Raw genomic sequence first — 52,907 nt, 5'->3', positions numbered from 1 at the left:
CCTTTGCTTTTCTCCTCTCAATCTACAGAGCAAACAGGACGATGTGACGTGCTAGCAAATGTGCTTTATTGTACATTTTCCACAATCATTAAGGATTTTGTTGAACTTAAGGATTTTGTTGAACATTAAGGATTTATTTTGAACTTGACTGATTGAAGTTCCACATTCAATCAGTTTTGGCAGTCTCGGTTCAACCCCAATAAGTCCCTACCTACCATGCAACCCCAGGGTAACCCCCCGCAGCAGCAGCTGTGGCTGGTGAGCATCGCCCTGCCAGCTCTCTCTCCCAGCCCTGGGGTTTAGCAGCAGCACAGGAGCAGGGGGATGCAATGGATCCCTACCTCGGGCCAGACTGCCTCACCAGCTCCACCAGTTTACATCCTCAGAGAAATCTGTCCCAGCACAAGGATCCAGTCGCTCGCCTTCCCTAAACCAACAATCATATCTGTCTTTCAAGCCATCTATTTCAATGACTGATGTTTTAAATTAAATATTTTAGATTCCTACAGAAAATTAAAAAAAATCAGATAAAATGGTGATTTAAATCACAGTCAATTTGCAATGCTTTCATTGAAAGTACCCAAGCAATCTGATTTAAAAAGATGTTAAGAATCAAAGCCTATTTTTCAGAAATGTCAATAATATTCCAATGCAACTTGTCCTCTGACCTGTGACTCAGCGGGTCACTCATGAGTGAGTCAATCTCACAAACCTAAGACTGGCCACATTCACCACCAGTGAAACACCACCGATATCCCAAGTTACGTCAGAAATTAATTTGGTTCCAACCCCTCATCTGTGTACTCAGTGCAAAGAACCAAACAGCAATTACTGTCCCAGGTTTTCAAAACACTGAACACGTTTGGAAATAAACTGTTGCCTTCCTGTTTCCAAAGCACAGAGTAAGGCACCGAGTCCTACCAACGCATTTCCTGAATCATTCCTTCACACACAAACCTGAAGAAATAGTCTTCATCCTCCATGAGAGAATTACTCATGAGACGGTAACGAGACCCCATCCTTCACATCCTGCTAGAAGCACTCGGCCACACTGCCTTCCCCCCGGCCAGATTCTGATACACTCACTCACATTGGGTTGCACGTAAATAATCCAGTTGCCTCCACCCTGTTCCCAGGGCTACTCTCCAAAACGAGGTAGGGTATCAGAAGCTGGAGCTGCAAAGCTCTAGCTTTCACTGGGGGGAAGAGATGCTCAACGCTTACAGGGTTGCCCAAGAGAGATGCAACCCAAAGATGCTTGACACTTACAAGGTCATCCAGTTAACAACCACCTACAACAGATGGACTCTGGGAGACTCTGATTAGTACCTGTGGAAGGTGGGGAAAGATCTTCAGAGAAAAGAACAAATGGATGTTGTGACACTGACCAGTATTTCTAAAAATAAAATTAAACCAGAGGGTCCCATACAGTGTGAGCAGCCACGGGGCTTTCCTCCTGTGCATACTCTGACGATTCCAGTGCCCAAGTCCTAAGTGAGTGAGTCCTTCCCCGGGGGTGGCTTTGTTCATATTTTATTTAGTGCACTTAAAGTGACATTTTCTACAGTTGTCAAGAGTGAGGTGGCATTTTCTGCATGGATGTTGGCCCATGCAGGGAAGGTCCCCAGCTGGAAGATGCTCTTGGCCCATGTGTTCATTGCCAAGCTAAGAAGCAGAACTCCCATAAGATTCATGAGCAACCCAGTTCTTGCCTACAAAAGAAATACAAAGACAACTGTTGAGTTTAGACTGGACAACTACAGCATGTGAAGCATGAAGCTATTTGAATATAAACATTATAAAAATGGAAGGCTTAATTGCCGTTAATATTAGCAACATCTTAAGCGGGCTTTCTTAAGCCACAAAGGCCATTCTGCAGATGCTTACCAAGCTTTGATCCATCAAAAACATGAACATCTGTTTAGCCTCAGGAATGTGAGCAGGAATTGTGATTGAGCCTAATTTTACTCATAAACTTTATTTCTTTGTGCTCGGGAACTTTTCCTGCACCCAGAAACTTATGGAAGTTGAGCTGCTGACACTGGCAGGAACTGGATCAGGGTCTGGGAAATGCTGAGCACATTCAAGATCAACTTTGTCACCATTTGGAGCCACAGCAGCTCCAAATTTCGCAAGCCTCTTTCCGTATACCTGTTCCTTCAAACACTGCTGAGAACAGTATTAGATTTCTGTCTTTTCACTTTAGTACATGTTGAACTGGCAACACTCCTGAAAACTCTTTTTTTAAACACCCCACTCAGACTGATTGTTTTCAGCAATATCTAAAAGAACTTACCATATCCTTGACCATCAAGTGTCCAGAAGAAAATGCAATTGAGTTAGGAGGTGTTGAGACTGGCAGCATGAATGCATAGGAGCATCCTATAGTTCCTGGTATCATTAAATAGAGGGGATTTACTTTCAGACGAATGGCCTTGAAAAACAGAAAGGAACAGTAATTGTACCTTGGGGATTCGGAGGCATAGGCAGATATATCAAAGAATGCAAATAGCCAGTGCACCATGGAGAGCTGTATCCTACACTCCATGATAAACAATCACATATCTCGCCAACAACATCTGAAGGATTATTATCCTTCTGTGTCCACATTACACTACAGACACTTGCTTTGTTGCTCCCAAGGATTTCAAAGTGCCTGAAGCCCAGGAGCAAGAGATCCATACGGTGCCTGTCCCAGCACAGACACAACACAAACCTGCCCGTCCAAGGGACAGAGCAAAGAGGAGAGCAGAGAAGCTGCCATGGGACTACCTTACCAGCTCTGCCAAGACAGGCAGAAAGATGATAATAGTGGCTGTGTTGCTGGCAAACTCAGTGAATAAGGCGATGACAATCGTGATGAGGATGACAGCCACAGGCGGTGGTACACCCTCCAAGGGGTGCAGACGACCTCCTATCCAGACAGACAGACCAGACTCCTACAGAAGGGAAGAGCAAACAAGCTGGAGAGCGGAGCTCCTGTGACCCTGCAGATGAACTGATCTTCTCCTAGAACTGCAAATTACATATGATCTTCACCAACCCACACAAGAACCTATATGCAGTGTCCTCAGGGCACTTAACAGCAAGCAGTTTGAAGGGAGCTGCAAGGTCTCTTAACCTCCTTAGTTATCTGCTGCACATTTTTGTCACATGGAGTTGAAAAACATGTCCTTCAAGTGTTGTGACCCCACAGACGTAAATTTCCCAGAGCCAAATAAGAACCCCTAGTGACACCCTGATAAAATACAACTCTGTCAGGCAGGATGACTGCAACGGGGCATCTGCAGCTGGCCTCACCTCACAGCCCTTTGCCATGGCAAACCCTCCTCCAAGCAGCAAGATGATGTTCCAGGGCACTGTCTCTTGGGCCTTCCTCCAAGTCAGCAAGGGCTGCGTCTCAATGTTTGGTGCTAGATGAAGACAAAACTCCCATGTCAAACACCCACCCAAAGAGGAGCACGTCAGTCATCATCTGACAGAATGATATCATGAGCCTGACATCAGTGCTGAAACTCACTAACCATGAGTTGCTGACAAAATATATGTATGGAATCTCTTAAGCTAGATAATCAAAAGATCATTTAACTTAATAACAGATCTTAAAAAAAGGGAAAATAAAAGAAATTCTAGCACTTAAAGTTTTCTTTGAGACTTTCTCGAGGGAACATTTAATATCAGGTTAATTTTCTCTCTGCAACAGACATAAACATTGTCTTCAACAGAGAGGAGTCCGTGGAAGAAGGAAATTTTCTATCATTTGAATTATGAAGATGTTATTAATTTTCCACTTGCCGTTCAACAGCCAGCAAGTTTTATAGCAAAGAGCTCATCTCCCCTAAAGGCCATCTCTTAATACATGATGAAGTGAGCTCTGTCATATGGAAGGATGCACTAATGGAACCGTAATTTTCTGTTGAACAAGGGCACGCATATTTTATCCAGAGGAGGCCTGATTAAGTATCTTCCTGCATATGGACAGCACAACAAAAGTGCATGACTCAGAGCAGCTGGTATTTTGTTCCCATAGACCCCAAGCAGTGCTGCACTATCCGTGAAGGGCATTCATCATCTGCGTCTCCACATTAAGACCATCTCTTATTCCAAGTGGCTTATGAATTAAAATTTGCATCTCATTGCTACTCAAGAGGACAGACCCAAGGTCTCAAAAGACTCCTGGTACCAAAACCTGCTGGAGATTTTGGGCTTTAGGACTTTAAATTCTAAATCATTCTGGGAACTGAGAAAGGGCTCCTAGTTTTGAGTACAGACAACTCTTCCAGCTCTGCCCTCTCAGAGGTTCATGCTCCCAGCTGAGGGATGGGAGCTGTTTGGGAGTCAGCAACCAAACCTCTGTTTCACAATCAGGTCTGCTACGGTAAATCAACACCAATTTCAGTTCGCTTCAACCCACCACGGCATCATCTCTGACAGCTACATGAGCAACTGAGTCATTCCTGTAATTGGCAGCAGGGCAGTGACGGCTAAACCTCTTCTGGCACTTCAGAAAAAAAAGCCTCTGTATGATCAAATTGCACCTTCAAACCACGCTGCTCCAGATGGCCAGCACAGCTGCTGTGGGCTGAGGCAGGTCCAAGGGGAGATAGTCTTGGCTCCTGCTCCCTGCCTGCCCTGCCAGAGCACAGGCAAGGGCAGAGTCCCTGCCTGGAGGGGTCTCCTACTCACCTTTCATGTCAAACCACCACCTGAAGGAAGGTTTTTGTGAAGGAAAGAAGAACAGTATAATCACAATGGTGATTCCCGTAACCGCATCCGAGATAAACCTGTCCAAAAGCAGCAGAAACACTTGTAAGAAGCACAAGCTTGTAGAATTACAAAGTTTATGAGAACAGGGTTTTAACCAAAGAAGATTACAAGTTTCCATGAGGTTTGAACAACGCTCATTGTTTACAGCTTTTTTTGTTTTAATTCCCGGTTGAGCTACGATGGGCCGTGAACCCCCTGGAAAAGCTGCCCTACAAATGTAAAAACCAAGATCTAATCCCCACCACACTGATGCTCTGGCTGCTCTGATTGCGTAGTCGCGGTCAGTCCCTGGGGGGTTGTGAGGACAAGTCTCCTCAGCTCATTGCAGAGAGGAAGAGAGGCAGACCCCAAACTGTCTTATTTATATGAGCTCTTTGCAAAATGCTCAGACTCTGAGATGAAAGGCAGGCTCCCTCCAGTAAAGAGCTTAAGCATTGTAAGGAGCTATTAACTGATGAGGAAAAAGACCATAACTACTTTGTTGTATTAAGGAATCATTTACTAAGCTAGGGCCTTATTTTAAAATAGGTATGAAGGTCTCCTATGTGAAGAAATAACAACACCCTCTCTGAGCTTTAGCATTCCCCAACTGATATATCCATTCAGCTTCCCAAGGTATGGATGTCACAGGGGAGACAAACTTGCCAAACAGACAGGATAGCACTCGGGGTCAGCTCCTGCCATCTCTCCTCAGTCTCCAGACCTCCAGCGAAATCACTGGATTGCATAAAGAATTCAGTATTTCACTGTAAATCTACCTATAAGCAGCATTCCCAACACTAACACCCTAGGGATGGCTTCAGATAGACATGCCAGCTTCCCAGCAGGCTTTATGTACCTGCTTCGGGAGACAGAAAGAATAAAGCTGCGTCTGCTACTTGAAGCTCAGTTTAATTTATTCCAGAAAATCTGAGTAATATTTAGGCAATGCAATCAGAAACTCAGGAATCTCAATGACTTGGAAATGCTTTTGAAAAATGTGACAGAGGAATGAAAATAAAATCTTACCCCGGTGCAAACAAGCTTGCCCAACCTGGAATGAATTTGGGATCCCTGGAGAAAAGCATGATCGCAAACATGCAGAAGAAGAAGAAAATTGCCTGTTCCGCAAACCTAAAATAAAAAGAAATGCAGTTAAAATGCTGATGTGCTGAAGAGGTGGATCCAAGCTAGGACAAGTATTGAGCTCAGGCTGCAGCAGCTTGGGTGAGAGGTTAGGCCGTTTTTCTAAAAATAACTACAGTGAAACACTGCAGTAGATTGTAAATCTATTTGCCTATATTGATATTTGCCAGCCATTATCTCTTATTGGAGGACATTAAGGAGAGACAAGATGGGCATCAGGAATGCCCAGATGTCACAACAGGCGTTCGCAAGGTTGACCCTCTGGCTGTGGCAGAGAGGAAGGACCAAGCAGCTTCTCACGGTCACTCCTCTCACCGCTGCGCTCTGGGATGTCCCCAAGGCACGGTCAGTCAAGGATGGTTTCACTCCAGTTCAAGCAATGTAAACAGATGGCTGAGATTCAGATCATATGTGAGACAGCAAGAACAAACTTCAAGGTCAACACCTAAACAGTATCCCTTGGATACATGACAAACAGCAGGGTAAATGGCAATACCATTCGCTAAGTATCAGGCTTGACTCTAGTGGAGACAAGATTTAACCAAGACAATGCCTCAAAACACTGTTTAAAATCTCTCCAAGCACAAGGAAGAGCATTTAAACCCTTGGGAAGAGGCCACTTGCATTAATTTTAAGTTATGGCGTTGCTAATCAAATTGGTAGAGCACAGCTTAATGGACTTTCTCACTTCTAGACCTCAAAGTGGGACTTTGATTCTTTCAGAGACATTTTGCAGGCTGCTCGATAATGTACTGAATGGAACAAATAAACCAATTTCTTTCATTTACAGCACAGGCACAGACAATTGTCTTTGAAGAACCACTCCACTTTCCACAACAGCAATAATTACAATGTCGATAGCATGACACAAACATCGCTGAATCTTCACAGCATCGCCGTGAGTATGAAAATATTATTTTACAGATAGAGAAACACAGACCATTTAAGGTTAAGACCCACAGTTTCAAAAATCTTCACTAGCCCTGGCTGCTCAGAATATCAGTTGCTGGTTGGACATACCTAAGGTTTGATTCTTGGAGACACTCACATTTTCCTGCTTCCCCCTTTTCTGGCATTTCTCATAAGTCTAAAACTCATGTTTCTTTCTGCTGGTCCCTTTCTCCAAAATATGATCCCCATCATTGAAATGTGCACCCAGTTTTTTCCAGAAGACACTACCTTTGAGAAACTACAATAAGAAGCTAAGAGTCCTGTTCTTTCTTCACCTAATACAGTTGAGTTATTCAATAAAAATAATATTTTGCATGACACGGATCTGACTTCTTTCCATGTACTTTCTTTGAGCAGCTATTAAGCTTTCTTAAAGTGTATCCACAATCCATATGATTCATATCTATCATATGATCCATCAGCCTTCTCAGCAAATGCTTCCTGCTTCACCCAAGAGGTATGTACAAACCTTCAAAACTCAGCCTGTGTTGGTTAGTACATAATGCACACAGGATTGGTTTTGTCCCCGGAGTAGAAAAATTACAAACAGTAATTAAACAACCCAGCATGAATTCACTCTATAATAAGAACTTTGTTCTTGAGAAGATTTAAGTACAAGCTGCTATTTGCAATTATTCCTGTTAGTGAAGGTGGAGAGGCTGGAGTGTGCAAAAAAGCAAACTTGAGCAGGTTACAAACACTCTGAGTGGAAACGTCTTTTTCATTTTCTTCTAAAAAAACTCCATTTCCCCCAGTTCTCCACCGTTAAGACAGGACATTTCCAACCCACTTGATTTCTTTTTCATTCCAGTCCCGACTTGATGACTCACTTTGTTGGACCCAGTTTCTGATAGTCCTCCTTTATCACTTCTCTGGCTCGGGCTTCTGCATCCACTCTTATATTTGACTTTTTTGTTCTCCAGCCCCTGCCAAGAAACACAGTTATATCTTTAAGTGCCTCTAACATACCTGACACGTAGCAAATGCATTTCCTACTGCAGCACATGCACACACCATGCACTCCTGCAGTGCCTGCTCTGCAAGTTTCAAAGAGCTGCACATCTCTGGTGGCTCCACTTGCATTATCTTCAGATCATGAAGACTGATGATGAAGGTCTCTGGTGCAGACACAGGCAATAAGGCCCTATTTTATATATCCTTTCTCTCTGCATTCATAAAAGGAAATCCTGCAGAGGTTAGGAAGTTTCCTCTCATTTATATTCTGAACTGTTTCCTCCGGCATGGGCTGTGATTGCCAAAAGAAAGACCCAACATTCCAGGATTTCCTCATCTCTAGCAGATACCTACTTGGGCAGAATAACTAGGAAGAGGGTGACACAGAAAATTAATCTGTCCCTTCACTTCTCAAGTCACTTGCAATTTCCTGGGTGCCACTGAGGATCAACAAAAATGTGAGGAATTTCTAACTGGCCGGGAATGTTAATGTGCTCCTGGCTAAGCCTCTTAGCCCAGCCAGGCTGACTGCACACACTGTTTGATCCTTTCTAGTTTGTGCATACAAATGATATATTGATATCTCACACTTCATCTCCCATCATATCCCATGCCGCTGAACCTGGGTTCTAACCCTGACTGTGACCTTGATTAAACCTGCAAACCCCAACTTTCTGCATCAGATGCATCCGTCTGGCCCTGCAGCGCCTGTGTTTCCTTCACCCAACCACTGTTTCAAAGGGATATCACGACTGGATCTTCTATGTGGATGAATGGTTGATTATTCAGGAGTTCCTGAACCTCAAACAGATCTACCTGCCCCTTCAATTTCTTATTTTTTTTGGGGGGGGTGTTATTAACAACAGCTTAATCTCAGGTCAGCCAGCCCATACTTAAGCCTTTTAATGTCTTTTGGATCGAAGCAAAGCTGACCTGCCGTTGCAGCGATGTCCATCTGCCTGTACTGTGCTGCAGACACCAAGGACTTGTCCCCATAGAAAGTCCAGCCGCTGTCCCCGAGTCGTTACAGTCAAAGCAGCCACACAAGCTCCTGCAGACACTCAGCTGCAGCTTTGCAATGTCTCTTCCGAGACACCTCGCCACTGGGGAATACTGGTATCTGTGCTGGACCAGCTATCCCAATAAAGCCAGGCTTTGTGCTCACAGAGATGAGCCAAACAAAACAAAAAGGATCACGTTCTCTGAGAACAAGAGCAATTTTGCATTTTGTCAGCAGCTTTGGCCAACATAGCTACCTCTTCCCTCACCTGACCATCCCAGGCCATGCCAGCAGGATGGCAGGGCCATGCCCCAACCCTCACCATAGGACACGGAAATTCAGGCTCTGCATCGTACAAGCCCTGGGCACATGATGCAGAGCAGCTGTGAGCTGGCAGAGCATCCCACAGCAGCACACAAAGCCTCCCATGAAGCCCCATGAGCAACTTAAGGACCAGCATTCGGCATTTTCTGGATTGAAACTTTCCCATTGATTTTTTTCCTGCCTCTGAGACAATGTAAATATTTGGACACCTGTTCTTTTTTTTTTTTTTCCCTCTTCTATTTGCATTTTTAACTCAAAATAACAATTAAAGACTTTTCTAAATACTAGAAATTCTGTATGGTCCCCGGAGGAAGCAGGACTGTGAGTTTGTTACTATCACATACGAGAGTTTGCAGGGGGAACAAGGGCTCCAAATGAGCGAGCATGGCAATACTGCAACCATTTTAAGTAGTGTACACTAGGGGTTGCATGTATCCATCAAAGATTTACCGGAAAAACATGTTATTCTCAGTTACAGATTAACACGTTGTTGTAAAATTAAGCCCTGTTGTGAAGTAATCTGTTCCAAACCCAAGTTTCTGCCCCAAGAACAAATCCTGGGGTTTTGTATGTTCTATGAGATTTTTGCTACTAATTCCAAGGGAACCAAGATTTTATGCTGGTCCTCAAAGTTTGATCCTGCTTTCCCTTCCGTCAATGAAAATCTGCCACCGACCTCCACAGGCCCAGGGCAGGCAGTAAAACAACCTTTAAAAATTGTATGTTTAACTGAATGAATATATAATACATACTCTGTATATGTATGTATTTAAGTTAGATAAAGTACATGTAACTGTGAGATAGCTTTAAAACCTTTCTGTTGCATATCAGCTTCTTAAAAATAGATAACTTGAATAGTGTCAGCGTCCTGAAGTTACTTATGAAACTCCCCACCATCCAGGAGATGATCCTGGGCAATATCAGTAGATTTAGTATGAGAATCATGATGAACGTGTATTTCACAATGCTGGTATAACCAGGCAATGTATATGTCCAGTGAATATACACATACCTCAGGTTAATTCCTCCATACAGGATGGAGATCCATAGCCATCCCAGGAGAAGAAAAATCAGCATTAAAGGAAATGCAAACATAAACCAAGAACCAAAGTTCACCACATCACATTCTGGAAAATAACTAAGCAAACGGGAAAAATCAAGTTAATGCAAGAAGGGAAAACAACCCTTCAATTTAAGGGTAAACAGACATCTGAAATCAGTAGCAAAATAGCCCACAAACTTGCCAGTGTGCATCCAAGAACTATTCCTCTGTGAGCATCAGCAGCTAGCTGGACTCTAGGAGATCTGGGGAGCATTGTGTTGGGACAAATCCCCCCAGTCCACCCTGCCACCCACAGCTCACCCAGCCCAACTCTGCAAGTCTCCAGGGGAAGATCCGACAGATCACTCTCCAGATGGCTGATGCTTTCATACAGTGATATTCCTGAACACCCAGGATTAAACCCTGCTGCAATAGCTACGGGGGAGCCTGAACATGACCCTCATAAGGATGCTGCCCATGCCTAGGAGAGCCTGAACAAACTACTTGTAGAGGCCAGTAAAGTTAAGAAATACCTGTAGGTGCTTAGGATGGCACAAATCTCTGTTCCTATGTAAACAGGAGGCATCTTTTATGACTAAGAAAACAGGCAAGAAGTAGTGGGTTCCTTATTTTTCTTTCTACCGTGCAGCAGTAGATATAATTGCTCACAAAACACTACACGGCCTGTTTCTTCAAAACAGTTACCAGATTAATTGTAAGAATGTAGTCAAGTACCATTAAATTCAAAGGGATTAAGAGCATCAGTAAGGTGAAGCACATATGTACCAGTTTGGCTGACAGCCTGGCTGGGTACAGTGGAAACCTGCTTATTACAGCTAAGGCTGACGCAACCACTCTCTGCTTTCATCTCCTCACAAAGTTTCTCTAAATGTTCTGGAAGGACATAAATTTTCTAAACTAGTTCTCGGCCCATAAAAGAATTTCCTACAGGGATGGAGAACACGTGTCTGTTTTCCAGGATTTACAGGGCTCTCCAGGGTGGCCTCCCATACCTCTTCAGCTGTCCCAGAAGGATGAGATTTGGTGCAGTTCCTGTCAGCGTTGCTGTACCTCCAATGCTGGCTGCATATGGGATTGAGATGAGGAAACCTTTCCATATATTCGTTTTGTATTCCTCCTCCTTCTTTAAGTCTGAGACAGCATCGCTGGTAACCTCCTTCTCCTCTGTCAGATCTTTGCTTTAAAATAGTCCAAAAGAGAATCCGGTGAAAGCCCTGGTTTAAATACAGCGCAACCACTTCAGAGCCTTGACAGAAGGAAAATTCCCAGTTTTTAGAAATCCAAGCTAACATTGTCCTCAAGGACACCTAGGCAGGTCAGTGCAGCAGAGGGGTCTGCTCGGTGAGCTGCCACTCGGGACTGGCAGCCTTGCAGAGGGCACAGCACCCTCAGCACCCATCCGTAGGAGCTGAGGGTGCACATGCCTTGCCCAGCCCCTCAGCACCTTGTAACACTTAGCATAAAGTCCACAGGACTGCTAAAAGAAAAAAATAAAAATTGATAGCACCAAGAAGAAAGAAACATCTGTTCCTGAAAAGATGCTTCCTTTCCATTGTTGCTATCAAAGCAGGACCATCAGCAGTGTGTAAATCCTGCTGGGTTTTACATCACCGGCTTCAAACATTTGATGTTCCTTTGAAAACCAAGTCCCAACAATTCCCCAGCAGAAGACACCTCTGGCTACCATTTCAGAGTGGCCGGAAAATCTCTGCAATGATTTGGACATGCAGAGGGATGCTGGGCACACAGAGGAGGGCTACTAGTGATTGGGATGTTTGGTATAATCAAAACATTTCAATGATTGAATTTCAAATTCCTAAAACTTGGTCTAGCTTGGGGGATAATTCTCTCTTTCAACTCTCTAATACAAACTTTATAGTTAACTTACTCCTCAGTACTTGCCAGAAACTGCATCTCAGTTGGTACAGTGTAAAGTTTATTCTGCTGTAAAGATGCTGAAAAAGAAAGATGAGGACTTTAAAACAGTTCAAAGCATCTAGAAAATTCTCCTTGAACCAAACAGAGGAACAGAAGGAACAACTGCTATTTACAGAGAAGGGGCTGTGCAAACAAAGGGGACAGGGTCAGGAGCACTCTGTGGGGATGAACGAGCCTGTCTCCTCCTGCCACCACTCTGGTCCCACTGCAGCATCCAGCTTCTCCTCCAACACCCAGAGGTGCTCAGTCCTTTTACTACTTCTGCTACTGGTCAGGGTCTGGGATCTTCTAACACAACCAGGAGTTCCAGGGTGTCCCTTAGCATATCATGGGGTTGGGGTGGGTTTTTTGGGTAGCCATAGCTCATTCATAGGAAGAAACACTGTTGGGCCTGATGTATCTGTAAGGCACGTTCCCCAGGGTGCAGCAGGATCACTCCCTGCTGTGGAGTTCCATTCCCAAGGGATGCGAATTTTACCCCCTGCAGGCAGTTAATGCAAAGTCACCATAAACCTGTAATTCCCTCTTTAAAGACAAGAGTGAGACACATTTGGGGATTAGGCTTCGTCCTCTGAAATCCACTCTGACCGCAAGGACCATTCCCAAGCCCATCACCCCCTCCATAAATGACAGCCCCTGTAGACTGAGTGACCAGTCCCCGACAGAAGTTTAGGGCACCCCGGGAGGACTCTATTGCACATCCAGTTCCCAGGGACCCTCCTGCATATTTCACACGGGCTCTACTCCACTGTGCTTATCACCAACCACAGGGAACACAAGCAGGGCTCAGAAGCACTTGAGGAAAGGGTATATTTTGACCAATATTCTCTTTGGCAGTAAACTGGGAGGTGCACATCACTCTCCACGCATATACATATGGGACATTCAGAAATCAAAAGGCAGAAATGCAATACAACACTCTTTTTTACCAGATCTCATACTAAGGCTTGTAACATTTGCAGTCCTGGCTCATGGCTTGACCTCCTGAGGTTGGGAATAGAGGTGTGCTATTAAACCCTGTTTTCCATATTCCTCCTCAGGACTGGAGCACTTGTGAGTTTTATCCACCTTCAGCCCAGGTGGCCCTTCCCTGTCACCGCTGGCTCTGCTGCCTTTTCTTGGTTCTTTGCATGTTTTTGTGTCCAGAGGCCTGTGTCCCTGCACCTCCCCAGACACTGCAGACCACTGCCTGCAGAGCCCAACTCCTGGTACCGCCACCCCAGCAGTCCCCAGATTTCCCTGCACTCCTCCTCAGGCCAAAACACCATCCTCTTCCACCCGTGTATGCACCAGCAACCAAAAGCAGCGCATGGACAGTAGCCAGTGGTCAAAGTCTCTGGACTCATTCATGTGTGCGCCGAAGGCACTGAGCTCATTCCAGCGCAGTGAACCAAGGATTTTTGCAATGTCATGTTTTACACATCGCTAATTTACTGAATTGGAGTTAATTGGCTTGGACGCACACATGCTGAGCTTTCATCCCAAAGATGCCATGATGGAGGGATGTAATCAGAAGGACAAACATTAACCCATGGTTGACTGTTGATCCCCCAACACACTTAGCCCAAGGCCATCCCACTCAAGCCTAGTGCTGGCTTTGCAAAGACACGTATTTCATTCTACCTCTTAACATTTTTCTTTTTTTCCCCCTCCTGAGCCCAAACTCCCATCCCATCTTGCCAGGACCAGCTGTGAATTACCTCTCAAGGAAGGTTTGCAAAAGGCAACCATGCAAAGGAAATCCAGAGTTGCTGCAGAACAAACTTTTCCTATGGAACTTGTAAAAAGGAGTCGGAAATTGTTACAGGTCCATAAGTCAGAAGAGGCCAAAGACCACTGAGGTAGGACCTCGCTGTACACACCTCTCATGGAGCTGTATGAGAAAGATTCAGTGGCCATTTCACCCAAATACCTCGTATCCCTTAGAGGCAGAATGACTTGTCCTAGATAAATTTGGCTTTAGTGACATTTTTATTTCTTCTAAAAAGTTGAAAAGGCCTGAGAAGGAATATTTCTACCCACCGACGGGTGCAGGCAGCAGGACTGGGGCTGTACCGTGCCAGCACAGGCTGGGGTTTGGCAGCCAAAGCAGGCAGCTGTGTCCAAAAATGCATATTTCCCACCTGCCTCTTTAGAGATCTCATTTCCAGGTCTGCAACCCAACAAAACACCTCAAGCACTGACTATACTTTATCTCAAATTTGCAGAAGATATTCTCTATGCAAGAAAAAAAAAGGATGGAAATAGTTTCTTGCAATTTTTACCTGGAGATATTTAAGCTGCTCAGAGAAATGAGATATTGCCAATGATGGGTTAGTGGGCAGAGAGCAGGAGAGATGGTCAGGCTCACTAGCACAGCGGTTTCTAGTTTGTCACACATCTATCACACGGTTTGGGTTTAGGGATGGAAATGTCAAACAGAATTGTAGGCAATTCTGTCAAACAGAATTGTATAACCCACCTCCAGAAGGAAAGTTCTGGAAGTTGAAAAAAGACTGTTGATGTTCAGTTTATAACCCTGCTTGGATCAACCAGAACCAGCTGGAACTCCAGCCACCAAGGCTCATCTAACCCATTCTTCCACCAGCAGCCAATAGCACCAAAATGAACAAAAAGCTACAACAAATTTTAGCTATCGATGGCATAAGCATGCAAATACTTACTGATCTATAACATGCTGCCCACGTGGTTGAGTGTGGACATAAGTGATTGCAACCACTTGAGGTTCTCTCATCAGCAAAAAAGTGTGACCGACTGATCAGAGACACCACTTTAATTCTGGCACCGTGTGTGTAAGCAAAGCCCTTCACAAAGCTGGTTTCATACAATTGTTGAGATTTCTTCAGAAAATCAAATGCTTTTACATGCTACATATTCTCTAATCTATTTTTAATTTTTGTTTTAGTCACCCAAGTATTTTTTAGCCTCCTGGACACCACTACAGTATTACTAAAAAATATCCAAACGGATTTGCAAACTATCATATGCCATTGTAAAAATTTGCTTCCACATACAGTTCCCTTCACCATTAAATCTGCCTGTCTTTTTTGGAACACAGATTACAATTCAGTTAGATTATAAAAATGAAGTAAACTATGAAATAAGTATTCCTTTTTCTCGAATGCACGTTCCTAACGCTCAGTCAGGTTTCATCAGGCCTATGAAAAAACTAACTGCAACAGCCCCACTGGAGACGTGCAACCAGCCCTGATGGCAGATTACACCCGACAGCCAGGAAGCCCCTGCAGAAAGCTCACCTTCACCTCTCCGCTCCTAGGTGTAACATCGGATTCATCGCTTTTGACTGACTTCAGTTTTAGGGCTTCCTTCAAGGAACTCAGCTTTTCTCATCCATTCAGAGAGATTACAGAAAAGCATGAGTCCACCTTGGGAAACTAAGTTCAAATAAGAAGTCTACAAGAAAACCTGCATTTTGATGTTGAACATTTTACAGATGACTCCTCCTTCACTTGTATTTATTACTTTTATAAGTTTCTACCTCAAAAGAAAAATGCATCATCACGCCATCACATGATATTTGCAAAGCATCACTTTATTCATTCTTCTATTTGCATGCCTCTCCCTTTGCCTTTTCTGGCTTCTCTCACCACTGTAAGCGTTGTGAGCCAAGGACGTTAATTTAGTGCTTGCCAATGTCTAGGACAATGGGGGTCTTGATTTTATGTATTCCCAAACTATACTGTACTTACAGTCACAACTACACAGTCAAATCATTTCAGAGGATGGGGTCAAGTAAGTTAAAAGCAGACTGACAAAACACGATGCTTCTACAGAATAAGAAATTATAGCAAGAAGGTCAGTGGGATTGATTTTAATAGATGTGAATGGTCAAAAATTCATAAAGCAACTGTGATAAAGCAACCAAGAGTGCAAGTATCTCATGTTTGCTAGACATAAATGATGAATGATTAATTATAACTTTATTAGAATATGCACATGTTTGAGTCTTCTTCTGGGGACTCATTTTTTCTGCCTTAGGACTCGGTGGGAACCAAAAAGCCATTGCTTTTAAATCACAGAAGAAGAATTACTAATTAGTGCAAGAAAGAGAAGCTGTGACGACTGCTCCAACTATCAGTAATAGCTGCAAAGGGGACTTCATGACTTTGCTTCTGTTTTGCTGCTTCTCATCACTGTCTGCCAGAAGCCCAAACTCCTGGTAAATGACTTGTGAAGAGGGAGCTGGAGGAAGACCTTGTCTGACCACACACCCCTGACTCAGCCTGTCCATGACCTGCTCAGGAGCAACACCAAGCAGTAGCATCAAGCTGGGAAATCACCAAGCACTTCATAAATAGATATTTAACCCACCAGCCTTCCCTTCCATCCTCCCTTTCTCCTCCAGCTCAGGCTCCAGTTTCATGGGGGAACAAATATGAAAATGAGAGGAGAACTCACCTCTCCATGAGCCCAGGGCAGCCCTGTGTGGTGGCATGGAGGGGCCACTGTCCCCACCCTTGCGCTGCTCTCGTTGGCTGGACAGTCCCCTGCCTGTCCCTGCGGCAACACACCATTAAGTGGCACTCATCTGCCCAGATGTTACTATCCCCAGCCCTCCCTGGCTCTGGCTGCCCCCACAGCAAGGCACCCCTAACAAATCTCATCACCACCAAGCCCACAGAGCTGGACTGCAACTTGTGCCAGAAGCAGTTTTGTGGAGCAGGTTTGCTGGGCGTCATCACTTCTTGGTTTTTCCAGACAACTCATAAGCATTGACTCCTGCATGACATGAGGAAGGGGCAGGATAAACGGGAGTTTTACGCCAATACTCTTCCATTGAGATCATAAAGAGTGTATTAAAATGGGACCAGCACTGAGATCAAGCTGCAGCTAAGAAACCTGGTACTTGTGCCAGTGAAGTCAATAAAATGGGGGTATTTGATGGCAGATGGGCAGACCTCAGCTGGCTTATACCACTGCCCTGTCTTAATTACCTTGGTTTTCTTCATTATCCCTGTTCATATCCTTAGATGTGTCTTTCTCCCCAAAGAGGCTTTTTAAAATTGCATTTGCAATTGGAAGCATCATAGCAGTGGAGGCAGTATTACTTAACCACATGGACAGGAAAGACGTTGTCAACATCATCCCTAAAATTAGTCTGGAAGAGAGAAAAAAGGAAAAGCTGAGTTTCTTCAGTTTGGCAAGTTCTCTGATCTATTACAGCTATAGGAAGAAAAGCTCACGTGCAGGGATAATGAAACTAATAGCAAAAAGGACTTCTGTGACTATCCTGTAATTGGATGGAGCACAATTATGGGGCTGAACCAAACGATTCTTCTCATGCTCCACTGGCCTCTGAGCTATGGCAAACAGCTGAATAAACTCAATAAGCTGGAGAAAAGGGGATGTGGGCAGCTCCCTGGCATGGGAGACACTTGCATCACGGCCCACCACAGCAGAGCCACTTCCCGAGCACCTGCGGCTCACATGCCCCATGGAGATCCCCCTGCTCCCATAGTCACCTGGCTGGCTGGACTCCCACCAACATGAGCACCCGGAGCGCAATCCTGCGGTGTAAATTCCACTCCTCAATGGCCGAGGCCATGATTAAACCACTGAGGAAGAGAAAATTGGTGTCTAAAAAATACTGCGGGCAAACTTTGTTAGATGGGAGGATCCCTAAGAAGGGAAAGAGGACGATGGGCAGCAGAGCGGTCACGGCCAAGGGCAGAGCCTCCGTGCACCAATACAGGGCCATGAGCAGGATCACATAGAGACATCTTCCTTCCTGCAAAAGGAGGAGAGAGGAAAAGTAAGACACATGGCATTACAGAGACATCTTTTCACTTGGAGACACTTAGACAAGCAAATCGCATCAGCTACTTCTTGAGGGATACAGTATTTCTCCCAAATCAATTCCATCAAAGGCAACATCTTCCCCTCTATATTGCATTCAGGATTTACACTAATCCTCTGAAACCTCAGGAAAACCCAAATCCTCCTCAATTGCTTGACCTTCCTACGTGTTGCAGGATGGCAGCACACTGGGGCATCAGCCAAGGAAGCTCTGGAGAGCAGGAGCTGCCCATCCACGTTGAATTGGGGTGCCCAGCAGGCACTGCTGGTAGATCAAGTGATGGTAACATCCTTAGATGTCCCAATATCTGACCCTGCTACACTTCACATGTTTGTGCTTCTTCTCCCACTTCCACAGACCACGTTTTGCATGTCTATGGAAAAACAGCTTTGAGGTGGATGTACCGAGTCCCTACACTTGCAATTGGAGGCACACAGAAAGGTTTCTTTTCTTGGATCAGAGTCTCCCAAGAGATCTGTGAGAAACCATTTGACAGCAACCCATCCCAGTCCCTACGGAAACCACTAAATCAAGCGCCCTGGTGTCACATTGCTTCCTGAGGGCAGGGAGCTCGCCCATGCCCAGCATCGCTCCAGCCTGGGCCAAGGCTGGCAGAAACCCAGTGCCCCTGCACCATGAATTCATTCATCCGCCCAGGAGGCACAAACTAGACCAAAGCCATTTGTCACGACAGCCACGGCCGAAATAACATCAGGAGAACCACTCCAAGCCCAGGAGGGGAGACCCCGGGGGGGTGCAGGGGGAGCCCAGCACAGCTGAACAGGGATATTGTCAGCAACCGCGGGGCAGAGTGCCCACAGTGCTATAAATAACAGCCGAGAGTCATTTGGAAGCCACAGAGCTATTTATTTTACCACTTTTCCAGCTTGTTGGACAGGTTGAATTGTTACTCAAAGGCACCTCTGTCCCTGCGCCTGGACCTTCCTCCCCAGCACTCAGGGCTGGGCTTGCTGGGGCTTTCGTGAAGGAGATGACGGTTCTGCTCCCTGGCGCGGCTGGGTCGGGAACATCGTGGGCTGGGACCTGCGTGGAGCTGCATTTTGGGGATAACACAGTCTCAGCTGCAGCGCTGGAGCACGCAGTGAGGCAGCTGTAAAGGTACAGTGAAGACACAACTTGCCCGGCCACCTGCAAACAATTCACTTCAGGCCTCAGCTGAATGTGGTCGTCCCCAGACCCCTAGAGCAGACACCAGCCCAGTACCACCCCCACAAACTGAGGATAAAAAATAAACACGGTTACTGAGAAAGCCGAAGAGCAGAATCTACCCTGACACCCCACTGCATGCATGAAGTTGAGTGAACTGAAACCAATACAGATTTATTGTTCAAGACATCTGTAGTGAGTGTTTGAAAAGTGCCAAGAATGACAGAATTTCTGATTTGCTTTTAGCACTCAGGCTTTGCATTTCACAAGCAGCTCTGCTAGTAAAGCTCCAGTGTTTCAGTGCACATGGAAACGTGAATATCACAGAACTGAGAGTAATTTGCTTGGATTTTTTTTTTTAATACATTAGTTTCAGCGGAGCCAATACTTCATGTAAAGTTCCCAAGATCTGGATTTAAAGATCATTTGCAGTCCTAATTTTAGATCCCAGTAAAGTGACATACTGTGAAGTAAACCCTTTACATTCCCAGGGCTCAGCCCTGGCACCTGGCAGTTCCCATGAGCTCCCCATGGCTTCACTTCCTCCAAACCAGCAGGACCAGAGCAGAAAACCCGGCAGTGCTAAATTTTGCAAAAATAAAGAATCATGTTTTAAAATGTCTGCACACTAGATTAGTGATTTCATTCCCATGGCAGCCGATATTTTCTCTTCACTCTAGTTCTTCTTATAAACCAAAGAAATAGCTTTGTTCTCATTAAGCCCTTTCCAATTGATCTCTAAAGGCCATATACATAATTTTTTTCTCCCACTGGCAAAATATTCTTCAGTTTTCTGCAAGGAAAGTTGCACCGAAGTCAACTTCAAAATAAAGACACTTTGCCTCTTACAGTAGTAGAGCAACTGAAAATATTTAACAACGCCTTGATATAAGAGTGTATCAGTGAGCGCTTTAATTGACTTGATGAAATAGATGAAATACAATTTAGAAAACTAATTATAAGTAAGGGATATTTATTCTCTGGTGTACGAAAAATGTTCTGGAAAACATTACAATGAAACACAGCATGAATGTAATAACTAACATTCATTGCAAACTCAAAAGCCAAGGGGTAAAACCAAAACAGGGCAGAAAGAACTGCTACACAGAGGGTTTTTCTCAAATTTTGAAACCTATATGGATCAACAGCAAACCACTTGAAAAAGAAAGATGTTGTATTGTTTGCCCATTTTATTCTACCCCAAAAGAGGACAAATTAAAAAAAAAAAAATAATAAATCAGTGAAATTGCACCTATATTAAACAAGTTTTTCACTTAAAAAATACCAACATTGAACAAAAAAGGAACAAGACCACTTCAGAATAACTCAGATTTGGAGCAAGTACTCTCCAGAATAAAAAAAAAATAAAACTACTAATAAAATTGAACCAAATATATAAAATTGAAAGGGTTTTGGTTTCAAGATATCTTGCAAATGTTAATTAGTATGCAAACAATAAATGCTAACAAATGTCAGAAGAATGGTCATTTAGGGAGATGGCCATGGCTGCCCAGGGACAGTCTGGGCTGCATCCACCATCGTGTGCAGCACCATCACCCCGACATGATCTTTATCCTTCAATCCCTCTGCTGTGTCACTGTCAGGCTCCTTTTACTCCCCTCACCTCCCTGCGGCTTGGTTTTCATTTTTTTCAAGATAAGTCTATCAAAGTTCAGGGGGGAGAATGGTAGCACATACGAACTTTAAAATGGGTCTTGTGATTGGGTTAATTCTATAACCATTTAATGATTTCCAGGTAAGTGCCCTGGACTACAGCAGCTCTCCTTCCTGTTGCTCAAGAGCCTTGGGAACGACCTCTGCCCCTCCAGACACAGATCCTGCCTTTGCTGCACTGAAAGCACCGGGGATTTTCCACACTGGGGGACCTGCTGAGCTACAGCAGAGGAAGCCAAGCCACGAGGTAGTCTCCTGTGGGCAGGAGAGCTGGAAGGAACAGGAGGTGTCCTGGAAGGGCAGATGAGGTGTCCCAGGGAAAGGAGGTGCTGGCAGGGAGTGTGGATCAGATAAGGTGAACCGGTGCGCCCAGGCGTAGCACCAAGGAACGGGCATCCACGTGCCACCAGTCCCCACCACCACCCTGAAAGGGGACATCAGAAGCTTCAGCTGGACCTTGTTCTCCACCAGCCCCAGATAGCTCCTGGGCAGCCCTGGACCCCCTGCCCAGTGCCCACAGCCTCCCTGCCAGACAGACCCAGCACTCGAAGACGCCCTGCCCAAAGGCACTGCCAAGCTTTGGTTTCTCTCCATCAACCTTTGCATGTTACACGATCATCACTGTCTCACTACCCCCACACTGGCTTTCTCCATCACCCCTCCACTCTGTGACCAGGCAAAGGAGTCACCAGGCTCTTCAAGGACCTTGATCCCAATACCAAGAGACATTTTGGCTGGAACTGGTGCTTTCCAAGCCCTTTTATCTTACTACCATCACAAAGGAACATCCTATCTGCAATACTCAAAACTACTCAGTACAAAAAAGTACCAGTGGCTTTTAGCATCTCGTTGGAGAACTGCTCTCACATTGCAGCTGTGACTGCTCTATTGGCCACCTCGCTCTCACCTCCCGCTCGCCAGCACAATGGATATGTGAATCTGATTTCTACCAACCCAGCTCCTGCAAACATGATGTAATCTGGACATAAACCAAGCCCTGTTTACCAGCCTTCCTGCCAGCAGAGTTGTTTTGCTCCCACTGGGTATTTGCAGAGTGGCTAGAAAGGGGCCAGTAACACAAGGGCACAAGCTGGAAGAGCTGCTGGGAAGATATTTTGCTCTGGAGCTATGCTAAAAAGACATAAGGCTTATTAAATACTTTAAACTTCTTGAAGTATTTTGTAGTTGGCGGGAAAACAGAATTTCTAATTTTCTCTGTTTTGGAAATGGGACAGCTGAATCTCAGAGAAAGTGGGCAAATTGACCAAGATCACATAGTAAACTACTGACAAAAATGAAATGGGCCTCTTGGAGAAAATCTTGCCTGGCTCAGAGGTCTGAGGCTCACGACTTCTCTTGGAGGCAGCAGTAGATCCTACATCTTCAAACATTCACGGACTGCAAAGCTTAAACAACACAGTGTGATGACTTGACACCCTGTGTGAGGATAACAGGGCTCCCCTTTCGAATCTCCATTTCAGCATCCGGGTTCGGGTTTTTTTTTTAAGAAAGATACACATTTGATTAGAAAAAATATAAACATTTTCAGTGATGGTGAACCCACCACAAGTTTCATAAGCCATTCCTATGGTTAATTAACCTCACTATTAACATTTAATTGTGATAATCTGAATCTTCCAGCTTCAACTCTCTGCATCTTCTCATATGCTCCTCCCTTATGCTTCAGCCTAGGTGACGCTTACCCAAACTCTGCTTGTGATGGATGTGCCTTCAAGGGAGCAATCAAGTTACTCCTTGCCTTTACATTCTTTGAAAGAAACAGGTTGAGCTCCCACAGCCTTTCATCATGTGGCCTGTTTTCCAGTCCTTTACCCATCCTGAGGTGTCTCCAATTTGTCAAAGCCATTTCTGAGCTGTGGAAGCCAGACCGAAAGGGTGTTCTGGTGAAAGCCACAAGCTCAGCAAAGAGCGGCCTGGTAGATCCTCACTGCTCTTCCTCAACTGTCACATGTCGATACACACAAATATCACATTAACCCTCTTGGCTCTGGGTATCCGGTCTGGTAGCCATGTTCAACTAATTACATATTGCCATCTCAAAGCCCTTTTTTGGAATCTGCTTCCCAAAAGGAACTCCAGTTCAGCCTGACCTGTGGCCAGCAGTGCCAGTGATCTCCATCTACCCTGGGGCTTGTAGAAAGGCACCTGCTTTACTGGTTCACAAAACTCCTCAGGCAGCTCTTACAAAATTCTTGTATGGAAGTTGCCTAAACTTATAGATTTTAAAGTAGCCGGTGCTGGATGCAAGTATATTAATTCCTTTTAGCTACTGTCATAATAAAAATATTTAATTATCGGACAACTTCTTACAATATGGGACTGTAATACGAGCACTTTCCTGAGTACAGAACAAAAAATGCTTCACTGAATACAGCTTTTCCTCCATTGCCCATCTGGCAGGAGAATACCATGAGTCAGATTCCTTTTGTGCCACACACTCAAAACACCACTCACCACCCTCAACACCCTGCCCACGGATTTCTTCCTCAATTCTTTCACATCTCTTCTTGTGTTTTCTGTGGTTCTTTGCTTCCAATGAATATTAACTCTTGTTAACTTCCCTTTTCCTCTAAGTATTGCTGCTGTCACTTCCTCTCTGTGCCAGCTTGCTCTCCGCCAGGCCTCCCCTCTCCCCTGACTGAAGCTCAGAGCGCACGTGGTAAAATGTAGTCACCCAACTTCCAGTTATCACTGTTTTTTCCCCATTGAAGTTCTTCCTCTTATCTCTTTCAACTGACCATTGTTTCCACTTTTATGAAATTGGCCTAAATCACCAAGCACGTACATAGCAGAGATGGACTCCATGCATGAAATGTATACTCGGGCTACAATCACTTATTTCACCTACCAGGCTGCTCTCCTGGCTGCCACCTCCTTGCCTGCCCATGCTCCTGCGAAGCTCTCCAGCCCAGGATCCAGCTCCCAGGACACCCCGCTGCCAGCCCACCACCCCACTGGCCCCCTTTCCCCACAAAGCCTTCATTTGGAGACCGTTCGTGTTCTTTGCTTTCGAGCACAAGCAGTGTCATTTTTCTTCTGGAAGTTCTTAAAGTCTCCTTGTTCTAATCAGGAGGACTCATTACATCCAAGTTAATTTTAAATTGCTCTATGGCCACTGAGGAAGTCAAGTCTGTTTTCTGAAGGCATGGGGCCCTATTTGCCTGCTCAGAGCTCCTTTTAGCAGATTTGGCTGCCTCAGCTGTTACCAAGCCAAGAGGCTGTAGACATTGAGTTCATTAGAAGCTGTTGGAACAAGCTCTTTGCACAGCTCATTAAAAGTGCCCCCCATGCCCTTTCCAGCAGAACAGTTCCTCCAGCCCCTCCTGCCCTGCCCGAGCTCCTTGCAATCATTCACAGCCCTCTGAGCAGGGGGGTCGCAGGCACTTCCACTGACGGGACAAATATTCAGCTATTTCAGCAGCAACCACAGAAAGAGGTGACAGAGACCCTTGCACAGAGAACTGGTTCCTGGGGAGTGGCTCCACACAGAACATCTCCTTCTCCTGTTTTATGTGATGGACACGAGTCACTGCTCCAGCCCCAGTTTGGGGAGCACACCCTGAGTCCTCAGCAAACCCACGCACAACAAAGAAATTTCATTTTTCCATTTAAGGGAAAGGAGATTTCAGACAAAACCACCTATGCAAGCCTCCCTCTCCACGACTGCTAACTACAGAGGGCATCAAGTGAAAACAAGAGCTATCAATGTAATATCAGAATCACATCAGCCCTGACACTGTCCTTCTGTGAAGGGACTCACATAAAGATCTGGAGAACAACCACTGCAGGGTGACAGCCGATGAGAACTTTAACAGCAGCTTGCCGGTATGGATGCTGAGTTCAGCAGCAACAAGCAAGGCCAGACTTGACGGATGATTTTTCTCAAAGGATTTCATCTCCAAGAAGATGTCACCCAGGTACAGGTTTCACTGGAAAAATCCACTTCACCCAGACCACAGGATGTCACTCAGAAGTACACACTAATCCAAGAAGTCACATCCTATTTGTGGTTCTCTGATATATCAACTTTAGGTCATGATTTCTTGGTCTCCAGATCCCAGTGAAACACTGCCTGTGAAGCCAAAGCTCAGGTGGCTTTTTATGGCTTTAGTCCCTTGGGACAAGAAAATTGCTGAGCATTGCATGAGGGGAGAAGCTAGATGGTGACATGATGCGGGAACAGATTTTAACATCCCCAGGGCAGAAGTTCCTCTAAGACATCTTCTCACAAGGTAAACCTCATCTTGAGACTAGCAAGGGCTGAGCCTCATTACTTCTCATCTCTTCCCAGTTTCTTTAACACCCTGGGAGGCAGAAAACCAACCATCCCAGCAGGGACATGGGGCTCTCCAGCCCATCCAACTCTCCCATGCCCCAGATGTGCACATACTTAGTAGCATGAAGATGCTACAATGACTACACCACACCAGGAGCTTCTCCTGCCCCAGGCTGATTTCCATGGGTGCCCTGCCTGGGACAGCCTCCCAGTAACACCAGCAGCAGCCCAGTCAGTTGAATTCCTTCTGAGATGGAGCTTGCTGAACACCTGCAGCAGCTCTTGCGACCTGGCTGCCCAGGAGACTGTAAGGCTGGACTTGAGCACCACGTTAGGAGAAACCATCTGACCCGAGCAGTGCAGCTAAGGGCACACAATTTCCATCAGGCGCCAGGATACCTCCCAAACTCCACCACCACCAGATCCCCCACCTGCTGAGCCCTCGCCTGTTCCCCCCCTTGGTGCTTTTACACCATGGTTAAAAGCGTAACCCGTTCCCTTCCCCTCCAGCAGCCCCCTGTGGCTTGGGCTGCGGAGGGCAGTCCAAGCAAGCTCCAGACGTCAGAACTTAATCCCCTGTTGATGCAACAGCAAGTTTCCTTTCTTGCTGAACAACTGAGAGACAATCTTGTGTTGAAACTGTAGATGAACCACTGACCCCTGAACATGAATGGATACGATTTCCTACAGTAGATCACAGCTACAGGCTCACCCTTATGCCAAACTGGGGAGAACCTGGTGAAGCTGCAGTCGGGCTTGCTTGGAAAATTGTACTGGTTAACAGCCCCAGGAGCATCGGAGTTTTGGCAGCGACCAGAGCAGGTACCGGCCAGTCTCACTGCTACCAACTGCAATGCATTTAACGCCCATGGAAAATGAAGAACTGATCGTTACAGGCCAGTCAGCTCTGCCAGGGCCTCTCCTTCCCCACCCACAACTGACCCCTGCTCCTCACCCCCTCAACTGCAAACACTTCCACTCTCCCATCACCAGTTTTTCTTTAATAAAACGGTGTTGATCAGACCGGACTGTGCATGAGGTCCTCCGTGGGTTGTACCCAGGAGCATGCTACCCGCACACTGTAAGAGTGGAGCGGGTGTGAACAGCAGCATGACACCAGCAGAGACTTTATTTTCTTCTGGCCACCTGGAGAAATCCCTTTCCTGAACACCCAAATCTTTACACAGCCTGTGTAACACTATAAACTTCTACCAGCACACAGAGCATCCGGATCGAAGGCTTTCCTGCAGCACAGTGCCAGGTTAATCTGTGATTTATTCTCACAATTAACCACAGCACAGTTCAGGCACAAGCTTGCGCTGAGTGTGCAGTGCGTCTCCTCACCCTCTAACCATATCTCACAATTTTACACATGCTGAAGTCAAACAAGATACTATTAAATATAATTGAAGTCACTTGTTCAGCTATTGTAAATGAATGTACAAATATAATTATCAATTTATGAGTCTGCAAAGGAACTAAGTACCTCTTGTGCAACATGCTTTCTGCTCTTGAGGCAGACATTTACCGTATTCCTATCAAGAACTCATGCAATAATGCAAAATAATAAAAAAAGGGAAATGAAATCCAAAGAATTTTCTCTTTTAACATATGGTGTCATTAAATAAAGCAATGGTCTATTACTTTAATTGCGAGATTTATTTTGCTATCTTGAATGTAAAGGTCTCACCTGACAAGCACTATAGAGGCAGGAGTAAATGCCACCTTCGTGTCCTTACAGCATCTGAATCATTCTGTAATCACTAAGTACTGAACATCTCTTATTTTCTGATGTAAAGAAAGTCATTCTCAAATGGATCTGAGTCAGAATGTAAGAGTGAAATCCTGCCCATACTGAAATTAATGGCACAAAACTTCCCAGTTACTTCACTGCCCCATGGACTTCCATCCAAGGCTTGGACCTCCTGGTGCATGAGAGCTGCATCCATGGGACACCTGCAGAAATCCTCCAGCCTCCAAAGTTTTGCCACAAATTGCTTAACATACAGCCTAACACACATGCCAAAGCCCAAACCTTACCAGGGGACCAGTTTATTCCCCGTCTACAGGACATCACTAATGTCTCGCTCACAACGCCTTTTCGGATACAGCACCAAAGGTTCCCCCTGAGAGTCGCCCACAGCGGTGCTGGTGGCACTCACGGCTCCCCTGCATTTCCCAGCCCTGCAGCAGGAACCCTGCTGCATGGCCACCTCCAGCCCCACGGCATCCCTCTCTCCCTGCACACAGCGCTACCTGCTGCAATTCCCATAGCAAAGGGATGGGACAGCAACGCCAGGCAGCCTCAGAGCCCCGGCCACTCGCCTTCCACCCCAGCTCTACAAACACCTTACTGGGTGATGCTGGCTGCAGACCTGCTTTGCCTCAGTTTCCCCAGCTTCCCCTTGGAGCACTACCAATAAAAACTACAATAAGGCAGGTAGGCATCAGCAAGAATCACTAGTTAGTGCTACTTAGTTCAAGCCGATTCTGAACCATAGGTTCCTTACACCCCCCCATGTCTATATGAGCAACATAAATACAGTCCACACTATCTACCCCTTCTTCCCCCTTAAAGTTAAGATCACCTCAGGATGTCCCCTCCGTTGGAACTCTAAGGTGGCTGCAGAAGGTGAGGAGCTGTGGCAGACTGAAGGCTTCAGTGGTCCCCTCCCTCCATGGGGGAACCCTGGCAGGTAGCAGGGTGACCCTCAGGAGGGCCAGATACTGCTGGGGCTGGGGCATGAGGGGAGCAGCAAGGTGAGACAGAGCACCAAGGCGATGTCCCTGTTCCGTGTCCCCAGGGCTGTGCCCCACAGTTCATGGACCCACCCCGTAACACTGATCCATTCCCTTGGTCCATGCCCTGAGTCAGTGTCCCCAGTTTGTGCTCCTGGTCCCTGGCCCCACTTGGTGTGCCCTGCAGTCGGTGTGTCCTGCTTGGTGCCCCCTCATCTGTGTCCTTGGTTGCAGCCCCCCACATCCGCATCCCTGGTCAGTGCACCCCACTCGCTGTCCCCTACTCCGTGCCCCGCAGCGAGTGTCCCCAGTCTGCAACCCTGGGTGGCAGCCGCAGCTGGTGGCCTGTCCGTGCTCCACGGCCGGTGGTCTCCATCCCACGCCACCGCTCCGTGTCCCCCCCGCCCCCGGGTACCTTGGGGGGCAGGCTGAGCAGCACGGGCACCAGCGCCAGCGGGGCGCACAGCAGCACCACGAACCGCCGGACGCTCCACACCTTCTTCACCAGCGCCCCCACCGCCGCCATCCCTCCTCCTCCTCCTCCTCCCCCTCCGCTCCCCCCCTTTATCCCGCGGGAGCCGAGCGCCGCCGCCCCGCCCGCCGGGAGGAGCCCCGCTATACCGCCCCGCCCCGCCATACCGCCCTTCGGCCCCCTGTACCGCCCTGCTACCCCTAGATCGTGTCCGCCCCCCCTAGTTCCCCCCCTCCCCTCATCTCACCATTTTTCCCCCAGCTTCTGCAGCCGAAGGGGTTCGAGAGCAGAGATGTTTTAAAACTGGTTCAAAAACTCTAGCGGCACAAGAGCTTGTTGGGTTTGACCATCAGGACTCCGCAGGCTGTCAAATAGCCCCTGGGTGTGCTAATAACGCAGGCTCAATGCTCCTAAACATAAAGAAATAGTACAAGTGACTGCTAAGAAAAAAACTACCCAAATATCTGGTTTGGTTCTCCAACATTTCCCCTCCAGGGACAGAAACATTACACAAACAGAATCACAGAAATACGGAATCTTCATAGTTGGAAGGGACCTTTGAGATCATCGAGTCCAACCACAAAAAAACCCCAAAAAACAAACAAAAAAACCAAACACAAAAAAAACCCACAAAACACCACACCTCACCCCACCCACAAACAGACACAAACCAACAATCTCGGCCACTAGAGCATGCTCTGAAGTGCCATGTCTACACGTTTCTTAAATACCTCCAGGGATGGCGACTCCACCACCTCCCTGGGCAGGCTGTTCCAGTGCCTGACCGTGACCACTCTCTTAGTAAAGTAATTCTTCCTAATATCTAATGTAATCCTCCCCTGCCGCAACTTCAGACCATTTCCTCTGGTCCTGTCATTATTCCCTTGGGAGAAGAGTCCAACACCCACCTCTCTACACCCTCCTTTCAGGTAGTTGTAGAGGGCAATGAGGTCCCCCCTCAGCCTCCTCTTCTCCAGACTAAACATGCCCAGTTCCCTCAGCCTCTCCTCATATGACTTGTTCTCTAGACCCCTCACCAGCTTGGTGGCTCTCCTCTGGACACGCTCCAGCAACTCAATGTCCTTCCTGTAGTGAGGGGCCCAGAACTGAACACAGCACTCAAGGTGAGGCCTCACCAGGGCCAAGTACAGAGGCACCATCACTTCCCTACTCCTGCTGGCCACACTGTTCCTGATACAGGCCAGGATGCCGTTGGTCTTCTTGGCCACCTGGGCACACTGCTGGCTCATGTTAAGCCAGCTGTCCACCAACACCCCCAGGTCCTTTTCTGCTGGGCAGCTCTCCAGCCACTCTTCCCAAGCCTGTAGCGTTGCCTGGGGTTGTTGTGACCGAAATGCAGGACCCAGCACTTGGCCTTATTAAACCTCATCTCATTGGTCTTGGCCCATTGATCCAACCTGTCCAGATCCCTCTGTAAATGCACATCATTAAAAGCTCAAAAGCATGAGGAAAACAGGGAGCTGCAACTGCTTTTGACAATTCAATTTAACCAGTGACTCAGAGGTTTGACAAGTTGTTTGCAGTGCCACCTGAAATGCTTTTTTGGGGTTGGGGTTTTTTTTCGTTAAAAATAAGGGAATGCAACCAAACAAAAGGCCAGTGGTGCAGAGCGGGATGGAGCCATGGGAAATACCGGAAAAAGCAGGAGGCGAGGTCTTGGCTCACACAAGTGTGAGCCCCAGTGAGCAAGTGAGTAGCATATGACTGCCCTTAACATAGTCAGGCCAGACCCAAGCAGTTAAGGATGCTTCAATCATGAGTCAAAAAGAAAACACAAAAGCTGCCCAGTTCTAACTCCGAGCGCGGGTTTTCCTGCCAGCTCTGCCCCGCGTCAGGGACATCAGAAAGGAAATGGGAGAGTGTGTGGGGCAGGAGAGGATGCCCTCCCTGCACCGATGTAAATCTCCACAGAGGTTGCAGGTCTCCATCTGGCTGCGAGGAGCATAAGCGAGAGGCAGACATCACAGGAGACCGAGCTGAGGCACTACCAAGTTGAGCAAGAGATCAAAGTCAAGGGAGCTGGATTTTCTCTCTGCTTTTTGCATTGCCTGGATTCTTGCAATTGGAGGCTAAATGAAGCTAAGAAGAGAAAGTGAGGAGAAAAGAGGGAAAGCAAAATAACCCCCTGACTTAGTACTTCACCAGCATCCTTTGAGTGCTTTAAAACATATTCAAAACCTGGGTGAGTTGAACCCACAGATATGAAAGATGTAAAAAAACCATGCTCAGCAGAGAAACTCTTCCCTTTTCACTATTAATCAGCTCTCTGGAGAATTACTACCTCCAGGCAGGTCACTCCAAGGGCATCAAAGAAATTGAAATCAAATGCATTGGATAAAAAAGCAGACCCCACTGAAGAAAGCTCTCCCCAGCTTATAAAAGCCATGAATCATGGTCAGAGGGAACAAGAAATTGGAGAGGAAGAGTGTGGTGATAGAATCAATGTTAGAGACAGGACTGTACCCCTGAGCAGACTCTGCTCTGGGTCCGGACCCACCTCCTCTGTTCCCCTCCCTCTCCTTAACAGCATATATATTTAATTTTGCACAAATAGTAACAAATCAGTTAATCCCCACACCGATCCCAGGCAGGGGCTAAAGTGTGATGGCATCACCACCGCAACTCTTTTCAAGTAGCGGAACAGACACAAAAGCTTTTGCCGGGCACTGCCGGGGTCCGCTGGCAAAGTGAGGATCCGGCATCCGCCTGGCTCCTGGCCCCATGGCTGCCCAGCCCTGCTGGCAAGTGCACCTTCTTTTAGGGCCCAGAAGAAAGCACAGAGCTGACTGAGAGAAAGCTATGGGGATTTATGTCCTGCTTTTCTTTAACTGCTAAACAACATGAATAAAAAGTTATCATGATCAAAAAAGTGAGTAGGGGACTCCCGTGCCACTTTGATGCCACCGTGGTAGACTACGATAGCATAAGCTGCTTTATCACTTGGGTAGTGGAGCATGATGGAGAGGATGGGAGAGTGGATGGCTGAGGACCTGAAAGCAAAATTCAGGCCATCAAAACAACGCAACTGCTTAAAACAGGTCCAGCTTACCCAGTAGACTCATCAGCCAGAGACTGGGAGCACGTATATGAGTGCGTGCCACATGCTAGACCAAAGGAGCTCTACAAAGCTTTTTTCTCTCAAAATCAACCTTGTAAGTTAAAAAAAGCTTCAAAAGAATAATAAGCCATCCATGCCACAATCTGTTCTTTCTCTTAGGAAGATACAGACTTCTGCCAGTGCAGAGGGCTAGGGGAACAGGAACACATTCCACCTCCGAGACACGAGTCACGTCCCTGCCCGGGCAGCCCCTCTCCGGTCCCACCCGGCCCCTCTGGGCTCAGCAGGGAGGATGCTGGGCTCAGCCCTCAGCGCTCCCAGCCCAGAGCATTATGCGGGGGCTGCATGCTGGTTCCCTCGGCCTTCCAGGACTTCAGCTGACAATTAAGGTTTAATTAATTAGTTTCCTTGTAAGCTCCATCTCTACCAGCCCCATTTCCAGTGCCAGCAGCAGCAACCTCACTGCACCCCTCCCTGTGCTCCACGGCCATCGCTGGGGTCAGACCTCTTCTCCATTACTCACAGAGTAAGTTTAGCTTAGAGGAAAAGAAAGAGGTGCTGCATAGAGCCCAAAGGGACCGCTGTGGGACCCAGCTTGTGCTCGGGCTGGGGAGAGGATTTATTTATCTGTAGTGACCCTCACATAGTGAACTCTGGGTTACAAATGAGCTTTTATGCTTTTATTGCACTAACTTAGTTTCCTATCAGCACTGATGGGAGAGGAGAGTTGCAAAAGGTTATCGGTGTTTTGCATCTTGCAAAACTGGAAAATATCAATTTCCTGCAGACATCAAGGCCCAGACTAAAAAAAGTTCACTGGAAAAAGCTACACCGTATAGCTTGTATGCACAGTTTTTACATATACACACAGTAACTGCCGGCACAGATCAGCCACTGTCCAAAAGTCATGGTAACAGTATACTCAGATTATGCAACTGCATTTTCATTCCTGTTTTTTGCCATACTCGTGTTTTCTTCCATGTCTGTTTTCCCTCTTAGCGCTCCTATAGGTCTACAACTCACATCTACCTCCAAAAATCCCCTTAGTTCAGTTCTGCACTTAAGGCCTCAGTGGGCAAAGCAGAAGTTGTTACTACTGCAAGCTGAAGTCAGGCTGGTGACCCCGAGCTCGCAAGCTGGCTCCCTGCTTCCACGAGAGAAATCACTGATTTCCTCTGAAATCCTACTGCTACAAATTCTGCTGACAACACTCCTCTGTTTCCTTTAATTCTTATTTCCAGAGCTTATTTGCACACTCCTTGTGTTTGTGGCACTTCAGGTGATACCCAGGTGCGTTGCAAGATGGGGCAGGTGCTGGGAAGCTCCTGAAAATGAAGCCGTTCCTGGCAGTGCTGGAGTTGGTCCCCTGAGACAATTCATTCTTAAAAGCAGGAAGATTCAAGCAGTTTAAAGAGCCAGAGTGACCAACAGCACACAGTTCTAAGTATTTTCTGTTGAAAGAACATTTTTTCCCAAGTATAAAGATTATTTTGCTGCTGGCGACGGTGGCAGAGAGACCCCCAGTGGCTGGGTGCAACATCAGCCATCACCCTGCACATCCCCAGCACCCTCAGAGCCCACCAGGAGGGTTTAGGGGGGGTGGTGAAAGCCAACACAGCCTTTGGGGCCAGAGAGAACAGCCCCTCAGGGTCAGTCAGGGCAGGACATCACCGCTTCTCCTGGTGTCACCCAGAGCTGTGACTGTGCTCAGGGTGCAGACTCACACTCTGAGGAGGGTGGGACTGAGCACTGGGCTGCTTTGGCCAGCAGTGGAAATAAAAAACAAGACAGAGTTGCTCTGAGTTAAAAAGACATTTGGGCTTCTAGCCAATAAGACAATTTACCTCTTTTCAAAGACTTTTTTTTTTTTTCAATTTCACTTAAAAGAGCAGGTTCTAATTTATTGGTTCTCCTTTTAAATTCAATTGAGCTAAACTTGGGTGTGAAATATTTTTAGGACTTCGTAAAAAATCAGACCAAACTCTGAAAGAATATTTGTGCCTTGAAACTGTATTTGCAGTGGATAAACTATTCATGTAAAAAAAAAAAAAAAAAAAGAAAATGGGATTCCTGTTTTTCTTACAAGAATGCATGCATGCTGGAGTGTCACCAGACACTAAGGCGAGACATAAAGCCTGAGCATAAATAATGCAATGGCAAATTATATCAGTAACAATAATTCAGGTGTTACTTATGACCATGCAGACGCACTGAAAGCTAACACAGCACCAAAGCGAAGCTGTCCTCAGTCCAGCCAGGACTGGAAATTCCACCTGCCTTGTGACCCAGCCAGGGAATCAGTGCTTTTCACCCAAGGAGCTGCTCCCACGGGCACAACCAGCCGTACAGCTGAGGCTGCAAGAAGATGCAGGGCAGATGCTTTGCAGGTCCAGAGCATCGTCTTCGCGGGACCTGCGCCTGCTGTGATTTTTCCAGCCTCAAACAGCAACAGCTCAGCATTCACTACAGTAACCCGTACACGCGTATCAAGAGGAAATATCAACAAGCCATCACACAGATGTGCAAGAAGTAACACTTATGTAACGAGGAGGAGTTTTATCATGCAGTGAAAAAGCAAAACATTTTGCTTTTCATTCCCAGTAATCTCAGTTTTCATTACCAGTTTACCTCAGAGCACCGCGCCGGCCACAAAAACTTGCAGTTGATCCACTTTGTTTCTACTCTGCGGTCCCGCAGGGAGAGCTGCTTTTTAATAAACATACTGATAGTTAGAAACAGACTTCTTCAAAGGGCTTTACAAACATAACCCAGCCCTGGCATCACCAGCAAAGAGCCAAAGGGGTGTTTGTACAGGTGGGGGACAGCGGGCAGGGAGGTTCAGGCGTGCTGCCTCCCCTCAGCGGGTCCGGGATTCGGGGCTCGGATCAGGCCTCGTTAGGGGACCCGTTAGCCCACATCCACCTGCTCCCATCACACCACAAGGCACTGCTCCCACAGCCCACGGGCCACCCAGAGCCACCTGGGGAGCACCGTTTAAAATCACCACACGTTGCTTGGGCTGTTGCGGCAGCAGCAGCAGCGGACTCTAGCGGCGGCAGCTCCTAAAACCCCACTGCATGGAAACATGGCTCCTTCTTCTTGCCCCCAGCAAGAAGCCAAGCAATAAAAACATAAAGTACACCTTCGCAGAGGCCCAAAGCTGTAGCTGGGCGGTGGAACCCGGGGCCCCACGCCGGGGCCGGGCACTCGCCCAGGCGGCTCCTCTGGCAAGAGGTGAATGCGCGCTGGGCACAGACAGCCCGCCGCGCTAGGACACTTGCGCGGCCGCGAACCGACAACCGTTTCTTCCTTTTGAAACTGCAGCGCTGCAGCGGCGCCACCGCACGGAGTGAGCTGCTGGCCGCTGCAGCGCCTTGTGCTTCCCGCTGCCGCCTGCCTGCACTCCCCTCCCCAAGCCTCCCAAACCACGGCCCCGCTCCTCTCCCCCCCCCCGAGCTCCCAGCTGGGCCCCGGCCCCCAGCCAGAGGGCTACCGCTGGCCCCCTCCCCTCCTAGCGCGTCCCCAAGCAGGGGTTTGCTCGGGCTGCTTTGCTTTAAGCAGGGAGGAAGAAGCCCCCCACCCCCATTTCCCCAGCTGGGCAGGGTTGTGCCCACCAGAACCCCACGCTGCTTTTCACCTCCAGATGGAAGGGACACGTCCATGGCTGTGACCAGATGGAAGGGACACTGCCGAGCAGAACAGCATTCCTGCAGAAGCATTTTCAGACCTCAGAGCACCAGTGACGGTGTAATGGAAGAGGATTGTCCGAGGACCTTCCCCCACTGACAGAGGCTGCCCAACAGCAAAGGGAGAAGTTCACCGTTTCTTTTAGACCATTATCTGAAGTGCTCACACACTCACCCAGCACACAACTCGCTTTGTATCCTGCGTATAACACAGAGGACTGATTATCTTCCAACCCACCTACCATGGGGTTTCTAAGTTTTTCCTTTGGTCGACCTTACACTGACATTATTACATACAGTAATCCAGAAATCAAGTAATATAGAGAAAACGTTACCAAAAACCCCCAGTATTACTGCCTACCTAGGCAGGCAATCACAATACAAGTAGTCCCTCTTTATAAAAAGCCCCAAAAAAATTTACAGCCAACTTCTTGCTTAAAAGTTTCCCAGCAGAACCCTGTTCTTGATCAACGGTTTTTATATTTGCTTAAGGAAAGACTATCGACCGAAAGTTAAAAAAGCCAAAATTCCTACGGGAAGAAAATGAACTCATCTCATATCGAGCACTGGTATTTCAGCATTACTAAAAATTTTCAGCATCCTAAAAATTCTTAGGATGTACAGAGCCATTTATAATGGTTTTAAACACTTTGTTGTAAAGTCTTCTGAAAAAAATAACACGCTTGTTTTTCTTAATTACCTTTCATAGATGCTCTTGTATCCCCAGGCTCCTCATACCTCCCACAAATCCATGGTCCACAGGCTGGGAAAGATTACTCGCTATGATTCTAACCACACAAAGAAAACGGTGAGGGGAATGACACTGTAAACTACTTTTTAGAAGAAACATTTAACATCTACAGAAGAGGTGACCTTTAGTTGTTTCTCTCTTATTTGTGCTCCCATCTCACAATTACTTTGGTTACTTTATGACACTTAAACTCAAACTTATTTATTTGTAGACAATTATGAAAATAGCGATCTGTGAGATAAAACCAACTAGAAGTATAAATAACCACACTTGCAGGAACTAAGTAGCAATATTTCTCCATTCCTAAGCCCGCTCTCTTCTACCCAACCATGGATCTCTTCCTTCCCCTGAGTCGTACTTCATCCAGCCTTTTGATCACAGGACCGGATTTTTTAGATGCAGCTGCGTAGGACTTCAGCAGAGTTTTAAACATAGCTTCAGTATCTGGGTGAGTACTGAGGAAGGCTTTTTCCAGAACATACAAATCAACTCCTTTATCCTCCGGAAGACCTGAAACAAAACTGAGTCCAAAGTCTATGAGCACCAAGTCCAGCTTCTCCGTGGGTGGTCGCAGAAGTATGTTGGAAGTTGTAAGATCCCCGTGTACAAGATCTTCATCATGCATTCTCGCTAACAGCTCACCCATCTTCTCCGCTAAGGTAAGCAGGCTACCGGTATCACTTCCGCTCTGCTGTATAGAATTAATATGATCTTGAACAGTAATTGAGTCTACAATATCTTCAAGGTATATGGAGTTGGTGACATAATCCACAAAGTAGACCACTGGAGCTGAAATCCCTATTTAAAAACAAACAAGAACAAATGAAATGCTAGCAGTTAATTGAAAGGATTTTCTAACTTTAAGAACAAAACACAACCAATGCAAGCCTTAGCCAGAAACGCCAATTGAGATCACCACCGGCCACTGATAACCCACATGGAGAAATGCCCCCCTCCAACCCCTGGGTTCCAACCCACACTGCACTAGCCTCCAGCCTTAAATCCTGTTGGAGCTCGAGCTTGGTAACAGGATCAGCCCTTCCTGGGGCAAGACTCCCCGGAAAAACAAGCACAGGGCCTTTCTGGCCGAGGACAGTCTGCATTTTAGAGTGAGACCCTGAAAAAGCAGAGCAGGTCGCCCCGGGATGAGAAGAAACCACCGGCATCCCTGAGGATGAAGTGGAAGGCCGCCAAGTGTCTGTCATCCACTCTGAGGGATGTGCAGAGTCGGTGGCACGGAGGGGTGCCTGTCCTGTCAGGGTAGCCTCGCCTTACGCCGCCCCGGCCCGGCCCCGCCGCCCCCGGGCCCACCTGCCCGCCGGCACCGCAGCAGCGACCGCGCCTCCTGCGCCATGCGCCGCCGGCTCAGCCGCTCCTCTAGAGCCGGGTGGCGGTATCGCTTCGGGATGCGCAGCTTGGCGACTGTGGCCCGCCCGAGGAAGATACCCCGGTAAACGCAGGCCTCGGCGCCCTGCCGCACCAGCTGCAGCCCCGGCAGCGGCGGAGGCGGCGGCGCCTCGGCCACCACAGGGCCCGCGCCCCCCCCCTCGGCCCCAGGCTCGTCCATGGCAGGCCCCGCGGCCCCAGCCTCGTCTATCACAGGGCTCGCGAGCCCCGCCTCGTCCATGGCAGGCCCCGTGGGCCCGGCGCCAGCCCCGGGCTCGGCCCCGGCCATGCTAGAGCGCAGGCCGCTCGCCTCCGCCTTGGCCGCCGCCATTACAGGAGCCCGCCGCCGCAGAGCGCATGCGCGAGCCGCCGCCGCTTCGGCAATCTCCGTTAGCCTTCGCCGGAAACCCACGAACTCCCCTCGGCTCCGCCCCCGTCCCCCGCATGTACCGCTGCCCGGCGCCCTCGCTATAGTGCTCCGTGATGCCTTTGCTTTTGCGCGCCCCGTTGTCCCGTCCTTGCTGTACCCGGGGCTGCTCCTGCCAAAACCCCTCTTTGTGCTTCCCCCGCGTAAGTCCTTCTACCCTCTGCTGTGCTGGGGGGAACTGAGTGGGATGGTGGAACCTGTGCCTGACCCTTCCCCAGCCTCAGCTGGGGCAGTTTCATGTGTTTCTGCCAGCGCAAAAGTGAGACCTGCAGCTGCCATCCAGGCCTGCAAGCGAGGCACTGGATGGGCTTCTTTCCAAGCTGTCAAGTGGGGTCCTGTGGTCACCCCACAGTGCTCCCAGCACCACCTTGGTGCTGCTTGCCAGGGCATCATGCCTGGGACACCAACCCTAGGGCATCACCACCAGGATGCTCCAACACCAGGACACCAGCAGGGCTCCATTACCAGGACATCACCACCAGGATGCTCCACCACTGAGGCATCACCACCAGGATGCTCCACCACTAGGGTATCACCAGCAGAGCTCCACCACTGGCTCTTGGCACTTGGTGTGCCATAAACCTTCACCGGAGCCCGTGCAGATCCACTGTAGCCACCCACCGGTGGCTGCGGAGGAGAAGGGGTTTGGCTGCAGGGGATGGCCAGCCTGCAATGGGGCATGGTGTCACCCAGGTCCCTGTGCTGGGCAGCACCAAAGCTTCTGCCCCTGGTGTTGGTATGGGCTGCTCACGCGGTGACTTGGGTGTCCCCAATTCCTCAAGCAGCCAAGCCCCACATCTCCACATTAGTAAAAGATGGACAAACCTTGTTATCTTGGGAGCAGCACGCAGGTTTTCATGGCACACTGAAACCCACTGCTCCACGGGGTGAGCTGCACGTTCCGCAGTTTATGTTCCTCAGAAGATACAAGGGGCTCAGCCCAGCCCCTGTAAATATGTTTTCAAGTGTTGCCTTTGGAGGTGTCACAAGTCCATTTTGTCCTTGTTTTCTCATCCGCAACATTTGTTTCCTTTTCAGAACGTTTATATTTTATTAACACATTCCATACAGCTTACTTGTCATTGCATGGTGGGATCGCGCCTGGCAAATATTTTTCTTGCTTCAGCATCAACTTTTAAGCAACCTTCCCCAGTTTCCAATGATACGGGTAATCTATTCCACGACTCTGCCCACTTGTGGCATTCTCCTTGGGCTGCCCTTGCCACAGCAGGGCCGCAGAGCCCAGCAGCTTGGCCAGGGAAAGAGATGCGTTCCAGAGCTCCATGGATGGAATTTGCAAATGCCACAGACATTTTTTAATAAAAAAAGAGATTTTCTCCATGTTGTGGGCAGATTTTATCTAAGCATCCATGCACAGCCCCCGCAGACATACATATATAACCTACGAGCAAGTGCACACAGATGCCCTGGGTTCATTATTCTGGTAAATATGACAATTTCCTCTCATGCTGGCCAAAAAAATCCTCCAGAGCTTTCGAAACACAAAAGAAAATATTTTTTGCCTTTTTTTCCCCATGATTTTATTTATTTAAATTTTATCTTCCCTGTGATTTCACTTATTCTTTTCTCTTTGAATGCAATAAACAGTTGACACAGCCCTTGGAAACCATCTAGAGCCATTTACAATATTTATGGTATCACCCAGTATTTTTATTGGAATATTGAATCACCCCAGAGAATCTCACTGAAGCCACAGACTCTCTGGTAAATTGTTTAATTATGTAACTTTGTTCTCCTGGTGACAAGCATTTATAAACTCTCCTTTTACAAACAATGTAATTGAGTTAAAAATTGCTGCGCAGCAAACCAAGCTAATGGAAACCAAGGCAGAACCATGGGCTCCTCCCTGACGTCCTGCTGATCCCTCGGCATCGGGCACCTCTGCCCTCACCCCCTGGCTTATTTGATGATGGAGGTTGTGATCCTCAGTGCTGGACAGACTGGAAAAGGGCTGAATTTGGACTACATCAGGTGGCTCCTCGCACCCAGCTGAGGCACTTGTTGGCTCTGAGGTTGTGTCCTCAACCTGTGTGTGATTTCTCAGCACTAAGTCCCATCGCAGCTCAGAGTTATGGATCTTGGCTGATTCTCCCAGCAAGAGGATGCTACAGGCAGGATGGGCTGTAGGGACCAGCCACCCTACAGAGGGTCACAGGGGCACAGGGTACCCTGGGTTGCTGCAGGCTGCCACATCCCTACACATCCCTACATCATCCCACATCCCTACAAAGTGCAGGAAACAGGACCCATGGGGCAACCACCAGTACTGACCGGCATTGCCAGCGAACGCCACCAGCGTTAGGGTAACGTTAAAGAAAACATGTGCAGCCTGGCATCGTAACGAGAACGCTCTCTGGGCTGTAAATGAACATGCAATAAATGCAGGTGCCTGGCAAGTTGGCTTCATCCCAGCCAGCTGTAACACTGGTGCCTGCTCATGGATTATAATTTTCATCAATAACTGAATTGAGCTTGGTCAGTTTGGTCCCCTGAATCCCTTCCTAAAAGTCAATTGTAATAAGAGAAAATGTGCTTGAGTGTGTGATAAGCATTGCTGAACACCGCCTCTTCCTTTTTTCCAGGATGGACTTCTCTCTCCTCTTATATTTTTATTTTCATTTGTGATTTTTAAAGCCTCTTTTAGCTGCTCCAGATCTGAGGTAGCGAGTAATCTTTTCAGTAATCCCGGCCAGGCTGTGGTACCAAACGCCAAAGCTGCCGTTTCAAACGCTGAGCTCTTGAGGAAGCACATTCCTGCGGCTCAGCTCCGGAGGTGTGCTGTTCGGCCAAAGCAGGAACGCGCCTTCGCACCCTGCAAGCCCAGCAGCCAAGAGCGAGATAAGGATCAGATGGAGAAACGGCACTGCCAAGACACACAGTCTGGAGAAGAGGGGGAGGAAAGCATCACAGGAGGGAGCAAGGCTAGGAACGTGCCAGCAGGCACGAGGCATGAGCCGGTCCTGGTGGATCCAACACTTCCAGACCTTCTCATGCGGAGCTTAAGGACCAAAGCTACTGACTTCAGCAGGCCCAGAATACCCATTAAGGACAAATGGCATGATAAGAAAGATGAACTTTAAAAACGGCAAAGGAAGACTTTTTTCCTGCAAAGGAAAAAAAAAGAAAACACAAAGGAAGAATTACCCCTGCTGTACATCATCGCAGGTTTTTGTGTTTCTTTCAGAGGACTACAACCCCCAGCCATGCACGGCGTCAATGCCATGGCTGCATTTCCATACATACTGATGTCATATTTTTGGCTGCCTTTTGTAAACATACCATAAAGCTCTGCCTCTACTCCCCAGGACCTCGCCTCCTTCCTGTCTGTGATAATAATGTTTATTGCCCTGCCAGAGAACAGGCAGCCTCCAGAAAATGGGGAGGTGACAGATAAACAAACGCTAAGTGACCATGGAGAAAAATATGATTTCTTACTTCTCACACTGGAACCCTTTGAGAAGGGAGGAATTGCTCAGGCCAATTGCAGATCACGTAGCTAAGAGTGGGTTTGCCCAGCAGCTGCTGAGGACTGCAGGTCCCCTCTGGCTCTCTGCCTGGCGTGGTGGGGAATCACAAGTGGGTGACATCTCCTCCAGTTCGTAACACAACACACCCAAAATGTATAGGCTTGAGCTCCAGGGAGAAGCTGCAGGGGCCAGAGATCACGCCGCATGCCCAGCATCCCACCAGTGTTCCCAGAACGTGCAACATGTGCCCAGACACAGAGCTGTGGTGCCTGCTGCCCACCGTGAACGGCCTCATACGCAGGGTCTTGGGGAAGAGAGAAAATTGCAGTCATTTCTCCCTCTGAGCGTCATGAGAGCTAGTGGTGATTTCAGAGCTTTTAAACTCCTTTAACAGGAATTACAAATCCTGTTGAGAAGCTCCTTCCACGAACACCGTTGGTTTCTGTTGGCTGGTGTTTGTGTTTGAAACCATTCTTCACCACGTGTGTGATCCCTGTGCAGCTATCAGTTTGTATCAGATACAAGGTTTTAGAAGACGTATTTTTAAATACCAAATTTACATTTAAATTAGAGCATATGAATGGGAAAGCATTTATTTAATCTATAAATCAGGTAGATGATTTGAAACACTTTTAATATTCACTATGACTTTGAGAAGAAACAAAACCAAAGCCTTTGATCAACTGCTGCCCACGTTGCAGGTCAGATATCCAAGAGACTAAGGCCTAAAGGATATGCGTGATCCAGTATTGCCCATCTCAAGCATCCCAAAACTATGGGTTGGGGCAAAAAAAGAGTTGGCACCACTGGTCTCCAGAGCAGACACATGACATGTATTCCCCTACACAGAAGAATAACGATTCTTTACATATTTCTCTTAAATGTCGCATTAAGTTAACACATGGAATGACTGAAAAAGCTCGTTCAAAAAAATATCACGTGTTCCTCATTCTTCACCCAACCTGTTTACTTTCGCCTGTTTACTTTTGTGTCAGAGGGGTGTGCCTGCACCACGGGCACGATAGTCACTGATGCAAACCTTCCCCAGCACAACCCTGTACTGTAGCAAAAAGCTGTACCAGCGCAGGCTCCACGGGGTGCTGGGCTGGAGTTTGTGTTGTTATAACTGTGTGATTACATGAAATACTACCTGCAGTCACATCCCAGCTCGCGAGGCAGGTTTATGGTCATTTGCATTCATCCTTCAGCAGCAGTGCCTGTTCCATGGCTCTGGGTAGGCTCTGCAAGCCCACCCCCAAGCCTGTGAGAGCACATCATCCCTGCGCTGGTCCCCACACCAGCTGGGTTACAGCAAACTGCTGAACATCGTGTGTACTTCACTACACGCACACGTACTTCCCCATAGCACAACCCACCCAGCAACTGCAGTTTGCACGAACAGCACCGAGGGAGAACGTTCACATCATGTTAAAGAGTTTTGAAAGCACTTTTAGGCATATCAAGTTTTGTAAAATCCCTGTTTTACAAACTGGACTTTGGGATACAGGAATTTAGCCTCAGAAGCAGAAAAAAATCTTGCATTCAAGTGCAAGTCCCAATGTCTTTTATGCAGTAGCCAGCAGGAAGGTTTCTGTTCCACTGAGCAGAAAAAGAATGTTAATTGTAAGGAAAGTTGAATACTGAAATGCTTTGCCTAATGGAGCACTGTGCTGGGGGGAAGGAGATAAGCTCCAGAGGCTGATCCTTTCCTTCCAACAGAAGAGAAAGGTACGAATGCAAACTCAGTCACGCTGCTCTTATTTTTTTTTTTCAATTTTGGAATGGCCATTCCGTTCCTAGCAGGTTTCCTTGGCTTTGCAACTGAGCTACCTAAAGACTATAATAAACTGTCAATATCTTGTGGGCTTTCTAGAGGCTTTCTGGTGTGGAGGAGTGAAGCTCTGCATCAGAGAGGATCCGCAGTCAGCGAGGAGATTCGCATTCCCGGCTAAACTAAGACAGAGACTGGGGGCAGAGCTGTCATCCCAGCACGCTAAACTGGGATGTACTTCCACATCCTCATTTCCAGACCAATTAGCAATATATCCCTGGTAAAACCTCCCCAGCCACCCTGCGCAGGAGGACCTGCTCACAGCCCCGGGTTACGGTGCGCCGGACTCCCTCATCCCCCCGGAGTTACGCTCCTTCTCCCCGACCCTTTGCATCACCGGGGGCGGCCGGTATCCCGAGCAGCACATCCCGGCGAGGGGTGTCCCGCCCGGGACAAACCCCCCCGCCCCGGCTCCCCGAGGGGCGGGCAGGGCGACTACAAGCCCCAGGCTGCCCGGCCGGGAGGCAGGGCGGGAGCGACGTGGCGCTGCGCGGCCCCGCTCCGGCCGCCGGACCCCGCTCCGCTCCGCTCCGCCCCGCTCCGCGCCCGCCGCCCGCAGCGGAGCGCCGGGGGCTCTGCCCGCCGCGCCATGGGTGAGTGCCGGCCGGGCAGGACGGGTTGGGGACCCGGGGATGCGGGGGCGGCGGTGCGGGGCTCCGCATCGGAGGGGAGGGAGGCGACGAGCCCCTCTCGGGACGGGAACAGGCGCGTCCTGCCCCGGGAAAAAAAGTTTTCCAAAAAGAAACAAAAAGTTTTCAGCTTTTCCTAAAGGCTGAGACTGCGTCTCTCCGCCCCCCCCCCAGCCCCTTCCTTTCTGTTTTTTTCAGCACTTCCAGCAGCAAACATAGCAAACATAGCGAGACAAGTAATTTCCTGTGGCACAGCCCCTGGGGCCATCCCAGGAGCGTTCCTGGGAAGAGAGGGCTGGTGCGGGAGCAGGGCTTGGGGGCAGCACCACGGTTTTGCTAAAGGCAGCGGTGCCTGTTGGCACTGGTGTAGGCAAAGAGGGACTTCAGCAGGTCAAAAGTCAGCCCAGTCCCGGCCAGGTCAGTGGCACTGGTTACTGCTCCGACCTGGAGCACAGCCCTCCGACCAGCGTTTGCCGTAGGCTGGCAGTCGCCTGGCACAGCTCCTTTTGAGACCCACCAGGCTTTCTGTTCTCATGTGAACATCTGAAGAGTTCTCTGACTGCATCAGAATAGGCTATATACAAAGCGGGATTTCAATCAAAGTTCATAAACCATTATTGCTCGTTAAGTTACCAAGAAATACAGCAAAATCTGAGGGAATCTGCCATAGTATTTACAGCAGGGCTGACTGTATCTGCTTGAGTTTGGGGCTTGAAACTATGGCATGCCCAGTTTATGCAAAGCCTTTTCTTCTCAGCAAATATTTTTTCTAATTATCTGCATAATGTGTACAAGGAGTGATAAAAGCAGTGCAGGTAGTCACACAGAGCATGGTGGGAGGGACTTGGCATATAGCTGGGATGGTATAAGAAACGCAAATGGAACAGAGGGTTACAGAATAAATACAAATATAAATATAGCCATCAGTGAGAAATAACCTTTCTTGCTAGCTGTAATTAAAAGCGGAACAGAGACAATTCTTATAAAACACAGTTTTTGAGGGGGAAAAAAGCCCTTGGGCAGTGTGAGGAAATTTTTCCATGGTCTGGTGGTTGAGTCCAGATTCTTTCCACGTACAGTCTACTTAAACTGTATTTCTAATTAAAAAAGCCAATGTGAGAATACAGATAGTATTATATGCTGGAAACCAGCACAAACCTCTAAGCTAATGCACTTTACCTGTGCCTTCAAAATTGTAATTCACGGGGAGATCACTGTCACTGCTGTTCCCCAAAGGTCCCTGCATCAGCACTGGCTCTCATGCCCTGTGCAATCCCCCCTGCCCTACCATGGCTAATGGGTCACATATGGTCACCCTTTCATCCTCTCCCCAGGACAAGAAGCGTGTGCAGCAAGCACCTTGTTTTTTTAGGGTTGTTTGGGGTAGGTTGGTTGGTTTGGGTTTGGTTTGCTTTTGCTGTTGTTTTTTCTTATTTTAAGTAAACTTGCATACTTATGAAAGTTGCGTGCTCAGCTATATGGGAAGGGCAAGGTCAAATAATTGCTTCTTGCATTTGAGGCAGGCAACAGTGAGCTTTTCAGCTGATGATGAAGTTTGTCCGGTAGTCCTGGACCAGCCTGAGAAGGTTGTGCCTGGCTCAGGGATCCTAGACGCTTGTGCTGTAGAAGGAGAGATGAAGAAATCAGGGCCGCCACCACAAAGTCATGCCAAGAGTACAAGATTAACTAGGAGAAATAAACTTTTGCAAGCAGCATTTTTAATGACAAGGTAGGGAGTGGGAATGCAGAGCCTGCAGTGAGAGGTGCCACATGCACTGAAACGTGAAAATGATATCGCAGAACAATTCAGAACCAGAAAGCAGAAGCTGTCTTTCCTGCCCAGAACAGGTTTTGTAATTAGAAGCAAGGGAGACCATGGAGGATTCCCCGGTGCAACTCCAGGTAGTACAAATCACCATCCTCCACTTAAATACAAATCTTAACTTTGTTAGCAAGGTCCTGTTTTCACAGTTCTGCACCCTAAGTGAGTGCCCCTGCAGTTAGTGGATGTGTGTGTGGGTCTGATAGGTTGTGTGAATATTTGCAAGTGCCTCTACGTGTGACCCTAGTGAGCTATGGGGAAATTCAGCATCATGGCTTCATAGATGGAAAACTTTGGGTGTCCCAGAAGAGTTTTTCCAGCTTGTGCATGCTGATAGCTTGCCTGCTAGCACCAGGAAACTGAACCTAGTGTTGCTTGCTTGTTTTCCAGGTCGTGCGCTGCTGATCCTCCTCTTGTCTGCAACGGTCTCTCTCCTGGGTGGGCTGATATTTGGATACGAGCTGGGGATTATCTCCGGTGCATTGCTGCAGTTGCAGGTAGACTTTCAACTCAGCTGCTTCAAGCAAGAAATTCTCGTGAGCGCACTCCTAATTGGAGCTCTCCTCGCCTCTCTGGTTGGGGGGATCCTCATTGACCGCCATGGACGGAGGAGAGCAATCCTGGTCAGCAGCTTGGTCCTGTTGGTTGGCAGCCTTATTCTCATGCTGGCAAGGTCATTTATTGGGCTGGTCGTCGGGCGTGCGACCGTGGGCTTCGCCATCTCTGTCTCATCCATGGCCTGCTGCATCTACGTCTCAGAAATGGTGGCTGCTCATCAGCGAGGGCTGCTGGTGTCTCTCTACGAAGCAGGCATCACCGTAGGCATCCTGCTATCCTATGCACTGAACTACGTCTTTGCGGATGTGGATGAGGGATGGAGGTACATGTTTGGGCTGGCCATTGCCCCGACAGCCATGCAGTTCCTCAGCATCCTCTTTCTCCCAGTGAATCCTGTTAAATTAAGCTCATGGGATTCAGATTGCCAGAAGGGCCTCATTCAGTTGCAGAACAGTGAGGACAGAGAAGTGGCAAAGCGGGAGCCCTATAAGGAGAAACACTACTCATTTCTTGACCTTTTTAGGACCAGAGACAACATGAGAAGGCGGACTCTGGTGGGCCTGGGACTGGTGCTCTTCCAGCAGTTCACTGGGCAGCCCAATGTGCTGGGCTATGCCTCCAAAATCTTCCACTCAGTAGGGTTCCAGAGCAACTCCTCAGCAATCCTGGCCTCTGTCGGGCTAGGGGCGATAAAGGTGGTGGCCACGCTCGTCGCGATGGCCTTTGCAGACAAGGCTGGCAGGAGAGTGCTACTCATGGCTGGCTGCGTGGTGATGGCCATTTCTGTCACCACCATTGGCCTCACCAGCCGTGTTGCTCCACTGGCCATGGCCAGGGACTGCAAGGCAGCTGCAGACCCCAATGCATCCCACAGCCTCACCCAGCATCCCCTGATGCCCGTAGCCTCCCAGCCTGCTGTGTCACCCATCCCACCAGCATCGAGTGCCGTCAAAAGTCAGGCAGGCCTTGGTTTTGCTGCCTCGAGGAGTCTTACAAAAGTTTTTGCCAGTACTCAAAGCAGAGAGGTTGTTCCCGATTCTTCCCTCACTCAGAAAAGGGGCTTGGTAGGTCAGTCCAAAAAAGAGACAGTGGAAAGCACAGGCCCTCCTTTTCGTGGTGCTCCCTGGGCAGAACATATGGTCTTAAATTGGATTACACTGCTGAGCATGATGGCTTTTGTGAGCGCCTTCTCAATTGGATTTGGACCAAGTAAGTATGGTGTTTATATATCCTTGCACCAACCCAGAGAGTAAAACTAGGACTGACCTTTACATTCTGCTTGAAATGTTCATTATACATATGCTTTACCAAGGAGCTCAGTGTCTGAGAACTGGAAATATGTTCCCTTCTGCCCCCGAATCATTTTCTAGCACTGCAGCTCTGTCAGCTATAGGGCTGGCATGGTACTAGAATAACTTTCTCTTCCATGCTATCACCACCCTCGTAATGTATTTTTTTCTGTGAAGCTCATTGCAAAATCACAGCATCCCAGAAGCCCTACCTAATCTTCCTAGCACCCTGGTGAGGAGGAAAATAGACGGCTGAGGACAGAGGGACCAAGGGGTTTTTGCTGCCTGATAGAGTCAGTGGCAGAACTGGTAGTGGAACCTCTCAAAGCTTCTCAGTATCAGTTGGTCTTTTTTCTGCAATACTTTATTCATTGAATGAGAACAGAGATTAGTTCTTGCTTCCATGTGAGCTCTACTGTTTTCTGGCATTTATTGCTTTAAATGTCTTGATGGGAGAAAACAACATCTAACTCAAGAACAAAACATAGGTGAGCAAACCTCATGGGTTTGACAGTGATCCTATAAATTATTTCAAGAAAAATAACCCTGGGATAGGAGAGACTACTTTAAGATATATATTGGTTTAGCTCTGATTTTAACCCGAACATAACATTGTCTCCCTAATCCTACCCCTTTCTCATTTTTTTACAAAGAGCATATCCTGACAGCAGGTATGTCAGACCTTTTCCATCATCTCTGAGTGGAATGACCAACTCCCCTGCTTTCTCCTTTGCTCCCTGGGCCTGTACATTAGCATTCCATGGAGGAATGAAATACCAAACGTGGGAGTTTTGAAGAGTTCTGCTGTGACCTGACTCTGAGATTGATGAGTATTTGATACCAACAGCAGCAGGTGCTGGGTGAAACCCCTGCTGAAAATCTTCTTTGCCCATTTTCCATATAAATTGCTTAACCCCTACAACTGTCTTTCTGGTCTCTCTAATCTGTGCAGTGACCTGGCTGGTCCTCAGTGAGATCTACCCTGCTGCTATAAGAGGAAGAGCCTTTGCCTTCTGTAACAGCTTTAACTGGGCTGCTAATTTACTGATCAGCCTCTCCTTCCTGGACCTTATTGGTAAGTGACCATCTCCCATCCCTCTATTTCCCACAGCTGGTTAGGGAAGGTGGCCACCACAAGACATTTGGAGATTAAGTGGCATTTTGAACCCTGGAGACCTGCTGCCTCTGAGAGCAGAAAAAACAGGCACCAGCAACACCGGTCTGAGCCCATCCACCACCCATTTCATGAAAATCATCCATCGCCCACTGGGCTGCACTGTAATACTGCAGTATCAGGAAAACATGGAATTTGCGGCTTTCATGCTGATAGCTTTACAAAGTTTCTTGCTAGCAGAGCTCTCAGCTGGGGCACTCAGCAGACACTGCTGGGCCCTGGAGTTCTCCTTGCCTCTGTGGTGCTGCTTGCAAAGCCAGGTGTGGACCATCCTTCTCCCTTGCTGATTCCCAGTCCAGGTTTTGCAGATAAGTAGCTTTCTTGCCCTTTTGAGGGCTTCTCAAAATAAAATGCCCCAGTCAGGGATCAATGACCTCGCAGTAAGCCACCAGCTTCCTTTGTATCCCATGATGTCACCTGCCTCCAACAGACCCTTGATGCACTTGAATCTCTCTGCAGATGCCATTGGTTTCTCTTGGATGTTTCTTCTCTATGGACTGATGGGAGTGATGGCTGTTATATTCATTTACCTTTTTGTTCCGGAAACGAAAGGACAGTCCTTAGAGGAGATAGACCAGCAGTTCTCCAGGAAACGGTATGTGTGCTGTTGTACCAGTGCGAATGATGGCTTTGGGTGCTTCCCACCAGCAGTCCCTGAGGTCTATGGCACTGGGAAGCTCAGGGCTGTGTCCAAGTCTGGTCAGTGCTGCTGAGGAAATCTCAAGTTTGTGGTGGGGCTTTTGTATGGGGCTGGGTGTGAGAGCTGCAGTGCGGTTCATCAGCAGGTCACTGCACTGAGCCGTGCTGCTGGAGGGCACTAGTGACACTTGCGAGGAAAAGGGCTAAAATGCAGGGCTTGTGGTTGAGGGGAGGAGAGCAGGACCAGAGCGTGGCACAGGCAGGTCAGGGTAGCAAAGTCCAAAGGCAGAGTAATCCTGGACTTCTCCTCTGAAGCAGAGACATCTCCTGGCATAACACATGGCCAAATTACTGGCTCACACAGAGTAATTTTCCCTGCAAAGCCCGTAATTCTGGCCAGGCTGGGAAAAATGGAGAGGTATTTGTGCAATTCTGGTTGTGGAGGAAGCGGCAGGGCAAGCATCGCTGGAGCAGAGGGGGGTTTTGCAGCCACATGGCTGTGACGCCAAGAGGCAGGACCACATGGAGGGGGTGGCTGGGATGGGTAACTGCTGTAAACCCCTGCCTGGCTCCTGGCTCCCTGCAAGCAGCAGCCGCTGCAGCTGACCCTCACCATTGCCCAGCAGGATCTGGGAAGAAAACATGTTTAAGCAGAGACGTGGAAGAGGAGCGAGCTGCACGCACGCACAGTACCAGAGAGTGGAGCACACCAGCAGCACATGAAACCAATGACATGCCCACAGCATCGCCCTGAGGAGAGGAGCGGGCTGTGCCATCTGGAGAGTTCTTTTCCATGGCCTTTAGCTGGTGACCTCTGCTCAGAGACAGTTCTCACTGCAGTGCCTTAGATCTTGGGACATGCTGATTGCTGTCCTTTGGGTCCTTGGAGAATCATTGGTCCCAGGCAGGGAACATATCCTTCCTTTGGGTTTTTTTTTTTGTGGTTTGTATCTCCTATCATTTAAGGGATTAATGGTTTTGTATACAGGAATTAAAGCACAACTTTTGCTGACAGTGCTCTCCATCTGTGCAGTTCATTTTTGAGCGAGGTATATTATTTTCCCAGTCTTTAAACAGCTGGTGCATTACAGAGGGCACAACAGCGCAGGAGGAATGCATCAAGCACTCAGCAGCATACATTAATATTGTCACTCTTTGTAACATCTGTGTAGGAGCCTGAAGTCTGAGATGGGAGCTAATGCAGATAAACGCCCTGTTTCAGTGGAGGCAGAATGAGTCCTAGCTCAGGGGCTGCTGTTTCCCACAGTATCAAGCCCCAGCAGCTCCCCTGCCCCATCGCCCAAGGCCCATGCTAAATGAGTGCAGAAGTACATCTCACCTGCATGTTTGGCTGCTTGCTCTTGTACACAGGGGCTTCTTTGCGTTCATGACCGGGGTTTGCACGTACAAAAATGCATGCAATATTCTGGTACCTTCTACAAGTTGTACATTCTTTGATTAATTCACTCCTCCTCCTGACACATAAAAAAAACCACCCTACTAACACCACACTCGCTCCCCAAACCTTGTGAGAGAGGAGGAGCTGGTATCCTGCTGAGCAGCCAGCCTTGCCTCTTTTGAACCCCTGAAGGAATTAAGCCCCAAAGCTTGACATTTTCTGCTGAGGACCAGTGACTGCTACACTGGGCCACCTGGCTGGCACCACAGGGGCAAACACAAAGAATGTGGCCATGTCAACTCAGACACTTGTCTCAAAGAGAAGCCACAAAAACACTGGAAAATTATCTGACGTTAACTGTAATTAAGTCCATGGCTGTCAGGTGTCTCCCAGGGAAGTGCTTTTCTCTTCCCACTGAGCGATGTGGGTCACCCATGACCTTCTTCACCCACAGCCTTCCTCACCCACCTCACACCTTTGCTGCAGCTGGAATTCGGTGCTTCTGAAGTCCCTCCTGCCCTGCAGACGCTGTCATCTCAAGGCACATAAGGACACCTGTAAAACAGAAAATGGAAGCTCTCTTCCTACAATAAAGCCCATGAATACTGAGCTGTATCAGGGGTAACTCAGGTGGTTTTTTTCCCCCAGAAAACCAATCAGTGCTGTCCTAAGGAGTTAAAGTCAACCTCGGGATTATGGCTGCAGACCGTGGCTGTTGATAACAGGGTGATATATTCACCGGGGCATCCCTGGCCACGAGAGATGGGATCACAGGGATGCTTGTGTGCACTCCTGTATGTACCTGTTCGGAGGGGGGGTGGTGCTACGGGAGCGGTCCGGGACCGGGGGTGCACCGCACCGGGCCCGCCGGCAGGGGACACCCCGCCACCGCCTCAACAGGAACCGCCGCTCCGGCCCCTGCTGCCAGGGCACCGCGGCTCCGGCGTGTCACCATGGGGGCAGATGGATAACACGCACCCCACCCATGACCAACATCCTAGCCCATCTCACCCCCCGGACACAGCGTCTGAGCCAGAGGGACACCCCTTCGCCCCGCATAGCAGGGGTGCCGCAGCCCCCCCCATACTGTGCCTCCGGACTTGATGGAGGGAGATGGGAATGGGAATTCAGGGGGACTCCAGCATGGGGGCAGGCAGGCAGCTGGGGCTGCCCTGGGGGGCGAGGGGAAGGGAGTAGAGATGGCCCCGGTGGGGGGGGCTGGCTACTGGGGCAGAAAACAGGGCCGGGTGGGTTAGGGGGAGTGAGAAGTTAGCTCTGGGGGCAGCAAAGAGGGCTTCTGAAATTGCCAGACTCTAAGGGTGATGGTACAGAGAGGTAGAAATTAACTTGTGGTAAAGGGTATTAATAACCCCAGGGCAAGGGGGCTGCCATTCCCACTTTCTTCAGGAAAAACATGATGCAACTTTCCAAACTCAACAGCTTCAGCCCTTAAAGTGGGGGCCATCTGCAAGGGACTGCGCAGCTCATCACACGGAGCACACCATGTTTGGATGCCTGTGCTTGCACAGAGCACGAGGCACTCCCAGCACAGGGAGAAGAGGTGCTGGGAGAACCTGGGGGAGGCTGCAGGGCAGAGTTCCACTTCCCCCCAACTCCTCTAGCCCTTGCGATGAGGGGGTGTACGCACCCGGGAGGGGTGTCCTGCTGGGGAGACCGCTCTGAACCTGCCAGCTGGTATCACGGTGTCCTGCACCTCCATCGCAGCAGAGCTGGGCTGGTGGGACTGCAAAATGGGAAGGCCATAGAGAATTGTTTAAATGAGAAGCTGAAGGAAAGTCAGAGGGTGTAGAAATTCAGACTTGCACCCCCTGTGAAGATGTGGCCAGTAACCAGGGAAAGAGCAGCAGGGAAATAAATGGTACAATAAATAAATATTTGCAATAAATATGGCGAGTTTGACCATGTGTAGTAGTAGCAGACCCACAGAAATATTATCAAGCAACAAATCAATGGCAAAATTTAGAGGTGCTTTTCTTCCTATACCAGAAACTTTAAAAACACACACACACACACACACACACACAAAAAAGATAATGCCAGGCTTTCCCATTGCACTGAATGACAAGCTCAGTATCCCTACAGATTTCTTGAGATGGGAAATCCCAGATTCCAACAGGAAAAATGTAGAGCCAGGACTGTATTACTGACCCCTGATCAGGATAAAGGTAGTGATCAGCATATATAAAGTGAGATTAGAGAAGCTAGTCTGCTCAGTGATCCATCAGGGAGAAAAAAAAAAAAATATATATATATTTTTGGATAGAATAACGAGTCTCCTGGAACAAGGAGTGCTGGAAGCGGCGAGGAGGGCTGCTGCTCTGGGTTTGGTGGGGAGCGGTGCACAAGACCTGCTTCACAAGGTGTTTGTGGGAGACCTGCTCTCTGCTAGTGACCACAAAACAACCAATTTAATGCTGTAGTGGGAGAGAGCACACCAAA

General features: G+C 48.1%; 3 protein-coding genes across 4 annotated transcripts; 1 reads left to right on the top strand and 2 right to left on the bottom strand.

Annotated features, from left to right (window-relative positions):
- Nucleotides 1-1,526: 1,526 nt before the first annotated feature.
- On the bottom strand, nt 1,527-28,343 carry SLC13A3 (solute carrier family 13 member 3). The gene is made up of 13 exons (XM_074156985.1): nt 28,233-28,343; nt 17,606-17,871; nt 17,078-17,241; nt 12,073-12,139; nt 11,177-11,362; nt 10,134-10,259; nt 7,674-7,769; nt 5,776-5,880; nt 4,687-4,784; nt 3,301-3,413; nt 2,778-2,939; nt 2,297-2,434; nt 1,527-1,712 (listed from the first exon to the last, which is right to left on the bottom strand). The coding sequence occupies exons 1-13, from the start codon at nt 28,341-28,343 to the stop codon at nt 1,527-1,529; spliced, it is 1,818 nt and encodes a 605-aa protein (XP_074013086.1).
- Nucleotides 28,344-35,985: 7,642 nt separating this feature from the next.
- Nucleotides 35,986-37,585, bottom strand: TP53RK (TP53 regulating kinase). Of its 2 annotated transcripts, XM_074157583.1 has the most exons (3): nt 37,478-37,522; nt 37,117-37,423; nt 36,125-36,603 (listed from the first exon to the last, which is right to left on the bottom strand). In XM_074157583.1, exons 1-3 carry the CDS (start codon nt 37,520-37,522, stop codon nt 36,125-36,127), a joined length of 831 nt encoding a protein of 276 aa, XP_074013684.1. The 2 variants fall into 2 exon arrangements, with proteins under 2 accessions (XP_074013685.1, XP_074013684.1); XM_074157584.1 differs by having other exon boundaries at nt 35,986-36,603; nt 37,117-37,585.
- Nucleotides 37,586-45,441: 7,856 nt separating this feature from the next.
- SLC2A10 (solute carrier family 2 member 10) lies at nt 45,442-50,061 on the top strand. The gene is made up of 5 exons (XM_074157594.1): nt 45,442-45,550; nt 45,779-47,155; nt 48,188-48,310; nt 48,869-49,004; nt 49,675-50,061. The coding sequence occupies exons 1-5, from the start codon at nt 45,442-45,444 to the stop codon at nt 49,769-49,771; spliced, it is 1,842 nt and encodes a 613-aa protein (XP_074013695.1). The 3' UTR covers nt 49,772-50,061.
- Nucleotides 50,062-52,907: the final 2,846 nt, after the last annotated feature.

The sequence above is a fragment of the Numenius arquata genome, chromosome 12 (assembly GCF_964106895.1).
Source record: "Numenius arquata chromosome 12, bNumArq3.hap1.1, whole genome shotgun sequence".
NCBI classification, from domain to species: domain Eukaryota; kingdom Metazoa; phylum Chordata; class Aves; order Charadriiformes; family Scolopacidae; genus Numenius; species Numenius arquata.
This window is presented reverse-complemented; position numbering and strand designations above follow the sequence as displayed.

What these genes read in the sequence shown, in the direction of transcription:
- SLC2A10 (XM_074157594.1), top strand. Translation starts at nt 45,442, where the DNA reads ATGGAGGATTCCCCGGTGCAACTCCAGGTAGTACAAATCACCATCCTC. An exon ending in TTCACAGTTCTGCACCCTAA is followed by an intron (nt 45,551 to 45,778) that starts GTGAGTGCCCCT and finishes CTTGTTTTCCAG; the next exon opens with GTCGTGCGCTGCTGATCCTC. An exon ending in CTCCTTCCTGGACCTTATTG is followed by an intron (nt 48,311 to 48,868) that starts GTAAGTGACCAT and finishes ATCTCTCTGCAG; the next exon opens with ATGCCATTGGTTTCTCTTGG.
- SLC13A3 (XM_074156985.1), bottom strand. Translation starts at nt 28,343, where the DNA reads ATGGCGGCGGTGGGGGCGCTGGTGAAGAAGGTGTGGAGCGTCCGGCGG. An exon ending in TGCTCAGCCTGCCCCCCAAG is followed by an intron (nt 17,872 to 28,232) that starts GTACCCGGGGGC and finishes CTCCTTTTGCAG; the next exon opens with GAAGGAAGATGTCTCTATGT. An exon ending in GCAAGCTTGTTTGCACCGGG is followed by an intron (nt 4,785 to 5,775) that starts GTAAGATTTTAT and finishes GCTTTTGGACAG; the next exon opens with GTTTATCTCGGATGCGGTTA.
- TP53RK (XM_074157584.1), bottom strand. Translation starts at nt 37,522, where the DNA reads ATGGCGGCGGCCAAGGCGGAGGCGAGCGGCCTGCGCTCTAGCATGGCC. An exon ending in GCTGCGGTGCCGGCGGGCAG is followed by an intron (nt 36,604 to 37,116) that starts GTGGGCCCGGGG and finishes GTTTTTAAATAG; the next exon opens with GGATTTCAGCTCCAGTGGTC.